A 57,699-nucleotide genomic window follows, 5' to 3' on the forward strand; every position below is an offset into this window, starting at 1 on the left:
GAAAAATTATACTTTTAACAGTAGAAATGATAGAAAATGTTTTATTCGTTGATGATTTAGCTTAATTTAATTATTCAAAAATTAGCTTTAGCAAAAAGAACGAAGAAACGCTGACAAAAACAGTAACAGAACGTTTTAAATACGATGCAGTGCTCTCCTGCAACTTCAAATCCAAGAGGATTTTTTTTTTTTTGGTCAGGGGAAAGAACCTCAGAAACTGTGAGCATTCAGTAGTCACACTAGTGTGCTCTCCCTTTATCTAGCTTTTTGAGATCTTAGGTCGCACAAATTTTTAAATAAAGACAACACAAACCATATCCTTTCAAAGAAGCTTTTAATTCGTTTTTAGAGCTGTTCCATTTTCAGAATCAACAACAAAAATAAAACTGAAATTCCTGACAGTATAGCTCATCATTGCCCAGATTCATTCACCATACATCAGTTTGATGATGTCAGCAGTCACAGCCTCAAGTCTCCCACACAATCAGTGAACACAACGTAGTCTGCCAGCAGCCGTGGGTGTGAACAATGAACTCGAGGCTGACCTGTGTCCGTAACTGGTATTCGGGATGGACCCGTTTCGAGAAACGCCGAAATTACCAGAGAGATGATGAGAGGGTGGAGGGCAAGATAGAGATTAATGTAAAATACAAGATTGTTGCTCATTGTAATGTAATACATAATGTTATGAAACCACACGATAACTGATAACTTTTCAAGACCAATCTCTTGGTTTCATAAACCTCAATAGCTAAAAAATGTCATTTCAATCACGTGAGACTGTTCCTTAGCTCCTTTATTCCAGTCATTCATTTTACTTTTCTTTTCATCTTTTCCTTCATTTATTCGTTTGTAACTATTTTTGATGTTGTTGTATTTATAATGTTTTTCTCTCTCTCTCTCTTTCTTTGGTTAACGTACACACACACACTCTCTCTTTCTTTCTCTCTCACGCGCGCATGTACACACAGAGACACTAACTACAATAACATGTTTTTAAATAAATAACAATCATTACAACAAACAGCGCCAACTTAACAGCAAAACGTATGCATGCAAGTGTGCCATGTGTGGGAGGCTCTCCAAAGTTATAGATGGTAGTTGTGAAGATGCATGAGAGTAAATAAAGAGTTTGTCAGCGAGTTCATCTGAGCAACTCTGCTAAACACTTGTGTTGATTATCGTAATTTCTGATCTGTCTCATTCAACACGACCCTCGAGAAATTAATTATCATCTTGTGTTAACAACCACTGTCCTTGGTGTCGTGGCAGTCGTAGTAGCTGCTGTTCTTGTACTTGAAGTTGCAGCTGCTGCTGTCATCTAAATGTTCACCATAACTTACTTCGTCAGCAGCAGTCGCCAGTATGTTCTCCATCACAATAGTATATCAACAGTATAAAAGCTTGGAAACAGACCCATTCACACAGTTAAGTCGACACGATAGTGAGCTGAAGTTTTGTATTGCTGGCCAATGAAGAATGTTGTAGTGGGTGAGGTAAGCAGTTGCTGGTTGGACAGGTTCGGGTGTTTTCTGTTCCCCCGTACACACCAGGGATAAGAATAGTTTCACCAGTACCCCAGGGTTTTGTAACTTTTCGGTCAGTTCACCAACAGACGCAGCAAGTCGTTTGTAGCCACAAGCTGTGCACCGTGCGAAAACCTTCAGATAATCAAATTTCGAGTAAATAGTAAATGCTAATGTATGGCTACCTCCAATTCATATCTACAAAATATACCTACTTGCGTGTGTGCGTGCGTGCATGTCTTCATGCAGGATCATGTCTGCGTACCACAGAGACCACATTATATCATAAAGTGAATCACGTCTTCAGGACCCGGGAAGATATGACAATATTAAGAGGAGGGAATCAAATATTTTCTCCCTTTACAGCTTTCTGCAGTTTTTAAAAATAATATTATTGAGGGGACCGAATGGATGATTACTTTTTCAATGCCAATACTTTTCTTCGCAAATAATGATTTGTCCTCACTGGTGGATGTGTAATTTAATATAAAATAATTTATCTGTGTTTTCTTTTCGAAAATATAGTTTACAGATGCTTTCGACATGAAAGTAAACTATTTCGGGGGCGTTTAAAACGACTTATTAAGGAATCCCAATTGCAAAGTCCTGTTACGATTTGTTTCTGACCAGTCTATTATCTGATTAATGTTTTGTATTAAATTGTATGCTTCTCATTTGTGATGTGTGACTTCTTTGTTGGTCAATCTAATATTTGTCGCTTTTTGGGGGGGTTTGTTTGATGGTCTTTTAAGAGTTGTTTTTCTAACTTTTGATATTTATTTTGTTAAATGTTTTGTTTGTTTGTTTGTTTGTTTGTTTGTTTGTTTGTTTGATGTGCGTGTTTGCTTGTTTATTAATGCAATTAGCTTTAGGTGTGAGTCTCTCACTTTTGCAAATGATAACAAATTGATATATGCCATTGTCTTAGAAGCAACTTGCTATCGGAAGGTAAAATTCTATCCTCAAATCCTACCTCCTACCCAGCGTCAGCTACATGTATGCTCTGAGGCTGTTTTCCATCTTACAAACACAAAACCTTGAGTTAAACTAAGGTTCATCGTTGACTATGTTCCTAGAGGTGGCAAACGCATAAAACAAATTACACTACCTATACCAGCTTTTAAGTGACTTTTCTTTCCTGTTTAAAGACGGGAGGGAAACATTAAGTCAGAGCAAGGCGCTTTTTTTCTTCTGTCTGTGCAAGTTTCTACCTGCACAGATAATCTGCAAAAAAGTGATAATTTCAAGGCAGTTTTAGTCTCCTATGGTCACCGGAGCACAACAACGGCGAGAGTACAAAGGCAACTCTAGCGACTGGCGCCGTTGAACTTGTTCCTGATGGTGGAGGCCATGAGGGTGAGGGCCTGCGAGCCATCACTGTGGAGGCGGAAGCGCTGCTGGTCCTTGCGAAAGCAGCAAGCGGAAGGCAGAGGCGAAGCTCTGTCTGAAGCGCTTGTTCATGAAGCAGTAGGTGATGGGATGGATGCAGGAGGAGAGGTAGGCCAGCAGCAGGATGGCCGACTTGTGGGAGGAGGTGACGTGGCGCCTCATGCTGTGGTAGTCCAGGACAGTCCAGGTGCTGAGGGCGTACAGAGGACCCCAGCACAGGAAGTACTCCAGCACCACCACGCACAGCATCTTGACCACACGTCGCTTGTTGTTCAGAACACGGTTGTAGTAGGCCGGCCGCAAGCCGCCCAACACGGATGCTGCAGCCTGGCTGGACATGGAGGAGGTGCCGTTGGAGGAGTTGCCCCGCCCGTTGCTCCCCGCTGACTTACCCAGTCGTAGGAGACCTTGACCGTGGTAATGACCCCGGGTCTTGTCCTTCACCTCGTGGTTGCGGGGGATCAAAGGCGAATGGGTCATGGGGGTGTCAAGGCTGGCGGAGTCGGTCGCATCGCAGAAACTGCGGGCGTTCTCACCGTTCTCTGTTGCAAAACACGAAAGAGAGATTAGTGTAATTTTTTAAGGAGTGCTCAAATGGTTCCTTGCGGGACGTGAGTGGACATACATGTATATTTGTCACCACGTCCACGCGCACTCCTTTGCAATTTTTAGCAAAAAAAACGGGCCGACCATCGTTTAGCACATTTAATGTGTAAAAAAGAAAATAGTAACAAGAATCAAGCTGAATACAAAAGATGGTGGGGAAGTTTCACAGCAGCGCCCCGTGGTGAGTGTCACTGTTACTTATCCGTCATGCCACGCTCCTGCCACAACGAGGCTGGAGTAGCAGGGGCTGATGAGGAGGAGGACAATAGTCACAAGTCAAACAACGTGTCCGTGACTACCAGCACAGTGCTGTTGAATAGGTGACTGGATAGAGGATCGAGTATATCCCTCGATGTAGTATTAGCCACAGATATAACTACTACAATTAAAACCATTGGAACAAATAACATAGCCGTGTATATTGGAGCCATGAAATGTTATAATTAATCTGAGTCGTGAGATAAAAATTAGATAAGGGACAATTGAGACTAGGAGACAATATGAGTGCGAGAGAAATATAGAGAAACCACACAGACGAGATAATACTGAGATAATATTATACTCATATATTCTTCAAGAAAGAGCACCCAACCAACCAGTTTTGAAACGATGAAAGAAAATAACAAACCAGCTTTAAACTCCTTCTTCAAGCCTCAAACTGGTACATTTATTAATTATAATGGCACATTTCTGTCTTCTACTAATCAATGTTTGTAAACATGGAACACCTTCTTTTATTAAGCAATTCTCAAAAACTAAATTGTTCAACATCGGTCAAACTTTTTTGTGATTGCCTTTAAGGTTTTCCGTCCATTACAATGTTAGGGTAAGTGATTTTTTTCCCAGAAACAGGTTGTTGCTAAATATTTATAAAGGTTTGAAAGATCTTTAAAATTAGATATAATTCAATTTACAGCTACAGGCTCCATCAATAAATAGGTAATAAAAGCTGGAAACAAACTCAGAAAACCCTGCGTTTTGAAGTACAAAGATGTTCAACACAAATGACTGCTAATATTTAACTGAGACCAGATGCGGGAAACACTTTGAGTGAGCGAGAGAGAGAGAGACAGAGAGACAGAGAAAGCAGCAAAGAGAGGAGGGAAGTGGGGTAACCCCACTAGCATGTCGCCCTTCATTATGTCGGCCTTCAGGAGACTTCAGGAGACTTCAGGAGAAAGGATAACCGCAGACGGCCAGGCCAAAGTGGTTCTTACCAGAGGTGGGGCTGCCCGTCACGACAAAGTTGGCGGCTGACCACAGTTGCCTGGCAACCAGAGTGTAGGAAACGGCCATGAGGAGCAGCGGCATGGCGAACAGCACGACATCGAGGAGGGCGGCGTACAGCATCTCCAGCAAGTGGCTGGGCCAGATCTCGCGGCACGCCTGGTGGCCATTGTCTAGTGTGATCACCTTGACAACCAAGACAGAGAGACGAGTGTCAGTGCTGCATGGCTAGTGGGGGGAGCAGACGAGGGTCAGAGGATCATAATGATAAGACAGTACATGGTCTGCTATGTTGTTGTAAATGTAACACTAACATCACACACCTGACAGTTTCGAGACCCCACATCGCATTATCTCCCCTAACCCTCCCTTCTGCAAAGTGTTCCGACCGTCAAACATCTTCACCGTTCCTTCCTTCTTGCAGCCGATGGTCTGCATGCTCCATATTCAGCTTATCTTCCTGACTCTCCATGCTTCGAACTGCTGCAACCTTCAGGTATTTCCTCTCTTGTCTCAGCTTCTTGAGACGACGAGAGTCACTTCCTTGTTACAACTTAACTGCATTAGTTACCTTTAGCGCCACCAGTAAGGAGGTTATCTCCCCCTGACGTCAATGCCATTTATTTTCTTTATTCATATCTCGACTGTGACATTACCAAACTCCACCACGGCCTGTCATCTGACACTTCTCTTTCTTGGTCAAATGCACGAGGACGAAAAATGATTCCGTTATTCAAACATGACCTATTCGGTGTTTTTCCAGGTACTATATCTTTGCGTCCTTCGAATAAATGAAATAAATAAATCGAATAAAAACTACTCTCATTTACACCTCAAAAATCTTACTTCCTCTCAAGTGTATTTAGGAAGTTAGCAACTTTTCCCGGATTTATTATCATAACCCTTTGACTATCTTTGGATTTTCAGTTCATTATTTTTGTCTGTTCAGACAACAAAACATCTCTTTGCTCGGCAGATGTCAATGTGGCGGGGGTAAGGGGGGATGAGAAATCAAATGTTGACAACTGCTTAAAGTATTTAAAGCCCTCTTAAGACGTGGGCAAAGCTGAATGGTTTAAAATAAGAATGGCAGACAGTTGGATAGTTTGAAAGAATAAGAAAAGTATCGTTCGTCAAACCTTTGTGCGCGAATAGTCGGCAATGATGATAATGTGGTAGTGAGGTCTGGCAAGAAATGAATGTGTCTCTATGGAGAGTAGACAATGAGTATGTTAAATGTGTAAGTAGGAAGGAGGCACAGATTAACACATCACATCACATCACATCACATCACATCACAGCCAGCTGGGAGTCATCTTGGTCTTGAACAGGCAGCCAGTGGAATGTACAAACAAGAGGTGAGACATGATCATGCATTCTTGACTTGAGAACAAGGAGTGCTGCAGAGTTGTGAAGTTTCTGTAGATTATAAATTATGCAGTGTAGAGAGCTGGATTAATCATGTCTGGAAAAAACCTTTATTGCCTGGACATCAGATACGGTCAGACGAATAGAGACAAAAGCCATAAACATGTAAAAATATGAGTCACATGGTAGTCCAGGGACATGTTAATTGAGATGATGGAGTCCAAGATAAGGACGGTGGACAATGGGAGATGGTATGGGTTCCAACTGTAATGAAAGATGTTGGTGGTTTCATGAAACAATGAGAAACAAGAAACAGATCTTCTGTCTTCAGCCTTGTCGTCATGAACTTCACCATGCACTCACTCTTCTCGCTAAAACCTTGAAGCTAACCACAGTCATAGACCTAACCCCAAAGCCATCTACATGATAAATGTCAAAGATTAGGGTCCTTTAATTCTTTAAAACACACATCCACACGCAAGTTCTCAAGAGCAAAATCAGCATAAATAAATAAATAAATAAATAAACCGCAACTTTCGCTTTTAAGAAAACCTCTTGCTTTACACACTAAGCTACAGAAGCTTTGATGAAAGCAATCAGCAGTCAAGCTACCTGTCAATGGACCAAATAACAGGATGAAAGGGTCTGTGCTTCCTCCGTCAGAAGTCAGTGCAAACAAACAGAAGCTTTTCTCCAAGTCCATTGGTGAATCACAGACTTCAAAAGCTGTGGTTCCAAGAGACCTTTATGCACCTGTTAATCCTGCTGAGGCCAGGTAAGGTTGACGAGTTTACTGCTGAATTATTCTCCTGGCTAGCCGCAAACTCCCACCCGTGGAAAATGAGTTTTTCTCCAGACCGTGGTATAAATAATGTATAAAAGAACTATTCTTTATGCGTGCAAATGTGCTTCCCCTGATACACTTTACAGATATATTTTCGGCCCAGCAAAAAAATAAATCTTTCATGGTGAATTAACACCGATTTTTCTGCATACTTTAGTGATTTTTTAAAAAAATCAGCTTTTCCTTATAGTCCTTAATGTACTACCATTCTTCTAACGACAAAAAAATGAGCTTGTTTTTATTTTAGAAAATAAAGAATAATCGCGTTACCTTGTTATTCTTTTTTTTGTGAATATGTTTGTTTTGTTTACCACATTAAATTTATAAAAAGGTAGGCAGCAAGTCATCGGGTGCATGGATGCCCTGGGTAATGGTGTATTCATAGGACCTAATGTACGATGCTGGCGAAATAATAAGTCCTCGTTAGGTCTACTATGAGACTTAGACGTGTTCGTGAGTGCGGACTTGTCTGCAAATATGTTTGTCCTGCGTACTTCAAACAATGTGTGTGTGTGTGTGTGTGTATGCATGTATGTGTGTGTTTGTATGTGTATGTATTGTGCACGTACTTATGTATGTGTAACGTACCCCCATCAATATTATCCTCATCGGTAACATCATCTTCAATCTTTTTCCTGGCAAAAAAAGAAATCCCTATTTTTTCGCCATCTTTACTGGTTTTTTTCTGCTTTTCAGTGGGATTCGTTGAACGACAGGCTAGCTCCCTCCCGCATCTTTCCTATCTAATTCTTGATCGCCTGAAGCTGACCAGCAGAAATTGAAATTCTGACCTCTGACCTCCGTCGAACAGACCAGAACGTGACTGCGACAAAGAGTAGCGCTCGCTTACCTTGGTGAAGACAGCGATGGGCACCATGAGGAGGAAGGAGGCCGCCCAGATCATCAGCAGCACGCGGTACGAATGTTTGAGGGTCTGCCAGCTCCGGGACCTCAGCGGCTGGCAGATGGCGAAGAAACGCTCGATGGATATAACGACGAGGGTGAAGCAGCTCACGGACACGGACACCGCTGAGAGGAAAAGAAAAGTCAGACAACGACAGTGGCAATGGCAATAGGAATTGCAATTACAAGGACAATGACAATGACAATGGAAACGACAGTGACGATGACAAGAAGGAAGATTCATAGCACAATAGTTCAGTGATCTCTACAGAAATTGTGCATCACTAGGAGAGGTGAGAGAAGAGTACAGGGGTCAATAAGAGAATGCTGTCGATCACTAAAAGTAATACGTTAAACGGGGTAAGGAAATAAATTCTAAATAACTCGTTTTCTCTTCTACAAATAAAAACCCGAGGAAGACAGCGATTTCCTATTCAAGGATAGTCTTTCTTTTGACCCAAGAAGTGCGACCCGTCAGTTTCAGAATCGTCTATCATTTTTTCAGCACTTCATGACTGATAATATCAGGTTTTCTTGTCTGAGTTCTATAACACTCAGCTGTCAGTCATCGCAAGGGTTTGGAGGACACAGAGGGAGGATGCACTGCATCTGCACTGACTCAGACGCCGTTGTCTCCGCGTTCCGATGGAGTTAGTCTGACATGTCAAATCGAGTCTGTCATGTATGGTTAGTACCCGCCCTCCACCTTTGCCCTTCTATTTATTCCTCTGATATAGTCTCAGGGGGAAGGGGTAGGGTTGCTTTAACGGGTTATACACCACTGGTTATTAAATGTTTATATTAGATATATGACATATTTTATTATTTAGCAGAAAAGACAAAAGATGCAGTAATTTCTGGGGATTGTCTCCTGGAATAGGATTAGTTATTATTTCATGGTTTCTTATTTATAATCTTAAATCTTGTAGGTTTTAAATGTTTGTTTGCAACAGGCAGAAGATTCATAATTTATATATTTAATTTCTTAAATAAAAATGCGACAGAAATTCAAAAGGCGAGGAATGGATTTGGGTTTCGTAGACCACAAAAAAAGTTCATGTTGATGATTGTACATAGTGCACTTGGTGGATTGATAAATGTGTTATCAGTAAACATCTTTCTTTCGAAGGTTTTGAACAAAGTTTTCTTGCATTAGGTTTCAGTTATTAGAAAAAAATAATGTGAAAATAATGCGATTGTACTACTAACAAGAAGTAGCATTTTCGGTGGTTGTGTCGTAATGGCGTACACTCCCATCCAAAAAGAATTTTGACTTGCTTATTCATTTTTTTTCTCCATGAGTCTTTACAGAATGAATTTTAAAGGAATACTGCCGAACAAGCCCACATTTTATTTCTTCTGTTAAGATCTTTCAAAAGGATCACTCTGCGCAAATTGGGTTCCTAAGGGAGGTAACCCTCGCCGGCCTGACAATGAGGGAGGTGGAGGACATGGACCATGAGCAAGCGCTCATCACGCTCAAACGATCTCTTCTATTGTAACTCGTTCACGATCAGTTATTTTCGAATGGTAACACGTGACAGGCTTGGAGAAAATACGCTTTGCGCGCTCACTGTATCACGTGGCGTCTAGACTTGATGACGTAGTCAGCACAGTTCCAGTTCGGGCGTTTTGGGTAAATACATCCCGCAAAGTACCGGACTTCAATTTGTCTGCCGTCTCCTAATTTGAGCTTCGAAAAGATGGCCTGTCACGGTCACATCTTGAGCGAATCTATCTGGACCAATGAGCCCTCGCTTCTGGAGATGGATGGTGAAGCCGCTGCTGTCTTCATGTCCTTTGACGGCGGGACAGCCGGTAGTTCCCGTTGAGTACATCCTGAGAATTTTATTTTTGCATCACTCGCCAGGTGCTGAAAAGATTGTTATTAAAATTTTAGCATTAAAGGTTACCCCTAGTGCAGGGGTGGGCGAAGTACACCCACGGACTACTTTGGTCTGTCCCGTTGGCCAAGATGTGAAGTGCGCTAGCTTTTTTTTAAAAACTTAGGTTTATTTGATTGACATTTAATTTATCAAATACGACATGTCTTTAGAAATCAGTACTATGTCGCAGTCAAATAGACTAAATAATAATGTTTCTGATGTGAGAGACAGTTGGCGGCTATCTTTAAAGAAAAGCCTGGCAACAACATGCCGAGCACCAAGACTTTTGGTCCGACCAACCCTTCCGTCCATCCCAGCAAGCAATCCAATTCTTTCAGTCGTTCAGTGTCTACTAATAAAAAAAGTGACAGTTTTTGTACAGTAAATACCGTAGCAGTTAAACGTGATGGATGACAGCAAATAGTAAAAGGTTGATAGTGAGTATTGGAAACTCAACAAGGAGTGAACAGCACAATATATTTTTCACAGATGTTGGAGATAAAGCTGTGTGCTTAATTTCCCGAAAAGGCATCGTAGTTTTCATAGAGCATGATCTGAAAGCTATTTTACCAAAAACATCCAGCATATTACACTGAACTTACCGAAGATGTAGGGACAGAAAATGTCAGACCAATTGGTTGAACAGTACAAGAGGCAGCAAACTATTTTTACGAAAAACAAAGCAATAAGAATGGAAGGCAAACACAATCATCTGCGGTGGAAGAATAAAATATGTTGGTTGGAAGCACCAGCCTCATCACTGGATGAGCGCTTAACACGACAGCTTGCCGGTACAAAAACCTAGTGAAACGGAAAATCAGAACCACAGGAACAGGTCGTTTTTACAGTATCATTGCATTTTAAAATGTCTCTCGCTTGCAATAATGAATATCTTTGTGCGGATGTCCAAAGACTTCACTCACCCTTCTGATGAGCAGCCTGCACGACCGCGGAAATATCAAAAGCAGAAATGGCGGAAAAAGAAAAGAATAGTCAAAAATGTTATGGAGGACTAGAAAAATGTTATGTTTGACTAATCTTATACATTTTGCACTCACGTAGGACATAAACCAGCAGATGAGGGAGTGTGGGTACAGTGGGTGGAGCTACATGTCGGTGGTGGTAACGGGTAAAGATTAGTTATGTTGTCGTGAGACACCAGTGTGCTTAATGGACAGGTCAGACCTTTCCTGCCCCCGCCTGGAGGTCGGACACTGGTCAATTATGTGCCAGGGAGAAAAGAATTACTTGCAGACCTCAATCACATTACAGAAATGGAAATCGCCTCGGTGTCCATTTTGTGAGAAGAAAATCAAATGAAAGCTCGAACTGTTTACTTTGTCTGGCACCGACGGATACCGGAGAAGACAAAGAAAGTGAGACTAAATGCAGGCTTAGGAACATCATCGTCGTTGTCTTCGTCGTTGACCATCATCATCCTTAGCAACAGCAGCAGCAGCAGCACTATCATCATCGTCGTCATTTTTTTCTTCTTTTTTGTAATGGTTGTCGCTAAGTTTCTCATCGTGAACTTTCCATCCAACAAATTATTGTTCTCAGGGCAAGGAACAGCTGTTTCGCATTCAAGAGGATCTTAGTGCAAAATGTTTTGCAAGGGTGAAGGCAAGTCAAGAATGCCCACAATGACAGTACAGATCGACCAGCGTCACCTGCTGCAGCACCGTACCTCAGGGGCTGATTGCATGAGACGACTTAAGTCAGGCTTAAGGTTGAGCTCAGGTTTTCGAGCTGAACTATCAGAAATCTTTTTCTGCTGATAAGCATACAAAATCTCGAAAACAATGAGTCTTCAGTCACAAATTCAAAATGACAAAGCAATTATTCATGCCAAACTTAGCGAAGTTTTAGTCGGAAGACCTTAGACTGACTTATTTTTAAGATCACACATGCAACCCAGCTCAGACGCCTGGACTAAGGTCTGTGCCGATGTTGGAAAGCCTCGTAGGCTGACGTGGATGTAATGAGATTACTGCTGGCAGCATCACGGCTGACTGTGCGGAAAAGCTGAGCCATCTGTGTACTGCAGCATAGGATGGGTGAGATCTGTCTTTACCATCTCTCGGAGGACAGAGGGCAAGTACGGTGGAGACATTTCATTTGCTTTTTTTTTTGAGCTCTGTAGGGGGTCCTGACAAGCGTGAAATCGCGGAGACTGATTGACTTCACTAGACTGTGTGTGTGTTTATTTATTTGTTTGTGTGTGCATCCTTTCTCTCTCTTCCGTTTTTCTCTCAAGACGCACGCGCACACACATATTAAAACATGTTTAAAAGCCTCATGTAAATTATATCTAGAACTACTCACAAGATGTGCTTGTAAGTACTGGGCAAAACCTAAGCTTCTTAAAACCGAATAAAAACCTATTTTCGTCACCAGCTCATTTGTCACACGAGACATAAACAAATCTTTTAATGCATTAATAGCGACTGACTTTCGTTTCCCAAGTTTCCACCATTTGTTTCTATCTCTGTTTTCCATCACTTCACATTTCTTGATTCGACTAAGATAGTGACTTTCTGATGCATATTACTGTCCATTGATGGATTGATTAATGTCCCCAGTGGCTCACCCAAGCCCTTCGTATCAGATGTTTCGTCTGCTTTTTGCAGTTTCAATCGTAAGGGTTATTTCCCGTATGGGACAGATTTCGCGACCTCGGGGGACAGGACAAGGAGTGGGGGACTTGTCGGTCTGAGAAACGTGTCGAAAATAATTCCAACAGACTTTTCGAGTTTTCATTTCGTCTCAAAAGTAAAGGTAATTACATCAAATTTAAGACTAAAGTAATTTTGTTCTCAGAGGAAAAATAGTTATTCTCACCTCCTCTCTCTCTCCTCCTTCCTGCTTCCATTCACACACACACACACTAGCATGCAATTAAGTTTGAAAATTATTTTTTCTTATATTTCTCTCTCTTATTTTATTTGTCAATCTACCCCTCCTTTTTTTTTTTTTTTTTTTTTTTTTTTTTTTTTTTTGATAAAGGTGGTACCTACCCCCATCACTAATTCCCTCGGCCAAAAACGTAGCAGCGTGAGATTACTTGTTAATATTGAAGACAAATACTCTAAGAAGACACTAAATAAAAAGAAAACTCGTTTCAATTTTGTGTATGAGTATAGATTATGCATCAAGCTATGAGGACCTCTCAACTACTCATCTGTATGCATGAAACATATAAAAATTCCGTTCAACAAAAATTTGTTATGAATATGTTTAAATGTTGCATGACATAATCTTTTTAGCAGTTTTCTGACAGTACAAATAAAGCCTGTTTAATCTGTCTGTTCGTTAAATTCTATTTTGTAATCTATGTGTGTATTTCTTGCCCAATTTTTCTAAATTGACATTTTTCCCTCAAAAATGTTTTTTCCGTATCACAGAAATCCTGTCATTCTATAATAATAAGAAACAGAAATTTCACCAATCTGCGAGTTTTTTCCTCTCGCTAAAGTTCTCACAAAGCTTCATTAGTGAGTTTGGCACATTTTGCCGAGCTCCAGCCTCGGTGTTCATTTTGCTCGTTTCAGTCCCTCTCAATATTTCTTTCCCCGTGGCAGGAAGAACGGAAGACAAGAAAACAACGGCGGCTGATTCCTCAATAAAAAAAAAAGCCAATAACGAACTTCTCCCTGTTATTCGTGACTTGCGGGGTTTCTGACAGCATCGTAATTTGAAGCAGAGTAGAAAGAGGGTGTCTTCCCTACAAGAAATATTTTTAATTTTTTTCAATTATTATTATTATCATTTTTGAGAATTTATGGCACGCCTTTGGAAAGACCCGACAGTCACGCACAAGGAAAGGAAGAAAAAGAAAAAGAAACTCCTAGGAGAGGATCTGGGGGCATGAAGAATGCGGACAATGTGAACAATAAAAACATTTGTCACAAAAGGTAGATATGTTTGAAAGATGAAGATGCCCGAATGCATTCGTGTGCTATGTTATTTATATTTGTCATTATATTTTTGTCCTCGTGACGGTTCCATGAAGACATACACGTTGTAATGAAATAATCTTCTTAAGGTATGTCAAAGGAATCCGAAGTAGGTCTACCAGACTAATATATCAATCATTCATAAGGCAAGGCTCAGACACACTGGACGAGTGAAATTTGTGTATTAGCAGATTGGCGCCAACTATAAAGCCGCCATGATAGATGAAGAGAAAGTGAAAATCTCTCCCTCCCTCTCTCTTTCTCTATCTCTCTCGCTCTCTTTCGCTGGACGGTCGAGTGTCCGGCCTGGTGGAGACTCACTCAGTCTCGGATGCACTCAAGGTGAAAGTAATTTCAGGGTACCAGGATATAATATCGGAATACGACAGCTCCATCTGTTAATAAAGGGATGGATAATCACAGGTCGTAGTTGTTCATATCTGTCTGTCAATCAGCCTTCCTATTCATTATTCAGTATCACAGGCTTATTTATAAGAAAACAACGTAGTTTTAGAATCTGTTTATCATCATCGTCGTCATCATCATCATCAACGTATCAACATTTTTCTTATTAAGTAAATGACATACAAGTCTGATCAGCTGTGACAGTGAGTGGATAATAATTATACATTCACTTTATATATTCAGAGCTCGGACTAATGCCTGTCATATTTCAACATCTGCTTCATATCTAGCAACTAAATTGCAATCTACGTACCTTACCTACTACACTTTCAATCTTTTCTGACAATTTCCGAGGTTTTGCCCACCGTCATTCACCCTAATTTCCATAATAAATGAAAGCCACATACTAGATTTCACCACAGACACTATGTATTCAAACTATCTGTGAAAAAACTATCTTGACAGTTGCCTGTGGCTTCTACACTTCCAAATGCTGTTTGTCTGCTCAGCACCAAAGTCGTACTCAGACCGGAATTCCATTGGGCTAACAACCAAGACCACTATGTATGCATCTGACTTTTCCTCTCCTGATAAGGCAGCCACCCTGACGCCGATACATCACAATGGACCCCGAAAACTTTTTGGGCTTTTTGGTTTGAAAAAAAGTGCATGTGAGAGAGAGAGAAAGAGAATGTGTGTCTAAAAGTACGGCCAAGCAAAAAAAAAAAAAACTGTCCTGAGTTTTTTCCCGTCTGACAGCATTGCTTTCTCTTTCTCTCTCCTGCCTCTGCTCTTCCTGTCTGTGATCTTTCTTTGACGCTTTGGATGCAGCTTCTTTCACCTGCATGAGTGGCACATTCCTGCTTCTCAACTATTCCCAACCATGTTCTTCAGAATTTCCTTTCCTGCTACTTCTCAACGATACCAAATAATCTTTTTGAGTTTTGCATAATGTTTGGTTTTTTTTATCATATTTTATTGTTAGATGAGCTCTCTTGATAAGTCACGAAGCTACGGTCTTACTCTCCACTCATTGATGGCACTGATGACATTATTCCATTTATTGCTTTATTTCATATATGAGTAATGGTGGACCATTTTATAGACTGGCATGCTGATGTTTGCTGCACCAAAAAAAGTAAATAACAACCTAGGTGTCTTTTACTCCCATCCAAGTGTCGAGCTTGAAGACATGTCACATCTTTCTTCACACAAAACTGCACGAAACACTAAATCATCAAAAAGGAAATCCAGTCTAGCATTTTCCTCTCAAACGATTGGCTAAAACTCGTGAGCATATATTAGCAACAAAAATGCTGTTATAACGAAATCCCACATTTCTGAATTAACATGTTGACTTTAAAGCCATAATTTTTATGTCTGCCTTGAAAATGAAAGAATTTGAGTGAATGAAGCCGGAAACTTCAAGTAAATGTACGAGTGGCACGTGTGTGGTAAACAAAAACACTAATGGAAACAATAACATTCAACTATTTGTATACAAATAAAAGACTGCTTCTCTACTGTCATCTACAGAGGTAAACTATGCCTAGATTTGCTAAAAAAAATTTTCTCAATCCTTCTTCATTTGTCACGTGTGTTACAGATGTCTGAAAAATCCCTTTCCCTTTTATTTTCTCCTCCCTTATTTCCCATATTTCGCTAGTTCTAGTTGACAGCAAGTCTATGGGATGCACTGTAACCTGCTTTGCTTGTGATATTTAGAGCTGGATGTGCGCTCTCTGGATTTCATTGTGCAGAGCAGAATAATCGGATGAAAACATCTGATCACTCACACGAACTTGACGGCCAACAACAAATTCCCGAAGCAGATCCCTTGACATAAACTTATCAATTGACTGGCTTTTTATCGTCAAGCAAGGCAGGAGTGGTATGTGAAAAGGCAGTGAGCTTTGCAAGTATATCAGTCCAATTTCTCAGAGGAACCTTAACGATGCTCTGTTCTAACTTTATTCGCGAATAAGAATAAACTGTAAAAATGTGTCGGTTAAAGGAAGCACCAGAAATATAAACCCAAGAGGAACGTTTCACTCGTATTTATTCTCAAACTTCGCGAATGATATTGACCAAAGTTCCTCTGTCTCACACGACTGCCATTAAATCATTGGTTTCTGAGACCTTTACAAACAACTTTTCCCAAACTTGACCAAATATTTGCCTGAGTTAAAAAGACTTTAAGGTCCTCTCCCACTCATACATTGATGTCCTCTTTTTTTCTTCAGTAGAACATTACTGCAAGCCCAGTTAAGCCTGGATTAGCTTATCCCAGGTCTTTCCAGCTAACACGATGCCCCTGTGTATTCTCTCTCTCCCATATACAAAATTGCGGTCAGTGATGGCTCGTCTTTGTATTTTGCTGTGAATATATTCCAAAGCTCAGAAACAACTCTACCTAATCTCCTGCTCAATTTTTTCCATCAGTTTTACTCGAGGCTCAAGTTATGTCCTTGATCCTGTTGCAGCCTGATCTCTCAAGATTTTCCCAATCTCAGTCATCAGAAGATTCAATCATTCGGTCAGGAGAACTATCATCCTGTCAATTAGAAGCATTAACCTGTCATCATGAGTTGACCTTTTAGCCTCTACGACATCAGATTTCTCACTCTGTTGGCCATCAAACCACTCAACCTATCAATTATCAAAATCGTCATCCTTTATCGGCACGGCCTTATCCAGTCTCATCGCCTCCTACCCACCTATCCTTCCCCCAGTTTACATCTGTCGACAACATTTAATGAAATCTGCCGCGAACTAAATTAAAAACACCATGATTTCTATAATGTCGGTTTTAGCTGTGCGTCCGGTTGAAGATGAAGGTATAAAAAGAAGCGCTGTTAATATGCAGAACCTGATGTTTACTTTTCTTTGATAGAAGGTCATCTTCGGAAATGAACGCAGTTTCGAAAGCACATTCGTAAATATTCTTCATTTTATTAATCTTATTTGTGTTAGTAACATTAACGCTTCCCCCCTTTTTAAGAGAACTTTCATAACCTCCTACTCCCTGATCATCAGGCGGCTTCCGTATTTCAATTACCCTTAGTCTACTTAATTCCCAAGGTAACCTGTGTCGGAAAAGGGTAGAGACCGGACAAAGTCAGGTCCACCAGTCCACCAAGTCACAGTAAGATTGGGCTATTGGACTAAAAATATTTGTTTTAAAAAAGTCTCTTCATGGAAACGTAGACTCGAGACAATCCAAAAATGGTAATAGTGGAGATGTTGACTAAGCAATTTGACTCATGACCGCTGAAGACCAAAGCAGCAAAAACATTCCCAACTTGACAGCTGACATGCTCTTTCCAAAACAAAAAGCAAAAAGTCAGGTTTCTAGAATGTTAAAAAAAAAACATTGAAAGGAAAATTAGCACACACCTTTTAAGAACTTCATCAGCAATCGCCTGCTTTATCCCCACACAAATGATTCATCAAACTGTCAGCTGTTGCTTGACAGGCAGGGCGAATACGAAAGAATACTTGTACAGCAGGCGACCGGCGGCAATGAAAAACATCTTTAGCAATGATGTAGTAATAGTACAAGGAGATTTTAATACTAGAGTAAGCAGCAGGAACAAAGTAAGAGAAAGTCTTACGAGAATGTGTCACGGTGATGTATCGCCAGGAATGATATATAGCTTACCCTCGAGAAAAATAACCCTGGCACATAAAACAGTGCGCGGGTATTTTTCTTTTGAATACCCTTTTGTCTCACACAGTGCAAGTAATGCACACCCTGGTCAGCTAAGGAAATACGGGAGCAGTAAGAATACTGTGCGGGACAATAAATAATATATGTGGACATAAACCTAGGCCATGTCATTATGAGAGAGGAAAAAGAAGCAATCCAAAATAAACAATGTTAAGACTCCAGGGAATGATGTGATCTACCTTCACAGGTTAAATCTCAGGGTAGAAGAAATCCCAAAGGTGATTTGCAATTTTCCGGAAAATATCAGAACCAGAAGAATGGAAGAAGGTTATAATCGTTATACTGCCAATGGGTGACTTAGGGGACTGTATTAGTGGCGAGGTATAACCCACAAACAGTCTTCAAAGGAATCACTTTCACAAAGGCTTCCCTTTTCAACAACAGTAAATAAAGGAAAGCCATGTAGGTATCATATGTTCACCTTGAGCAGATAATATAACAAATCACAAAGAGAAACAGAAAATAACAGATGTACTAAGCGTTCTGTACACAAATACTCTAGTGGTTTGTAACAATTTCAATAGTACAACTGTCAGACAGGGATGAATTGTGTATAGTGTTGCTTATAAAACAAACAACAAAAGAAAGGAACAGAGGAATCCCGGTGGGCATGAACACATCCAAGGTAGCCTTTCTTGTGCATGGCGCCCGTAAGTCCTCGAAGACGTGGACAATGCAGATGGCGTTGTAATGGTATCCAGAGGACACATGAGATCACGGAAAATAACAACAATCAAACCAAAACTACATAACAAATAGGACTTAAATTATTAACAATAAGTGCAGATACAGAAATTAATATCAAGAACAGACTCGTTATGGCTTTGCAATGCTAAAAGCCATCTGGACGTCCAAATCCAAAATACAAAAAATAAGTTTTCAGTCAAAAATGATTTGGAGAAGTATACCTGGAACAATATAACTATCATGCTAGCAGACAACATAAGCAGGCCTCTAGAAGATGTGGTATGTACCACCTAGATACAAAAAGGACCAAGTAAGCTAGCTCAAAGACAAAGGTAAAACTTAAATTCTAATAATCTAATGCATCAAAGATCTGAACTTTGGTCAACATTCTGAGCCAAGTCCAGAATTGTTTGCAGATAAATTATCAACAATTTTTGGCACTGCAACAAGAAATATTTCCAAATCTGCTTTTTACTAACCTGCACTGCAATACATATCTTTATTATATTAACTGCAAATTACCTCATTATGTGTTATGTAATATAAAAAACGCTTTTGATTATATTTGTAGTCGAATGTCTCTAGTGTTCTTACCCTTTTTGTACTCGTCGAGGACAATGCATTACATTAAAGCGTCCTCCTTGCTTTTTGACCAAGAGGTCCATTATTTCCCTTTCTTCGATTTCCCTTATTTCCTGTACCGCAGCAAAGAATCCGATGATGGCTCCCTTGTGTGCGTGTTCCTACGGTCTTCAGCACTGCTCCAACTTTAATCTGGTTTGAAAGCAACAGCTGCGGCTCGAAATCATAAAACATGAGGATGAATGCGTGTGATTATACTGTAATTAACTCTCCTTATGCACGTTTATTCTTAAAAGCGAGACCGGATCGCAGTTTTCTTGAAAATGCAAGAGTCCATGTGTGGTTATTTATTTGTTAAATTGCGCGCTGAGTGAGGCATAAAACATAGATGGTTGGATGCTGTAAACTTGTCCAGCCAGAAACTTCTAGCCGGCCTGCAGTATGCATTTTCATTGGTCCCCAGAGTTCAACGAGCGTTTTTGCTGGTTCCACATAAGTTTACCCACCAGAACTTTGTTCTCTTTCGATTTTCAAGCACTCGAGACATGTCTAATGACTGATCGTCGCAGCCCGAGTTTATTCTTTCTGTCAACTCTTCCTGGTACCCATGCATCCTGGGTGTCAAACAAGTGCTGTAGCCTGTCATGATGGAGAGCCCCGAACACTTCATCGTCAACCTTTGCCCTCAGACTAACAAACCCTGAAGATGCACACATCTGATTGTAGCCAGACAGCCAGGACAGCAGTTATTTTCTTTATCATGTCTGCAAAATAATTTGTCGTTGGACATTCTCTCTAAGCGTTAAGAATCTTAACTCACATTTTCTCACCTAAAAAAATTGTTTCAGGAAGACTTTAAACCATTATAAAGAGTATCTGTCATTAACAATAGCAAGTGATTTCGAATTAATAACTCGTCCGTTTGGTAATGGGGAGGAGAAGACGAAAGAATCCTTCAAGTGTCTGTAGACTGTGAACCTGTTTATCCAGTGAGCATCACGTGGGAAAACGGGAATGAACGGTTTGTGCTGTTGAAGATGGTCTTTTATTTTTAGCGACAAGGTCTTGATTAATACTAATTATTCACCCTCAGACATGGTAACCCTACATCTGACTTGCACACGTGCTATGCTTGTGTTGTCACAGTTTTTAAATCATGATGTGCAGATGAGACAAGTTTGTGCTTGTATAAAATTTCCGACTACACTGCACTGAAATCTCAGGCTGGGGTACACGAGTTTCTCGCTGGATGAAAAGAGATACCCGCTCACAGGCCTCAGTATCCAGGGCAGGGTGGGAACGTCAGAGCAAAAAAAAAAAGATAAAGCATTCATACCAAATTAATTCTTCCGCAGTTTGGCTTTGATCGCAACAGTTTGCTTGCACAGCATCATGTTACTAGCCATTTAGTGGTGTGGACTCCATATCATGTGTTGTGTGCTCGTGAGCTCTCATTGCCTACTCCCCTACGCAAATCCCTTTATACCTCTATGTTCCTACCCCCTTCTCTCTCTCTCGTGTCCCTTTGGTTAGAGAATATGCCCAATGACCACATTATATTTAGGTTAACATTCTATGAAAATGTCCTTTCGCATATAGATTGCTGTTGAACACTGTTTTGTATTGTAAAGATGCTTGTATCTCCCCCAAGTCGTATTAACCATGAGTCACTGACATGAGAGATGTCATGTCTTTCTTTCTCTAACTTTCTATAAGGTATTTTAATTCCTCCCTTTTCTCTACGTTTGTGCTCATAGAAACGACCGCTGATTTGTCAAAAAGTATTATCCTTTACAAATACTTGTGTCGTGGTGCTGCTGATGATGGGGAATGGAATCTGCCAGCTACTCCAATGGTTTCCGATTTCTTCAACTCCGAGTTGTCCGCGGGCTGCTAAGTTTCTTTTAGGATGGAAACTATAGCAGTAACAACAAACGCATGGGATGCTCTGAGTTCTTGCGGTCTGTGTGATATCCAGACTTTTTCATGTTTTCTTTCTATTTTACTTTGTTTCCTGACGGCGAAGATTCAATCACTTTGACAGCGACTGCAATTGCCGCTGGGGCTCCTACAGCACAGTTTCTGGGTGTACAGCAAAGAAACTGCTGCAGATATCGCTTTCTTCTCCCTAAAAAGGTCGTATTCTTCTTTCTACATTGATGATTCAGCAGGGGGATTTGTTGACAATATTGTAACTTTTTATCGCAATTATGTTGTCATATTATGAAATGCTTAAAACCCATTACAGTTGCAATTACAACATTTATTTTTATTGTAGGTTTTTTGTTGTCTGTCTGTCTCTGGATTTTCACCTTACGTTAAACTCGCTCTTGTCGTTTGTTTTCTTAAGACTGCCGCACAGACCTATGGGCGCTCGTTAACCTGTCATATATTTACTTGAGCCCGGTAATTAGCCATTTAGCGAGTGCAAGCTGACAGCCTTCTCACACACAAGGACCTTCACCAATGCCCCTCGATGGCGCTCGAGTGTAACCTACTTCAGTCGCCTGATGACATGTAACCATCTTTAGTCTCCTGATGAATGGAATGCCTGAATGACCGTGCACCAACGACTCCCGCCAAATCCGGCAACCATTCCGGAAGCTGACGATAAATGATCTCCCCTGTCCGACGATAAGCGTTGATTGGCTACCACGTGACCGCTGTCTGCGTGTGGTTTTCAAGTGCCATTCGATGTATCGAGTACTTGAATAATGTCCGCCTGAGTCTCTAAGGCCGAACTTTCTGTGGTCTGCACACACTTTTCGATTTGATGGAATGTTTCCTGAATGTTTCAACGATCTTGGTTCCTTGGACAGAGGACAATGAAGACCTGCACTGAGCCATTAAAATTATCAATTAAATCATATGTTTCTTGGACATGTCAAATTCTCGGTTAGTTTACTATCGGTGACATTGTCTATGTTGACGTCTACAGTTTGTTAATTACTGTTTATAATTCATTAAAATTCATCCCATTTTTGTTTTTAATATTATGATTTTTTTTTTTTACTTTTTCAGAGCTTTTGAAGACATTTTTTCCTCCTTTTTTCGACAGTTAGGGGATGTCCTGATCCCTCGCTCAATTCTGAAAACAATCATGTGAACAGATCAGCAGCGTCTTTAAAAAAATATTTTGCAAGGGTTTTTCTGTCGCCCGACAGGTGGCTTGCTTTTGAAATGCTTTCGATCATCGGCTGAAGACATGGAGCCACACAGATAATAACACATTCTACAGACTAGGAAGTTATACTTTCGTTTATGTGTGCGTATGTAAATGCGTGCATGAATGTGCACTCCAAGCCATGTCATTTCAACCTGGCACTAAAACTATCCACCAGAAAACTAAAGGCACCTACTTGAGAAAATGAGCTCTCGGAAATGGAATCGTTTTTCATAATTATGAAAATGTATTAGCTTTGCCAAACATTGATAGCATTGTCAAACAAACTATTTTAAGGTGAGAGATTTGATTTATGTGGGACGTGGCTGGTCTTTAGTTGCATTCTGCTACAGGTATGGTGCAGATACACCTGTAATATAGAGCCTCGAGTAACGTGCACACACCTGAAGCCAACAAAGGTAACACACCACAATCCAATATACATAGACTTATAAGCTGTATTTGCTACCTTTAAGTCAGCTTTGATTGATGCTAGTTTGTCTTATTTGGTCTGGAGAGTAGAAGCAATGTACCATTGTAGAATACTGAATATTCTTCTACCTGTGTAGATAAAAACGGAAGAAAAGGTGGAATGTTTAGCAATGGTGTCACCGAGTATGAATAAATAAAAACAGAGAAGTGGTACCAACAACAGTTGTGGTGATGATGGCGGTCGATGGCGACTCTGATAGAAGTCAGTACCGACAACCCAGTAAAGTCACAATATTCCTGTTGCTGCTGTTTGTGATGTACTCATTGTCCTGTTTCTGGTGCTTCTTTTAGCTGTTGGTGATGAGGTGTGGCAATGTTATTGTGATTGCTGTCAAAGTGTGAGTTGGATTTCATCGGTTTCTCTCGGCTCGCTATGTAAAATATTCATGGCTTCCTGTCCTCGTTTGCAACTTTAACAAGAGTAGAATCTAATCTTCTCTGAGAGCAAGATGGCGTGGAAAAAAATAACTCTTGATTTATTTGGAATTTTTCTCCGGCAATCATCGAATTTGATCGCTCCTAGAAAATTATTTTCCGAAACCACTTGCGAAAGGTCGAGCAGAGAGACGAGTTTGATTGGTACACATTTCGACGGTCGATGAATCTGACTTAAATCTTCCCTGATTTATATCCCAAAAAAATTGTTTACATGTTTTCTTGCTCAGACATTTCTTGCCTGCAAGCTCGAGGCTTTTTTATTACAATATTCTTTCCAGGGCTACAAGACATCTACCAGAGTCTCAGAGAATGTCAGTATGCATCTTGTGTGTCGTGCCATATCTCGGTTGCTGAAATGGTTCTCTTCTTTAATCATCTTCACCTGTCCGGGTCATTAAGAGCAACACTAGCCAAGCAAGCGTCCTTTCAAACAACTATGGCTCCATATAAATATTAAAAGACTAGGGACAGATTACTCAGAAAACAAATCACTAATGTGTGTAAAAAATAAATCCACATTTCCGAGTCCCAGAAACATTAGATGATCTATAGAATACTCTGATGCTCAGTAAATACTATTAACCAAACCAAACATGAAAGGAGCTTAAAGTGACATTAATCTTTTGTAAAACGCTGAATAAGGATATTTTCAGTTCAATCACATTCGATTTTACATATCGTAAGTGAAGCAGGAAATTAAATATATTAATTCACCGATATTTATATTCGTGATTGTTGCTGTGCATTTTTATAAACGACATGTGTTTGTGTCTATATACTGTTCAGTTGACAGAGACTTAGGCGAACAGGTTCACAGAAATAATGGACTACCCAGTGAGCAAACAAGCAGGTGAAAGAATGTCTGAGTTATGAAGAGATAGAAGAGATAACCAGAGAGGAGAGAGAGGAGGTGTAAGAGATAATGCAGTTGAAGAAAAATTTTCACGACAGTCTTAAAACTGAAAGTTTGGCAACAACAGATGTAGGAGTGCCTTACCCAGAGCTAATAGCTTTGTTGGGATGAAGACAGAAAAAAAATAACGAAAAAGATGAGTTCATTAAGTAAACAACTGTCTTTGGCAACGAAATTGCTAACAGCTCCTTCCATTTGTGAGGTGTTTCCGAACACTTCAAACACTTTCTACATAATTGTTGTCATCAAGATTGATTGAAAAATGCTCGGAAGAGAAGCTGCAATTTTTCCTTTTTTCTGTTTCAAGAAAAGACGTTCCTTAAGAAGGAAATGATCTCACGTGTTAAATAATCTTTGAACTTTTTTTAATTTCCTTGCTAATTTTTTTTCTTTGGTTTTATCTTTGTCTCCCTGGGTCTGCGTGTGCGTGGTGTGTGTGTGTGTGAGAGAGAGAGAGAGATAGAGAAAGTCTATTATCTGTTTTAGTTTTTGTGATTAACAAAAAGGTAAGAGAAACACGCAAACAAATATTGTAGACTGTTTCTTAGCAGAGAATTGTAACTTTTATGAGCATAGCTGGAAGTAGGTCTACAGTTATGTTCATCAACCTTAACAGTTAATTAACCTTACTAAGCATCTTTATCTTGCCACTAGCTTTATTACATATCGTTATCCTCCTAAAACTGAAGATTCTTTCAGAAATAAAATTTGTTTTCTTGCATGACTGACTGACTGTCCATCACTCCATACTTTCTATTTGTCTGGTAAAAGATGGAGGACGATACCTAACTGGCTAGCTGCCATAAAAATTGCTCGTTAACGTAATGTTTGCTCATACCTTTCCACTCATAATTTTTGTTTGTTTGTTTCTGAGGATGTGTCGATGACTTTATTTCTTTGCATTATTACAAAAAAATGTCATAATTATAAGCAGGGCATAATGCCCTGGGCTTTAATACAAAACCTGCCGAATGTTTACTTTAGCTGTCACTTTTGAACAGCGCAAAAATGGAGATCACTCGCTCAATGTGTTAATATAAGGCTATCGATCGTACAAAATCAAACAACAAACATTCAGCCGATGGGAATGATTTGCAAATGTTTGAATGCCGCTTTTTGGCAACACTACCCTTCACGACATCACGTCTTTGCAGTTGGGGAAGTGGAGAGTCCACGTCCAAATAACTGGAACCTGATAATCATTGCATGCCGACCATAAAGGCAGGTTCCTCTGGCTTCCACCCTTTTATTCTTATCGTCATTGCTCCGCACCCCGTAGATGCCGAGTTCTGACGAACAGCTGGAGGCGACTTTGGATGGTTTCAGGTCGTGAAGACGCAAAACCGGTTTTTGGCAGCAACATTCTGGTGTGGTGTGGTGTGGTGTGGTGTGGTGTGGTGTGGTGTGGTGTGGTGTGGTGTGGTGTGGTGTGGTGTGGTGTGGTGTGGTGTGGTGTGGTGTGGTGTGGTGTGTGTGTGTGTGGGTGTGGTGTGGTGTGATGCCTTTAAAGTTATTGTGCTTTATAATTCTTAGTAGAAGCTATGTTTACAGTTCCTTTCTTTACAAGTGCTATCATTTCAGTGTAGAATATGTTCTACAAACAAAGATAGAAGACATTTGGTTATTCCATTCAGGAGTTCACCAACGACGGAAGGTCTGAGTAAGATAATTGTATCTTTTCTCTCGCGGAAAATAAAAGGAAGGAGCTGTTCCTGCCTTGACCGTAGAATTCGTTTAGGGATTCCATGATCGATGTTCTTTGCAATAAGTAATTTCCTCAGCGACTTTCTAAAAACGGCCGTCTGTTTTGTTTTTTTTTTTTTCTCTTTTACTTAACCTCGCCTTGGGAACCAAGGCAACGAGTGCATTCTAACGGCCAAGAAATTTTCATTGGCACCAGACTTCTGTTATCTACTCTTGGAAAGTTTAAGCCACGTTGATATCTCAGTGAAGTTCCACGAGGTGCATACTGTGTTTTCCTTCTGAGAATACATATCAATGTGGTTTAATGTTTCGTATGGTGTTAAGTCTGAAATCCCCTCGGAGTTAGAAGTAGGGTTAGATACTGTCGCGTTCAATTACGAATAAATTAAGACTAAAATATCTAACATTTTATCATCTGGAGAAAGGAATAAGCTTTAGGTTGATGTCAAAAACATGGGAACTTTTGATTCCAAAAAATGCCCCTAAATTAACTGTGAAAAAAATAAACATCGATTTGTTATGGACGCAAAATGCACTTTGATTAATATTGATTTTACAAGATACTGAAGTCAATAAAGTATAACAGTAGTAAATATGTTGCTCAGAAAATATCTCTCACGTGTCGAGATCTGCTGTTGAAAAAAATTGGTGTAGCCGGGTTGTGCTCCAATCAATCGCCCCCATGATGACTATCGAGATCGATGTAGAGGTTTGGCAGGATGTTTCATTAGTCACACCGTTCTGTTTAAGAAGGATTTCGGGGAGTTCACACACTTATGTTTTGCAGTTCATTTAGTACGAAAAGTTCTGTTCGAAAATGAAACAGACTAGAAGAAAATGAGTTGCCGTATAGAAGTTCGTGTCGTCTTTACAAGATTTACTTGACAAATGTTGATAGGACATATTTCTCTTCATCACCAGTCTCATACTGAGGCACAACTATAAATCTACCAAATGTCACAGACTATATGACTTCCACCGACAACAGGAGAAGTCGGATGTATTGTTAACACCGTGTCAGCAGGACAAAATTTTGCAGATAAATTGGTGAGAAAAGCTTCTGGAAAACAATATAAATAGGTTTTGAAGAAAGTAAGACTTGGTTCCTGATCGGCAGCACATGACAGGCATCATTAAATAGCAAATGTCTCAACTGGTATTTTAGAAGCTGCATTCTGAAGGAATATCACGCATTGCTATTAGTTCTGATGGATCAGACAAGTTTTCTTAAACCTTGTCTTGAACCTGAGAGGGGCGAGCCTTCAGGTTATCTTGGGCTGTAGACAATCTTCCCACAACATTTTTTTTCTTGCAATATTTGATGATGTATCACTATTATGTCTCAGACTGTCTCAGCTGGCTGTCTGATAAAACCAACAGTCCATGTATTACACTGGCCATATATCGCATTATATCTCCAGATTCTGCAGCTTTCCAGTCTTTTGGGAGAACACCAGAGAGAACGGATTTTTCTGGTGGACATTTTTCAGAGGGCAGAGCTTTGACATTTGCCAGTTGCCAGTGATGGCAGAATATGTTAGGTTTTAGATGTTATAGCTGAAAATTATGAAGTAGTTTAAAAGTTGTGATTTGTGAGCACTGTCTGTCTGTCTGTCTGTCTGTCTGTCTGTCTTCCCCACCTGTCTATTTCTATTTCTCTGTCTTTCTCATTGTATTGATGTCTATCATTATTTCTATGTGATTAGGAATTGTCTTTACTAAAAGAAATTGCAGAAAATAAAAAATGAACACAGTTAACTCCATTCACCTTTCAAGAACACATTCTGTTTGGTCTTCGGATAACTTCTGATTAAGTAGTTCCGGATCGCTTCTCCGACGCCCGGTGACCGTTAACCGGAATGTCACGCCAGTCACACAGACGATAACTGTCCGGAGACCGTCCGCCCACACATGCACCTGACATCCACTTAACTCCACGGTGAAAATAATCAAACTTTGAGAAGTTTAAATGCGATCTTTCCTTTCCCTTCCCGGAAACCAAGCTTCTCCTAACTCCGGTGCTGTTCGGCACAAATCCTTTCTGACGATAACGGCGACGATTAAGTGTGGTGTACGTGAAGGCTTTCACAGTGAAGTGTGAATTCCACTTGCACCGAGATGGGAGACTAATGATGATCAAAGGTATCGGATGGCCGGCGGCACCGTACATATGTCCGTTAGTTTGCCGCTGACTGTCGTCGGTGTGGAGTGATGGCGGCTCACCCGGACACCAACAGCACCTGCTAAGACGATCCTGAAGGGACTAGAACAGGAAGGAAGGAGTAGAGGCAGACAAAATATGAAATGGGCGGACAGCACATAAGAGCAGACAGAATGTTTATTTGAAGCACCCTGAGGACAGTAAAGAACCAGCATGTGGTATATCTAAGTACCCCTGAGACCAAACCGGGTTTGAGGATGAATATACTGCTGCTAAAGAAGTTGAAGTCGCGGTTAAGTAGGACTATAGGAGAGTACCAAAGCGGACTTGGCTATTTTTGCATCGATCAGAGGATGGTGACTGCATGCAGGAAGATTCTTCATTTGTTGTTGTTTTCTGTTTTCTAGCATTCTAGATTTTGATAGGAGTCATTCTCAAGGAAAAGTGTGTTTTCAGTAGGATTCAATAGTAGGTAGGGGCGGATATGGAAAGGGAGAGAGTTCCATTATTTCGCTGTACAGTAACTAAAAATCTTGTGGCCATATGTTGTTGTTCTGGCTGAGAGGAATAGTTAGAACACGGTTGTCAGACGAAGAGCTGAGTTGTCTGGACAGGAGCCAGCAAAAACAAATAAAACAGCATAGACAGTTTGTACTGAATGCGATAATGTAAGCTTGATGAGTGCAAGTAGTCTTCTCTTTCTCTCGTTCGTCTCTCCATCCAACCCCAACCCCCCAACAAGAAAAAAAAAACAAACAATAAAACAACTGAGGAATCCGGTCAAGACATTTCTGTTCAAGAGACAGACCGCCAGCCCGCACACCTCCATTTGTGAATAACTGGCGCATCGCGTGAAGCTTGTAAGTTAATTAGCGCGAGAGGAGCTGACGCCATTGTGCTGGAGGAGCTCTGCCCGCCATTCAGTGATTAACCTCCCCGACAACAAGTGAGGGAGCCAAGCTGGTGGTGGGGGATGGTGAGTCAGGGGGGCACCTCCGCACGTCTGCATGTCGGAGAAGGTGCGAGGCTGTATAAATGCGAGTTGCAAGGGCGGGGGAAGGATGAGGCATCGGAGGATGGAGGCCAGGAGGGAAGGGGGAGTTATGGAAGCTGTCAAAAGAAGGTCGGAATTGGCAATTTCCTTTGGGACCATAATCTGGCCCTCGCTTGAACAGGGAAAAGGCTTCCAACAAAAATCGTTGCAGCTTCGCGGTTGTCTGTGTGTGACGAAGCTCACCAGCATCAAGATTAAAGGACCAGAGAAAGAATAATGTGCTCACTGGCGCTGACGCTCGCCACATGGACACCTGCTGAAGACGGTTGGATTCTCACAAGGAGTAGAGGTGGCGGTCCCTCCCATTGCATCAAATTTCTTATGACATACAATGAATGGACTGACTAAACAAATTCACACTAAAAATTAAGACATATCTAAAAACAAAAAATAATGAGTTAGTGCTAATGCGATCAAAACCATATTTTTACAAACGTGTGTGTGGAAGTGTCAGCTTTGGATACACTGCTCAGTCATAACCTTACAAGAATCAACAAAGTAATAATGGCAGGAAGGATAACTCCGCCATCAAAGTAACGATTTGTGACATTATCTCCCTTGGAAGGGTTAGAAAAAAAAATTGATTTCACAGTTTTGTCAGCGAAATGGTGAATCTGCGCCTTCCAAATGCCCGTGAAACATGCTAGGTGGTTCCGTACAAAACCAGCACAGATAAATACCAGATTAAATCAGCGGATGACAAAAAAAGAAAAAAAAAGTAGAGGGGGTGTCAGAAGACTTTTTTCTGCCGCTAATTACAGCAGCTTGATTTTGTAAAAGTTTCATACAGCACTGCGTTTATTTTTTTAGATTGTTGTCGCAACTTTTGTGAGGCTTCCTGTTCTCTTCTTCATAAGGTTCCTTCTTGTCTCGTTTTCATTATTTTTCTGAAAGACTTTCGACATCGGGTCTACGTAGCCTTCCTAAACGAAATGTCAGCCATAGAAATTGTTTTCCCCGCAGTTTTTCACCACAAAGCGGTTTCTCGGATTCTCCTGATCAATAACTCAATTTTGAAATCCATTTGACGAATAATTACTTAAAGTTCGTGACCTCTCGCACCCAGTATTAACAAAAGATGCTAGTAGACTGTGTGGGTACATTTAATTAGTCTGGAAAAAGGTATCAGCGTGTTAGTTAAAGTTCAAAGAGCAATACATTAGTCCAAGCTTCCCATCCCAGTCTCCTTTGGTTTCTTGTCATTTAATCTAGTCTTAAAGGTCATTCAGGAGCTGCGGTGTTCGTTTCTTGCATTTTTGTGTTTCTAATATTGACATTTATAACTAATATTGATGATTGAATATAATTCAGGCTAAGTTTCTCCAGGGCATCATTCTTTATTCTAGTAGAAATAGTGAACTTTGATAAATGAGAACAGTGACAAAAAAATGTCATTCTAGGCACTACATACATGTCGCTGCTTTTTTTTTAAAATAAAAGCTGTTATGGACTTTGAAGTTGGAAGGAAATAGGTTTAGAATGAAGCGGAATGCTGATTACCAAGTGCAGGACCTATAACGAATATTTAGTTGACAAGGCTAGAAATAATTTCCTATAAATAACATGTTAATTAATACGGAATGTCCTTTGTTATATACTGCGTTATTTCATGGAACAAAACTAAAAATTCTGACTCAGGTAAGAAAATATGTCTGTCCTTGCAGCACCCATTATGTGCTTCTGTCGGGTATATTGTAGGAATACGAGTATGACCATCTCAAGATTGACAAAATCACTTGGGTTTTTTTAAGACACTCGTCAACAATTCGAAAAGAAACTGTATACATCAGTGTCTCGACCACACGCCTACTTTATATCTCTGACGAAGAATGCCAGTTCCTGACGGGTCAGACGATCACTTTCGCAAAGCCATCTCATCTAGATTGAACCACTGCGCATGTCCTGGGTGTGGAAAATTAATTGCCGCGCCCCCTAGTGATTGCCGACCGTGTCAAGGAAAAATTACCCTTGTCCGTCTGGACCTACCACCCTACGGAACATTTCTTTGGTACTTGGAAGGTGATTGGTGCATTTGTTATTCCTCAAGCAATCAAAAACTGTTTGGACAGGAACAGTCTAGCCACACAATCAAACATAAGAAAATAGAAAGACTCGCAGACATACAAATATATACTGCAGAGTGATAATGAAACAAATGTCAACCATTTGGCACAAACACAGTTAGAGAGGTATAAAAGCACAAATAGAAGAAGGTAGAAGTGAGAGAAACAAAGAAATAGCTATTGAGACACAAAGAAATAACCCAGAAGCCAGTAAGAAAATCAAGAAATGATTGAACAGCCAGGGAGGAAATAGAAGAGGAATCATCAAGCCACCACAAGAGAGAAAATATTTTTTCTTTAGATTAAGGAGAAGGAATTTCATTTTGGCTAACTAGGTCCAAGTAGGATTTGCAGACCGCATTCGATTTACACACGCGAGACAAGCCCAACAATCCCCTGAACCCGGGAGGACAGTGCTTTTGTCCACCCGCTGACACATAGATAAAGAGGGAGGCACAGGCGTTGGAAAGAAACGATTTCAGTGTCGTCTGCTTTCGAATTATTCTTGTCAAGATATTTGCACACCACCCGCACGTCTCTTGACCATTCAGCATCGCTTCTTCAAAAAATGGACAGCGTTCCTAACGAAGAAAACTAAGTAAATTTCTTTTAATTTGTTTGTTTTGGTTTGGATTTTGTTTTTCTTTTTGGTTTTCGTTTTTATTTCCTTTTTTTTTTTTTTTTTTTTTTTTTGCTTTTTTTTTTTTTGTGGGTTTTCTTTTTTATGTTTTTTGATTTTGCTTTTTTATATGTTTTTCTCGGAGAATAAACGAACTACAGGCCTCAGAGATGATTGCTGCAAAATGATGAATATGCTCCCTCATTGGCGTCCTTTCTTATTATATTCCACTTTAACTTTTCCTAATATTATTAGTTTTACAACTTTAATCAGTTTGCGTACAAATCGGCGGTTAAATAAGCAAGGTTTGAAAGTTCAAAGGATGTGTTTTTTTTAGAAAAATAGCTTTATGTCAGAGCTCTGATTCGTGTTTAGCTTTCGTCAACGGGGGAGTGTGTTTACCAACGGATGCTCGCGCCAACGCCGCGTTGCAGACAAAAGTCGTAGTTGGGGAGATTCCGTGATGCAGTTGTCACTCATATGGACATCTTCAAATACTCAAAACAATTAGTGACTCCACATTAAGTCTTTTTACTGCAGCTGGGAAAGGAGTCGTCTGTAAAATATCAAGAATGTTGATTATCCAACAGTCCACCGAAGGCGTGATTTGACTCACACCCAGTTTCAGAGAAACAAATAGTTCTCCTGGCTAGTCATCGGTTCCCGGCAGGGGTTGTGACCAACAAACTCGCTATTTTCGAAAAATCGAAGAAGCTACCCCAAGCACCATTCCTACAGTTACTGCGCTATCTTGTCGAGAGTAAAGGTCCTTTCACACAGAGAAAATAACCCTTCGCTCTTATCGCAGTTTTAAAAGGGTAGTTTTCTCCTACCTCCGTCCCCAACAATCACAGACAACTACCACCGGACCTACCAACGAAGAAGCAACTTATGTGGTCTCAGACAAAATGATTGGCATCTTGAAAATCGGTCCATCTTTCTTTCTAGTCTGAGGTGGACTTGTTTCCAGACCTGTCTGATGAGCTGTGCAGATCGATTAGAACAATTAACCAGCTCTCACTCAATCACTGTTACTTGTATTCCGGCCACGATCTCAGAACAGTGCTTGTGTGTTTGTGTGTGTGAATGCACGCTCGTGTATGTGTAGTGCCCTGTTCGCATGCATGCCTTTGTATACGATAAAATACTTTTTTTCTATTTTGCATGATTTGTTTTCTTTGACTTTTAAACTTCATTTTTAAAAAGTTTACATTTTTATGGTTGTTAAAGAACGAACTCCGCCATTCCTCACTAGCATAACACTAGCGAGAGAGATAGGCTTCTGTTTTTGTTTTTTGTTTTTTTTGTTTTTGTGTTGTTGTTTTTTTTTGTTTTTTTGTTTACAATTTTGACAATTCGGACGTTCTGTCAATATTGTTTTAAAGTCTAATAATTTATAGTAATTGTTCAAGTCACAAGAATCTTTTATATCATTTTTCTTCAAAACGTTGAGCGTTCTTTTTTCATTAACGTCAGCAAATATAAATGTTAATAATTATTGAATTTTACTTTATTACCTTGTAACTGTAATAATCTTTGTTGACATATGGAAACAATAAACTAATTGTTCGCCATTATATAATAGTGAGCTGAAAGAAAAAAATTGTTTAAAGATATCTGTATGACGTCTGCAATAGAACAAATTACAGCGAATAAACAAATGTAATTTTCCCTTTCTCAACTTTTTCTTGTGGTCTGCTAGAGCTCAATCCAATTCTGTTTGCCACGAACATAAAATGTGATCAATGAAGAAAATAGGACTAATGTGACCAGACAAAAGAAAGTTGAACAAACACGCAAACAAACAGACAGTGAAGGACAATAAATTTTAAATACATAGACATAGTTTCATGTGTTTGCGCGCGTGTTTGATCGTGGGTGAGTGGGTTTGGGGAGTCCCTCTGTCTCGATGGTTTTAAAAAGAAAGACTTTGAAGGTTTGCTGTAGTCGTGAAGGCTTTACTTGTCGATTACGAGTGAAATACGAGAAGAAGATAATGCGGCTGGAGGAACAGAAAGACGAGACCATCTTGGGATATGAGCAACATAACACAGAATAGCAGAATCGATGAACTGATACAGACATTCACTTTATGAGCATCCCCTCGACACATCGAGTGACTATATGACAGTTAAATGCAGTAAACTGTTCAGTTATTTCGTCTGCGGCGGTTCCCAGACACCCAAAACACCAACTATGGTGGTGTCCACCTCGACCAGCAAAGTTTGAAAATACTTGTGGATGTTTTAAGCAGCAAACTTATGAAAGAGACCATTTTATGCTTTCTTTTTACTTGCATTTGTGTAATCCTCATGATGTTTACAAATACAGTCTTCTAACCTTCCTTCTGTATCTCTTATTAGCGTATTTATGGACAAAGATGGAGGGACCACCGGGAGAATTGGGACACTTCTGATCGATTCCAGGAGATGAGGCAGTAATTAAACATTTGTCATAATGTAAATCATATTGTGTGATATAATGAGATGTGGCTTAGTCAGCCGATCATGTGACTTATACAATATTGTAGAAGACTGTCAGTCTAAGAGCAATAAGAACCGGGGAAAAAAATTAAGAAGAAACAGAGAAGGATCGAGAAGAGAAAGAATGTCTGCCCTCCCTTCTGTATGTGTCTCCGTCTGTTTGTCAGACAAATGGTTGTCCTTCTAATTTCGTGCACCTTGCTGCCATGACAAAGACAAAGTGTGGAGGACACCTATACCAACATAAGCGGCTACTGATGCCAGAGAGATTTCTTGCCGGACTCAAGCTCCGGCTTTCCCATTCAGCGGAACAGATCCATCTTCCTCAGTCAGTCGTCTGGACGGGTGTTGTCTGGTGGCTCTACAATTTCCCCTGTCGCGGCATAGGACAGGCTGAATATAAAGAATGGCTCGGACCGAGGACACAGCCGGGTCCAGAGACTAGGTGTCTGTGCGGAGCGATACAGCTGTGACGTGCCGGCAACTGACGGCGCAAGGACATACAAAGGACAAGACTTGCAATGAAGTCTTCTTTGGCAGCTTTTTTGATTAATTCTCATTGTGCAGGAGCATGTGGCTCTGTCTTTGTGTGCTTAACTCGGTTTATCATCACTGTCATTGTCGATGTTGTCATTTAGTCATCACATCATCATAGTTGTCGTCGTTGTCGTCTTTTGGTATTGTCATTTTTCAAGTTTTGTTTGCTCAGTGTGAATTAATCATTTCACATACCCGCTTTAACTTTGTTTTTGTTTGCTTTTAAGTTTTTTTCTACCCCTACCTCTTCCACCAACCATATTCAGCGCCTCAGTCTCTCTCATCGGAAAAAATAAAGTCCATACCGGAAACACAATTGACAGAACGAATAAGCAGAGCAGACGCAAGGCCAATAGAGAAATAGGACGAACAAAGAGCAGCCAGTACAACCAGTCAAGCGAAATGGACGGTCGTAAATAGGAAGGTCATACAGAGAAATGACCCCTGACCCAACTCATTGAAGGAAGGTTGATCTGATGCCTCTCAGGGCGCCAAAGGGATACGAGGGCTCAAAGACTGTTGCCTTCTCTGTCTTCACGGAAGAGAGGTTGGTGTACCATAGCTCGTGTGCTTTTGAAGCTTTAGAATTCATCTTTTATTCTCCTACACCGCCGAAAAGAGCTTAATCACCTAATTTGATCAATCAGAAATTTGCAAAATATTTTCTTAGATTGTGTGATAACGCTGTCTGATTGCTTGAATGAAAAATAAAGGAAGAAAAAAAGACTACCCTGTTTTACATTTGACGTAGCCTTTCAAAATTTGACAAAGTAAAATTTAAAAAAAATATTAACTTAGGAGTCTAATGGACTATTTTATTTGTAATTAATATTTTTAAGACATTTGGTGAGTTCTGCTGCCACGGACTGTATCCCACACGTGTTCTTTCGGCACCCCATAATTGTGAATGGTTTCCCCATCTAGCTGTTATTTTCTCTTGGTGGTGTCAAACTAGCAGAGCTATGCCTTTCTGCCAGTGGCAGATTATAGCATCTTCAAAAATATTCTTCATTAACAAGTGAAAGCCTGGAGGCTCTAACCATTAATTGCATTGCAAAGACAACAAAAGGAGGCTGGACACATTGAGATAATATTTTCGAGTTAATTTTTTTGCTACAAAACATGCCCTCGAGCACAAACCCTGACAAAAAAAAATGTGTGAAAGCAAAAGCTGATGTCCTTTTGCTCTCTTTCTAAGATTGGTCCAACCTACGAGATTCCTGACAGTCTTCACCTCCAGTGACCAGTGAGTTTGTTGGTGAATGTATTCGTGCGTCCTTCGGTCATTCATTCAGTCACTCAGTCGGTCAGTCAATCGGTCAATGCAATCGTCTATTTTCCCTCTCTAACCACAGTCTTGCGAAGTTCATGATACGAGAGTCCAGGGACTGATTAACTGCAACATTATTTCCCTTCCTAGCTGTTGCGTATCGCCGACATGGGAGCAAGGCAAATAGTCTTCCCCTGAAATGATGAATGTTCTCCGGAAAGGAGAGTAATGAAGACATAACAGTGTCGACGTAGTGTTGTCAGCTGTGTACCAATCCTGTCATTCTTGGATGGTTAAAGCCAATGCAGTGGAAACATGGATGAGGCACACTGCAGGATACTGTTGTCCAGAATCTGGGTGAATGCTCTCATTCGTATTCCAAGACACGCGAGTACAAACATCCTCGAACAAAGAGTGTCACGTGACGTCAGGGTTGTCCACAGACACAAAACAAATTTTATCATAACTAAACATATTTGCTCTATCTCTCTAACTTGACAATGTGAAACGCATGCATTGGTTATTTGCTGACTACAGACAGTATAACAGTCGGGAACATAGTGAATGGATTCGTGGACGTCTTGCAATGCAATTACTTTTGAATATGCTGATGTTTGTAAGTTTATATCTCCCTCGTCTAACATTTTTTTCTACTCTCTATTTTCTACTCCTTATAACTTTCTCTCTCAATCTCTGGATTGCTATCTCTCTCACCTCTTACCATCCAGGCTCTTTCTCGAAAAACACATTTTATTTCGGTCTACCGTATTTTCTTCAGTGACCCTCCATCTTTTCTAGTCAGCGTGCAATTATCTCAGAAGATTGCAGTTTAAAAGAGGACAGCTGGTCTAAAAACTGCTTTTATTCCAGTGACTATTGTCCTAGGTCTGTTTTTCAATGAACAAAAGCGTACAACAAAAAACAGGAAAGCAGAGAATTTAAAGACGGGAAGTTTAAGATTTGTTTACAGCCAAAACTTTTAGGGCTGGCGGTTGTGTAATTTCATTTCGACGCTTCACCAGCATCTGCAAACACAATCACGGGTTGCTGCAAACCTGCGCGTTCATTCAAGCTCGTGCAAACACAAACACAAACACAAACACAAACACAAACATGCACGAGCAATCTCTCTCTCAAGCATATGCGTATAAATTTTTTTTCATAAATAAGCTTTTATACATATTACAAACTGAGCTAAACAAACAAAGCCCTGCAATGATTCTGACATCAGCGCCACCTGTTGCCCAACATGTCTGCTTGATAAAGACATTACTGCTCTACTCCTTCCTCCCATCTGCTGTAATGTTTGACCCCCGGCAGAACACGCCATGAACCTCCCGTTCACTTCTGTACTGAAAACGAGACAGAAAGGGACAGCACTCTCAGCACAAGCCCTTCTTTTTATTGATTGCGTTAATAACGTTTTCAGAGGAAAAGTGACTTCAAGACGAGGCTTCTGATCAACACCGCCATTAGGGGGAATGACGCGAAGAAGGAGCGATTACGAAAGTAGAAATGATCCACCGGATGCCTCAGAAAGATTTCCTTCGTTGCCAGAGCCGCTCACTTCCACAGAATGATCGAATAATCTATATTTTTCGTTTTCAGAAAGTCGATAATCGCATCAGTATTTATCGAGGTTGACACCGTTTTACGTTGACCAGGCTGGAATCTGAATTCATCCGACAACAGTGTACAGAGAGTTATCTCCCTTTGCCTGCATCTGGCTGACAGAAGGGCCTGTACTCAACAAAGTAAAGAAATCGAAATGGCGTGTGCATCAAATGACTAGAAACATTGGATGTAACTTGAAACAATTTTTGTGACGAAATGTCTTCGCAATCAAACCAGATTTTCGATCAGACATCAACTTTTTTCGAGGGGTTCGGGGGGAGATAACTGAGGTGTCTTGTTGAAAATCGAGTTGATGTCAATGCTTTTGAGTCAAGCAACAAAAGAAAAGCAAAATAACCGGAGAAATTTTAAAAGAAAATAATCCACCGCAGGGCTTATAAGAGCACTCTCAGAGTGATGTGTATGTCAGTCGATACGACCCTTCCAAGTCCAAAGAAGTGAAAATGATTGTAAAAGAGGTTCTCGCTGTAGAAACCTTTCTTAAAAATTGCGTTTTCTTTTCTTTCACATCTGGCAAAGAGCATCACGAGTAAACCTAAGTAGTAATGACAGTCTGACATGCTGGAATCCTGAACACCAGCCCTAGATGACAACACAAGGACTAACATCAATCATACATACTAGTGCAGGGTCTCTAGCATCAACCTTCAGCAAGCATTCTCAGCAAGCACTGCCAGGCAGGTCCTCAACATCAGTATTTCGGTATCTTAGTGACACATCGTCTAGTTAACCATCTTGACACAGAAACTCTTGAGCTACCAAGCTACCATGTACTGTAGCTCTCAGTCATGACTGAGTCATACTGTACTGTACACCAGCGCTTCTCTAGTTTCAGTGCAGTTTGTTCATGTTGCCGCCAATTAACCATTTCCCTTCCCCCTGGCATTTTCTCCATTCTCCCGAACCCTATCTCCCATGTGTGAAACAAATGCTGTCTTATGGAAGTACAGTCGGAAAGGTTTTTGTCCTTCCAATCCAACTGTCTTTAATGCTTAGAACTAGCGACTTGATTTATGTAAGGCGTGTGATGTTTTAGTTTTATTTTGCGTTGAGTTTTATTTTATTTTATTTTTTTTTGCTCGCCTTTTCACTACTTCTAGTTTGTTTGTTTGGTTTTTTTTGTTTGGTTTTTGTTTTTTGTTTGTTTGTTTTGTTATTGTTTAGATTTTACTGATTGCTAGAAGATATTTACCAATTAATACAAGATAATTTGCTGATTTTACGTGTCGGATGGTTGGATGCATCTTTGGAACACCTTCCAAGATTAGTTCGGACCAATACAGCGCTTCATGTAGTGTGCTTTTGAACTGCAGAAAAAGGAAAACAAAGCAAGCAAACAAGAACAAAGATAAAAACGAAAACAAAAAAAGGGTTCAACTTTGTCACACTGAACAGTTTGATATAAGCGGACTCTTGTCTATATTTGTGCTTGTAGTTTTATATGTATATATGACTTTCTTCTCTGTCTGTATCCTTCTATAGCTCGTAGATGGAACAGAAATCCTTCTCTGGTGGTCTGATGTTAACTAAAAGTGACATTGCAAACATTTTTCGTCGAGATTTTTTTTTTCATGCTTCGCTTGTTTAAAAACTGGCAAATTTTTCGTCAGTGTTTTTTCTATCTTTTCAGTTTTTTCAGCCTTTTGGAACTTCCTTCTCTAAACATCTTCCACTCCAAAAAGAAACTGTTGGTTATTCTTTGATGCCTCCTGTAGAAGAAATATTCGAAGTATAGAGGTTGTCATATTAGTGTAGGTCCTTTCACTAGTTATGACACATTGTCAGTTCATCTGTTTTAGTGAAATGAAGCGTGCTGATGTCTTCCGTGACCAGCAAAGAGCTTTCAGCGTTTCGAAACCTTCTCGCCCTTTGCTGCTGTCGTCGTCAGGTTCTTAAAGTACACCTGCCGCTGCTGACCATTTTCATCTTCTTCCGAAGGTCTATTCCCTTGTCTGCTTTGATAAGCTGATTCATCGTTGATGTAGTTATCTTTTTTTGTGGACATTCTCTTGCCACTCGTTGTCGGAACTGAGCGAAGTCTCGACGGACCTTCAAGAACCGCTTCAGACCAATGCGAACAGTCGGAATTTGGGATTTGTGGGTAGTTGGGTGGCTGGGTGGCTAGGTGGGGGAAGTTTACCGGCTGGCATGCTGGGACATGCCTGGCACTGTGACGTCACTGAGGCACCCCTCTCTCCACGAAGTACTACAGCAGAGCCGACACAGACCGAGAAAGTGCGAGAGCAAAAAAATAAAAATAAAAGGCTAAGGAAAGAGCGGCTGGAGAGCTGTCGTTCCCAGGACTGCTGCGAGGAGTTCTTTGGAGCCAGAGACGGGAAAACTCCTCGGGCCGCAAGGGGCCAGACCAGTCAAGGTTATTGTTAAGGAGACTTCTGATGCTCATTCATCCGTCTGTTACGGAGGCTTTAGAGTAATATGCAGACGAGCGAACAACTCTGAAAGGAGATGACAGACGTGGATGTCTGGGAGAAGCAATTTTATGTTTGGGGCAAAATGGAAGGGGGGAGCTGGGAAATTCTGATCTTACGAATGGGGGAAAAAAATTGCGTTTCTATCAGCCTCGTCAGCTGTCACAGCCAAGGCCAAAGGTCATCAGCGTGAGCATTTGCCTCGTAGGTCACGTTCGCCTGATCCAACGCGTGGTCTCTCACACATTAAAAAGAGATGGTAACCAGTGCAAAGGACTATAAGAAATACACTTCGGCCGTCCTGCTCTTACACACAAATAAGAGTGCAATCATCGAAAGAGTTTTGTTTTTTTGTTTTTTGTTTTTTGGTAGCTCATGCATATAAAACATTTCACAAAACTGTAAGCAGCTGGCTACTTTCTCTACCATTTACTTTTGTTCTCATTCACAGAAAGGTCACTTAATTCACGCATGAAAGCGAAACTGAAGACATTCACCGGATCTCATGCCAGGGATATCCAAGGGTTGCTAAAGACAAGCCAGACCTTTGATCAATTGTGTGGGCGATGGCTTTCATCACACATCCCAGGATTCGTTGTGTGGCTTGCGAAAGGACAAAAGATGGACGGATTAGTCTTCAAATTCTAAAGACGCCAACGACTTCTCTTTCCGGCTTTTGAGTGGCCTTGTAGTTCCTCCCCAACCCCTAACCGCAAGGTCGATATTGCTCCTATTTCTGGATTTGATTGCTGCTGTTTTTATGCTTTAATCGTCTGTTGACTTTTTCCCGACGGTATTTCCCACATTACCACGGTGATAGTTTGAAGAAAGATTAAAGATGCTTCGGGAACATTTTTTTCCAGTCTGCTGTATGTTGCCACATGTTCAGGGTTAGCATTCTCAAGTTTCCTCAAACACATACAACGATGTAATCTTTTATTAAGTGCTTCTTTCTTCACCTACACAAAGGTCATCGCCATTAGAATCACAAAGCACAACAGCAAACAGGATAAACTATTGTTTGATTTCTCACAGGTCCCTTGTTTACTGGACCAAAAAATTCGGTTTCTTCTCGTTTAATTGGGCAGCTAGATCGTTGTATTCTCTGTGGTCTTTGACGGATAGAGCTTCACCAATCATTCTTGGCAAGCTGGTCCCAGAGTACTTGGAGAACCAGTGTCTTGGAGGCAATTTGCGGTACCCAATTGTTAGTTCTCAACTGGCCTAGTCCACAGTAGGTAGCCGTAATCCTGTTCATACAAAAAACACTTGTTCTTCTTCGTTATCCTTTCTTTGACAGTACCAGAAGCTGAAGCAAAGGGACGTCAACCAAACAAAAAAAAAAAATGAAAAAGTTTTTTTTAAAAACTCGCGTTATATCATGCTTAAATGATTTTTCTTCTGCAAAGTATTAACCGTTTTCTACTACACTTCGAAAACGCAATTATTCGAGCTTTTCTCGCAGAATCCCTGGAAAAATTTGAGAGTAGAACAGCCTGTTCCACTCAATCCATCATTTATGACTTCTCTACTGACATCTCTGTATTAATAAAAAATGAGAAAAGTAAACTCTCTATAGTCAATTCCCGAAAAGCTTCATTCTTTCTTTATGTCTAACTTCCTGTTACTTTCATTTTTTTCTTTCATTTCTATCGGTTTAGGCTTTTTTCTAGAAATATTATTAATGGCTAATAATTAGAGGCTGCGACAATCCACCAATCTCAGTCACATCATGTATCACTTCCACATCTTAGTTCTACAATTCACTCAGTATGTTTATTCAGCATATTCGCCGGCCCTCCACATCTCGTCTGCAAAACATTACGGACTTAAATATTTCACATATAGATTTGACAGCGATAGCTAGATAGGTACATAGATATATATACCTTCAATCCTGTGATTTGTGGAGCTTTAGCTAATGCTGTAAACACTCAGACCTATCTAATCTGTGTTTGCCTGTCCATAAATCAATGCGAGATCATCTATCTGAAAGTGATATTATCATCTTCCATAAAATCCTCAGCAATATTTTATTTTTATGGTAAATAAAATTACCTTAGAAATATAAATGTTGTATTTAATATATATTAAGTTTGTGACATTTAAAAATTGACTTTACATGAAATTCTTCCTGAAACTCAAATTGCCTTTTTCACTAAGTGTAAAACCCTTTCAAATGTTCTTTAAGCCTCCTCGGTAAAACTTTCCGAGAAGTTGTTTGATAATTAAGAAATATCTCGTTGGCTAAAATGCTTATTTGGAATAGACAAAGCAGTAAAACATTTTTGAATAACAAGCTTACAAACCGTTAATATATGCAGCAGGTACTTTCATTCGGATGTCGTGGGATTTCCAACCCAAAGCAACCCAACAGACAAAACTGGGCAACCGACTGTCCACATGTCTAACGGTATTTTGTGGTCTGATGCATTTACTGATGACAGCCTTCCCAAGAGAACTATCTAATTATCATGAATCTTTCTGTATTAGCGTGTACACACATGACTTCCGTCTAGACAGTCCATTTCACGTGTACCGTTCATTTGTTCATTGCTCGTTTCCTACATGCACGTGCATGGGAATGCTTCTTTGCCTCCAGGCATGACTAGTAATAAAATAGCACATATTATAGTTTGAGGACATCTGTATTTTAATTACATCTAAAAGGACGCTTATTGAAACTTAGTTCCTCACAAGTCCAGATGAATCTTGATAAAGATGTCACTAGAATGAAAAGTCTTTTGCAAAACCTTGTGTGGAGATTATCTATTCAGTTTGTATCACTGTTCAAGCAAGACACGATCCAGTCCCACATTCCCATGTTTTGTGTTCAATGTCCGATGGGATGCTTTTCCACCCAACACCATCCTTTACCACAGTCCCTCATCTGATCGTGCTCCCTCTAGAGTTATTTTATGACTTGTAATAATGTCAAACTGAGATGGTTCACTCCTCCGCCATATGTTACACAGCTTGTAATTATAAGCTCGAGATGAATAGGATAAAGACAACCTGATACTCTAGAACCCAGAGACTGTAAACAGGCGAATTTTTGATGGCCGAACCGATTTACTAGTATAGTCTTTCACAAAGCATCCGAATCATCATTGTTCCCGTATACAATGCCTAGGAAATGATGATTGCTATCTAGTCCTCAAAATTAACGGCATGCTCCAAGAGTTGTTTATTCTTAAGGATAAGAATGACGATAAGAAAAACAAAGCGAGACTGCTGTATATACAAATTGTTTTCCGGTTGTACTTAGCTGGAAAGTAGGTTTTTAAAAGTAATATTGCTTCAGCTGATTGTCACAGAGGTTCAGAAAAGAAACAGTCTGTCCAGTTCTAAGGCTGCAGTTTGGGAAGAGTTAGGAGCTTGGCTTCTTTCAGTTTCTGTGGTAGTGCTTGCAAAGTAATCAACGGGTTTGTTTGTTTTTTTTAAGTATAGCTGCGCTCTTACCACTGATGGTTACTATATAAGACTATTTTAAGGTTGTGTTCTTGCATTGACATTTCTATCGTTTGGTGGTTTTCAAAAGGTTTGACATATCATTGCCCACATCACGTCTGTCTGCGTTTCCGTTTAAATAACCTTCTTTCTGTTCTTCAGGTTAGTCGAGCTCAGAATTACAAGGTTTCAACGTGCTGTCTCGTCAAAAGTTTTTCTTTTTTCTTTCCCTATTGCCCGGTGCGCAGTTTTGGGATCCCCTTGCACGAGGAGTTTATTTTACTTTCTAAAGCTGCGTTGTCTCCTTTTCAAACCATTTTCTATTTTTATTATTATTATATTGAGTCTTGTCAATTCCAGAAATTTTATTCATCTGAGCTCGTATTCATGATAATCGTCAACTCAACCTTCAGGTGAAATGTTCTAGCGATTCTGTGGGTAAAGTTAACCAAGCAGAAAAATTAGCTTCCGATTCGCGAGCATCTAAATAGGTGAATGTTAACTAACCGCCCTGATGGTCATCAATACAAGCTCTCAAGGATGTCTTACATCTTCTTTATAAGAGTCGTGGAGCCTAGCTGGGAGCAGTTATGTGTAATAATCGAATACTTGTCAGTCCAGTATATTAGATCTTCCGTTCTCAAAAAAATAAACAAGGCGGCGAAAAATATCATCATGCACTGAAATACACTGAAATATAGTCATGACGACCACGACATGATGGACTGCCAAGTCTTGCCAATTTGCCTGTTCATTGAAGACTGGACAGATAAATGCATCCATGCATTTTACTGATGTTGCTGTTGTTGACCTTTTCGTATGCAAGGTGTTGATTGTAGGAATGTATCTCGAGAACCGGAGGCAAGGAAATGCATTCAAGCAGACCTGTGGAAATATCCTCTCGCGCTGGGTTTTAAGAAATCATTGCAAAAAGCATTTGCACATCATTAGTGACTTAAAACTTTCTAGCCGTTAAACGGACACAGAGCCGGGCGTTCGGTCGTTTAGTGCCACTTGATTTCTTGGCACCCAGGGAATGTCCAACTGTTATCCATGGGAAGGGTTTCCTGATTTTGGCCTACACTGCATGTCCTCGACTCACCCGTCCCTGACTTCTGGGCGAGGTAACGTGTTTTGAGAGTAAATGTCCAGTTTGTCCATGACAAACACGTCACCGCACACAAGGTCAGCTCTTGATCGACGCACGTGATGAGCAAGCGAATGAGCTTGCATCCTGGCCTTCCCGTCGTGCCCTGCATCGCTCGACATCTCTTGACAAAGCGATTTGAGTTTGAAATGCTTTATACTGGGCAGAATAAATTCGTCCATTTCGACATTAAGTCCTCCATTCCTGGACTCGCATCCCTGCAATAATATTTTTTTGCTAGAATTAGCAGCCGCCAGTAACTCGGCCATTGCATTTCACAGTTTAATTTTCTGCCGGAGAAAACGTCAGTTATTTTGAGGAGATCAGACTCACGGACAGCCGCAAGGCAGTTTAGTTCGTTTTTTTTAACCATTCCTTATTTTACAATCTTTTCCATTGAAAGGGGGATTTTCTTTATTTGATAGCTCCAGCTTTCAATTGTATTAATCTCTTAAAGAGGCCAAAGTTTTATCTTCGCGCCTGTGAGCTGTTAGTGGTTTTAGGACTGAAAAAAAAGGTTGGTGGAAAAAAGCTGTGATGTGGACTCCTCTCGCCTCATCAGCACTGTTATAGAAATAATTCCATCACTTGTATAGACAGGAGCGAGTGCCACAAAAGTATATCGAAGCGCTTGCTATTAAGGATGGCCATGTCTTGTTGTTGTTGTTGTTGTTGTTGTTTGTTGTTGTTGTTGTTGTTGTTGTTGTTGTTGTTGTTGTTGTTGTTGTTGTTGTTGGCAGTCCATGCAAAGCCAGTCCCTGATGCCTTTTGCTAGGCTGCGTGCTGAAGAAAAGCTACTGTCGATGATTCGCCTCTCAAAGGTGTCATTAGACGAAGGCTTTTTACGGCGTCTGTCGCACATCGCCCTTCGAGGAACTACCGCCTCTAGTGCCAGACCCTAATGACTTCGGTGCATTAGGTCCTACTCCTGCCATACAAATGCTGTAGAGATGGCTATCATGAACCATGTGCATACCTTGCGAGTGCTCTTATGGTCTTCGAGCGCGATGAAGGGCTAAATGACCGGTCTCTCGCAAGTTGGCCTCGTAATGAGTGTTTATAGACTTCATGATTCGACTGGTAATGTCTGCCCTCTCTCCATTCATGTGTGTATGTTTGTGTGTGTGTGTGTGTGTGTGTTTCCGTGCCTCTGCGCTATCGCTTGTATGTCTTTCTAGAAAGTTGCAGAAAACTACTTTATCCAGTACTGAAAGGATTTGTCTGGGTCATAGTGCATTTCAAACTAAACGCGCTTCATTAAAGCAACTACGAGGTCTACACTGCATAAACAACATTTGTCTTTCTTTTGAGATTGAACATATATCGATCATTAATGTTATTTAAATATGATTAAATGCAGTATTCGATTTGGATACATAGTAATCCTATTTCTAATTCAGTGATTTTTCAGGAGTGCATTTAACACATAAAATAAAAACCAGCAGTAGAGATTTCAATGCCGTGTTCCATTTTGTTTAGATACTAAACTTTTTTCCGGTGCACACTCACAACTCAATATCAGTCTCTTTTTATGTAGCTAATATTTATTAAAAAATAAAAGTCCGAACTAGAAGAGACTATACGTATTCTCGGTGGATGACAGTTCAGTGGAGGCAGATGCATCTCTAAAGAACACCCTGGGCGAGTTGCTGCAATAACAAAGTTTAAGCATCTGCCTTCAGTTCTCACTTCTTTTCCGTATCGCTAGCGACTCCCTCTTCTCTTCTAATTAAGCTCAAGAACTTTCAGGCGACTGGTGGTGCTCTGTTTCCTCACTTTACTCCTGTCCCCTCTTCTCCAGCAGAAAACAATAGAAGCAGAAATAGCCACTCGTTAACGCTCAAGCTATTTCTAATTTTGTTGGAAGAAATAGTTTGCTTTCTATGATGGAATCAGTGGGAAGAGACGATACAGACGCTGCTTCCTTGTTTTTTTTTTCAAATAAAAAGTGCAAAAACTACGTTAACATTTCCTGCGAATGTTTCAAGGACCACCAACAGAACACGACCAAAAATAAAATCCCTACATGTCCCGTCTCTATATATAGAATTACTACATCTTTCTGTTTTCTTATATATTCTTTAGTTTCCTATTTCCATGTTGCTTTCCTCATTCGCACATAGAGGGCCTCTCCATCTTTAAACCCAGGGACGGCATTGTGGGCGTATTTGTCCTCGCACTTCCGGCTTCTCTGCGGTCCTTCTTTATCAGGAATAATGACCCATCATTCTTTGCACAGGACTGAGATAAACAAGAGGCTTCGCGATGACTCGGGTGCTTCTTTTGGTGAAGGGTACCTCCAGCACGCAAAGCCCAGGTCAAGCGGATAGTCTGATGGTCGTAGTCCATCCTCTCTACTGTCTGTGTTAACATCAGTCTTTCCAATCTTATCTGGCGTTCTCCAGAGGAAAACAGTATCCGCCTTCAAGTCCAATTGCTCCCTTGTCGACAATTATTCGTACCTTCATTACATTTCAGTTGTCCCATCTTCCTCTTTCTCCGACACCTACTTTCACATTTTTCTAACTCTGTTTTGTCTCTCATAACTTTAAGACGTCAACAATGCAGTCACTAGGTCCGTATCGACTGTGAAATAAACAAAGAAAGAAAGAAAATATTATTTTAGAGAAATGTAGGGTCTTTAAATGTAGGATCATCAACAGGCTGATGACATATGACCTATTTTCTCCTCAAGCTCTCTCCGGAACGTTTGTTTACAAAACTTGATGTCGACTTGATTTCATGCCTACTTGACATTTTCTTTATCTTAATCGACAGTGCATTTAGACTGTTTTTGTTAATCTTTCAACACAAACGTTTAAACTATTATTGCTGTAGAGGAAAATTGACAGAAAAACTAAAAACAAAACAAAATGAGAAATTTTCGTCTCTCTTTGCCATCTTGTTTGGCCTAACGGAAACGTTACCGAAACAAGCTAGGAAAACAGTCGAAGTCTCTTATTTTAGTTTTTTTTTCATTTTTTGTATCATATTACCATTGTCTATTTCCATAATATTCCCAAAATAGTATTTAAGAATGCTTGGACATTTCGGTCCAGACATTGAATGCCGTAATGGAGTTGTAATGTCAGTAACTGCCTGAAAATTTGCAAGCAGTATGATTTCATTTTAAAAATAATAAAAATCACCTGATACATTTAATCGGCTTGATATTGCATCAATCCACAGTGAACTTGCAAGCCAGACAGCTTACAAAATGCAGAGCAATCTTTGGATGGAGAGCACAGAGAGAGAGAGAGAAATGTGTAACTACGCAAATATGTCTAACGCCAGGTTAAAGCCATTAGTCTCTCACACCAAACAACAAAAGGCAGACAACAGAAAAAAACCAATGGCAACTGCCGGTCAGGTCTTTCTTGAAGAAGAAGCGTGCTGGCACTGCCCATGATGGGAATCACCAAAGTTCTAAAGCACGCGCATTCAGGTAACGTCATGCACGAGCGAGTCCAGTACGCATGCGCCCTGCAGCTAAAGCCAACAATGTCAAGTTTATTCACGCAAAAAGCAACGTTGGCATCGTCCCCTGCAGCTGCAACTTTAACAGATTTCGGTTTGTTTACGTTGATATTTTTTCAGGAAACATTGAGAAACGATCGTTATGTGTGTTATGTGGTTTGATACATTGAGCCAGTCCTCTTCCACCCACCTACCCCACTCTCCCTCCCACTTGATATCTCCCCGGAGAGGTCGAAAGAGTACAGTGGGATTTTGTTGAACCAAACGCTATGACAAGCGTGAACAAGCATTAACAAGCCCTATTTATCTCCTGTCTGCCTTGCTTCTGTGTTTCTTGTGGACTGCCGGTTGACCTTACCACCCAAGCAAGCTTCCCCGTCGCTCTATCCTGACAGCCACAAGGCCCGCCAGCAGTGTTTAGCGTCACGCCCAGACCACTTTTCTTCCTCTTCTCATTTACACTTGCCCATGTGTGAACCAGTCCTTGAGACAGAACAAATTAATTATCGTTGGAGTCGATTTTAGAATTCTTGAGACATTTTTTTTCTTTGGAGTGGATGAGGTGGATCACGGGGCGTGTGAGGAGAGCAGTGTATAAAATTGCCCTTAGTGACCCCTTATCTTGCAGTCAATCAGTGCCTTCCACATATCACACTCCTACTTTAAAAAATTAAGAGAACTATTTCTGGTCCGGGCATGTTCTGTGTGCCAAGCCTCAATGTGGCAAAGCACGAGTCATTACTTTGGACGCTGGTGGTCATTCGTCTTCAGGTGTGCAGATGTCAAAACACTTTTTATAAACCCATTTCGAAGCAATGGGTTTAAAAAAATTTAGAGTGATTTTGTGCTTCTATTCTTTGAAAGACCTTTGGAAAAGATGGTTCTTTTGCTGCTTAAGGACCAGTTAAAGACCATCGATCTTCTGAATGGCTAGCAGTCCATTGTCGCAGCCCCTGGACTGTTGCACTTGCTGATCGATGTTTCACCTGAACATTCTCAGTCAGAACTGAGCAGCTAGGTTCTGCGCTTTGACAAATGAGTTTCACACCACAAGACCTCGCAATATTCAAGTAATTACATTATTAATGTCTTATCAATGGAGAAAGATATTTAATTGAGTTCCTCTAGGTGTAGGTAATTTAGTACAGAACATGATAAACGCGATATTTTTGCTTTAAACTAAAAAAACATACCTTTTTATATTTTCTGATATTCTAAAGACTTAATATCCGATGCGATTGTGCTAGTGAATAATAACCCGCTAGATCTCAAGCATAAAAATAAACACCCTTGTAGTGTTGACATCGATAATATATTAGATGGTAACAGAATGGAAAGATAAATTGTTTAAATGGAAAGTGCTAATGCTAATTTCATGCATCATTAAGAGAAAAGAAAAAAAAAAGATAATTAAAACTTCTTTTCATACAAATCCAAACAAGTGAACTGGCAAACCACTTGTTTTCGACAAACTGATTTCAATTACAAAATATCAACTAGGAACAAGAGACGAACTGTGTTGCTATTATGTCCACGTCAATTCCAAAGTAAGAGTTTTCTTTCCATCACTAATAAAAAGTTCACAATTTATCTGAGATCGATTCTAACACAGGAAGCATATTTCTGGCGGCTCTTTATCGTAAGGCTGCATCGGTAATGAAAAGTGTTTCTCAAACTTTGCACCCAAGTCACCACATTATTGCTGAAGGTCTCTGCGTCCAACCTCAAATAGCATTTGATTTTTGATTGCACAACCTTAATCAGAGAAAATGGTGTGTGTGTTTGTACAAATTCATCAATATTAACAGCCAGACCCCTCATCACCTGTGAATAGGAGAAACAGTCGCGTAATTGATCTTTACTTTGAAACAACATCTAAAGAACCTTTATATAACTACCTGTATGCATTTGTTTGCTGAATTGTGATCCTGCATACACGCGCACACGTGTGTGTGTGTGTGCGTGTGATGAATAGTTCTCTGAATGGTATTGAAAACCATTTTGACACAATACTTTTCTCCATTTAGACCGTAACAAGCTATAAATGTGTTAAAAGAAACAAATATGTTCTTCATAATAGTTGAATCATTTCACGAGAGCTCCTAATAAAATCCCAAAAGGAACTGCCACAGCAAGCAGCTTCGAGTTACTATGAAAAGAGATAAAACGAAAAATCCCAGTCCTTGATGTAAAGACACCTGCTTTCATTCCCCCGACATTTCCTCAATAACCAGCATGCTTTGCACTCCGCCATATTCGTGTGGCGACGAGACCGGAACCTCAAGACGCTGGCAGCTGATTGGTCGAGGTATGCTGGTGTAGGTGACCTTACTGACCCACACGTCTGGTGTACATGGGGTCACGGATGACGAAAGCACGAGCACTCGATGTTTGCACTTGACCGTTAACTGGTCAATGGCGCTGAGACGACTGGCGCCGACAGGGCGCGCTTCACCATTTTGTTTGCTTCCACAGATCACCTTCTCGCCTGACAGATTCACGTGTCTGACCGTAGGACGGTCACAGTAATATTTCAATATTTGTACTGCATGGTCGGACGGAAGGATGGAAAAAAGCAGGACGAGTGTATAAGTGTATGCATTTGGAAATTTGTAGATACATATCAAGATATAAACGAACGAATTAAGAAGTAGAGTTAATTCAAAAAGAAATAAATAAATGAAAAAAGAGTGACGAAAAAGAGACGCAGAAGACAGTAAGACAAAAATGTTAATGAACATAGAATAGCTGACACTTCCTTTCACAACTGAGGTATTAGGAAATCATTATTTTGTACTTTAAAAGGTTTGTGACTAACGGCTCAAACTATGAATAAAAACAATTTCTTTTCTTACCGCTGAGAGGTCGGAGACGGGAGAGGGGGACAAACAGATTGTCTTATCCTTACGATAAACAGACAAGATGTATAGAATAAATCAACTTCCACCAAAAATTAATCAGGAGTTGGACGAACTATCGAGATTGGCTGTTGGTGCACATTACAGATGCGATCAACAAACAAACAAACAAACAAACAAACAAACAAACAAATAATGGCAAATAACAACAATAACAAATCAAGTCAATCGTCGTTGATGCTTTGTTGCAATTGTTTTTCTTTGGATCAAGCTTTCATTAGCCTCTGAGCTAGGCACTGCTATTCCCCGAGTAGATAAATAAGGTATTACACAGTGCTATCTAGACACTCAAACGCAATCCATTCGGGAAGGTCAATCAGTTGGAGTGCCGAACACATAAAAATAATGTGAATGTTTTTAATTAGTTCCTACACCCACTTTGTATTGATACCTTGTATTATTTATAATACTTTGTAGTATGGGTTTGCTTCTTGTTGTCTGTTTTTCATGTATTAACCAATAACGTATCCATGGAAAAAAAACTATTAATTTATTTAAAACCTTTCTTTTTTACCAAATTTACTCCCATCGTTACATATGGTTTAAAGGCGTCCTTATGTTTCACCATTGTCAATTTTGTCGACAACCATGTAATAGTGAGGCCACTCCAAGGTACCGGTACATTAGACTGTTCTACATTGTATTGTGATGTATCATAAACATATCGTGGACTTACCTTGTAAGTATCTGATCAAGACGCAGATCACCGGCCCAAAGATGAAAGCCTTCATGAGCATCGGGATGAGAGTGAAGGGCATGCAGAAGACGGCGAGCAGAAGGTCCGAGACGGCCAGGTTCAGCAGCAGCATGTTGGTGATGGTGCGCATCTTCTTGTGACGCACCAGGGTCAGGATGACCAGCGAGTTGCCTCCCACTGACAGCAGGAAGATGAAGGCGTAAGGGATGCACACGAAGAAGGATAACCCCGCAGACCGCAGGTTCCCGATGCAGGCGGCAACGAATTGCTCCATGGAGGCGTTGGCGAACGCCAGCTGCTCTATAGCGAGCGCTGTGGACTTGTTATACATCTTCTCGCACTGGTCCCTCTCCCAGTTCCTCCCCACCTCACCCTCTGGAGGCGGCGTCGAGGCGTACACCATGGCAACATTTACAGTGGGCATTGTCACTCTGTGTTTCTGTTGGTTTGGGTTGGTTTTTCTTTTTGTTTTTGTGTTGTTGTTGTTGTTGTTGGGCTTCTTTTTTTGTTTTGTGCTGTTGTTGTTGTTTTTTTTTGTTTTTTTTTTGTTTTGTTTTTTTTTGTTTTTTTTTTGGTTTTTTTTTTTTTGGTGATTTTGGCCTCTCGTGAAATTATGGCTTACAGAAACCAGATCTTTCTTTTTTTATTTTATTTTCGAGTTTGTAGTAAAAAGGATCTTGAAGAATTTATTTCCTAGAGTTTGAATGTCTGCGAATAAATGAAATCAAATTGAGTAGCTTTTTCTCCTTTCCTTATTTCTTTGAGGCAAGTCGTTCGTCGAGCACAGCACTCTATAACTGAACGGAAGAAATTAGCAAAACTCCAGGCCGGTCCAGCTCATGAAAGGCAATTGATGTAGTGTAAAACATTCGCACGACGACGGAAGCTGCTCATATCCTTGTTTCTTCCAAAGCCACTTGTGTTATTTTGTTGTTGTTTTCCAGCTTTGAATAAAGCTTGCAAAATAAGGCTTCATACCTGTTCCAGAACAAACATTTTGTTACTGTCAAAGAAAATTATCAATCAAGCTATTTTTATAAATATACATTTTTCTTAGTTTTGCAATGAAATGTTTTAATGAACTAATCACATATCCTCTCAAAGACCTTAACTTTCCCTACCTTCAACCCCAGGCTGGTACAAAAAGTTTTGAAAGCAAGGAAACGATGAAAAGACGAGAGTAAGAACGAGATAAGACGAGAGATGTTCATTCTCATCTTACACAAAGGCTTCCCTAAATGTAAATCTCTACCCCTTAGAGGCCGCCCAATATACCTGCACCAGCTACTCGATTTGGAGAGGAAATTTATTTTCACGCTTATTAGTGTGATCCAATGGACATTAACTAGCCGAGACAGCCTTCGACAGATCTGAACGAAGGGACATGAACCGAACTTAAAAGCTGCCTGCCACGACCACCTACTCATTTCAGTTAGCTCTACACGGGAGAAATAACATTGCTCCTTACGACTGGATATTAGGAAAAACCTCTGCTGTCCAGAAGCCTGTGATAATTTTCATTTCCTGTGGGATGCAGGGATGCGTGAATCAAAATGGTTGGAAGGGTCTAATATAACAAACATAGTATAGAAATACGCCTTAGACGGCAGAGGTTCTTCAAGGATATACTTCTTTGAATAGCACATTAGTCTTAGCATTTCACCGATCCTCCCAGTAATTATTGGTTAGCTTTGCTTGCATGAACAGGTGGTTATGACTTTATTTCAGTCGTTTTCTTCTACCTTCTTGTTTTAATTCTTTTTTATTCTTTTTTTTATTTTTCTTTATACCTTTCTGCATACTGTGAAGAAGTATACTTTCGCTTCATTTTTGTTATGTCCATATCGGTATGCACACTAGTCATAGCGTTTATCACCTTTTACCTTTGTTAATTGACCTTTTTTGAAACTTACTTCTATGAGTCCATCAGCCAATATGCCATAAGTAGGATATTTGTTTTATTTCCCGATGTTTGTTTGTTACGAAATGTTCAGTTGATCGCGTTAAACTCTGTCCTTTCGAAGACTAAACAGCAAAAGTTAATGTGGCTTTGAGTCATTGGACAGGTGAATTTTCAGCAGTAGATTGTCTACGAACAAGGGGCGTGGTGCACAGACTGGCTAACTAGATACTGACGTCTGGTAATCAGGCTAACCTACGAATATTTCCCCAAAATATATTTTAGCTGACTGAAGATAATATTAACTTTGTGAACCCGGCCCTAGCAGGTATAAGGAACTGATAACGATCTAATAATTGTATAGAAAGCGAATGGTAGCATTATAAAACGTGTGACATGTTCTCCCGTGTACAAACAAACAAACAAACACGCTGACACATAACATTAACCAGCACCAAATGAAAAAATATTAAACAGGCAAAGTCACACACTTCCTTCCTCCTCCACACACACAGGTCACGTGTCGCAGTCCACTTCAGATCATCAGAAGGGCATCAGACAATGTGATATCTAGGGATCTGACAGCTAACCTACGATTAAGTTATCACACTCTTCTGCACGCACACAGGCACGTGCACCCTCTACTTCTACCCACCCACCCCTCAGACTCCAACACCATGTCCTTTGATGTACTCCAGCGCAAAATTCTATTGCTTTGGTCCTCACATGCTCGATGGCATCCCCTTTCCGCCTTCACAAAAGCTGAATAATAGATATTTATTTCAGAAACAATAAAGGCGACAGTAATTCTGGATGAATTATTGGTTATACACGTGAAATTTATGCATCAGCTGCCGAGTAGCTTGGTAATAAAATTGTTAGGACAGTCGAAAAGGTTATTAAGACATAGTCATTAGGGTACAGAAAAATTAGAGTTGTGAAAGCAGACTGCTACAATAAAAGACTAATGGAAGCAGCAAGAAAGAAACATTATGAAACACGTTTTTTTAAACTTGTATTCCAATTTTCCCACATCAAAAAAAACAAAAAAACAAAAAAACAAAATCGAGCACTCGCTACACTAGATAATGAAAGTACTGTATGGAGTGTCACGAAGTATCCAGTGATGACCAAAATCCTTGATACCCTTTCAACCTTGGCATTTTCAAAGGAGTTTTGGAAATGCTATTTCCACCATGCAACGATAAGGTGTGAATCAAACAGGTAATACAGGCTGTCGAGGAGGATTCACCAAAGTTAATTTTTAATCACATTTTAATGCTAACACAGCTTGATGAAAGAACTAGAATGTTCTCTTTCATTGCTGCTTTTGAGAAGAGAAGACAAAATGTGACCTTTCGTGTGTGATTGTAAAAGTATTCCCTTTAACTCGAAGATCTAGTCATTCAACTTGTTTTTCTGTTAGAGAGGTAAAAAAAGAAAAGCTTACGATAGAAAAAAAAACTTTTTTCTCCAAGTGTATTGCAGATAACTGGACGATGCATCTGAATCTCGCAGTTATTGGTGCGACGTGAATGCACGTTGTCACACATGTACGCAGACACGTATAAAAATTACATGACATTCTTTCGTGATACCAAGTTTTTCCTGAAGCCATCATATATAAACAAATAAATTAAATTAAAAAATGAGGTGATCAAACAAACTAAAGAGAAACGAACAAAAGTAACCCAAAGGAAAACGAAGTCAAAACAAAACAAAGCAACCCTTAAAACCTAAAGGTGAAGCAAAACCTAAAGCTTTAATAAAACAAAACAAAACAAAACAAAACAAAACAAAACAAAACAAAACAAAACAAAACAAAACAAAACAAAACAAAACAAAACAAAACAAAACAAAACAAAACAAAACAAAACAAAACAAAACAAAACAATTGGTTCTGACTTCGTTAATGCACAGAGTCAGTGTTGTCTACACGCACACGCCTAGGTCGACTCTTTCTTCAATGCAAGATCCTTGAGGTCAGTTGTTGGAGGCTTAAACCCTTTCTGAGGAACTAACGAGAGAGCCTTTCTTTCTCAATTTTGTTTTCATCTGTAATCGGCGCCCACACGGGCACTCGCGTGATTAAGCTCCAGTAAGTGAAGCTTCTTGTCCCGGGATCCGGGCAGACGAGTCGAGGTTGCAGACGACACTGATGACCATGCAGTGTCTCACGCCACCTTTACCTCTTTGCTCTTGTTAGATATTTTGTTGTTATTTTTAGCTTGTCTGTTAGAATAAATTTCCGTTTGTTGTTGTTTTTTGTTTTTTTTTTTTTTTATGATTTTTGCTATTGACTCATCTCTCTACTCCTTCTAGGTCGCAAAAGTTCAAGTTTGAGCAGTGATAACACTCGGATAGTGAACAATAACTTGTTTGCTGGATCTTGGGCAGTAGTGGGTCATACCCTTCACTTCTGCCACATTTATTTTATCTGATTAAAGATACCCATCCCTGCTGTCTAGACAAATTTTCAGGCAAGTCCCAGTACCCACAAATTTCTATTCCATAGACGAGTGGACTGACCACAATATGGCGTTAATGTTATTTCAGGTTATATACGAGTCCATACACCCATTTTTAAAGCACTCGGTCAATTGTTCATATTTTTATCAAATACAAAGATTGTCATTATGCAGACATGCGTTGAAAGATCTTTGTTTTATTTATTACAAAGACTAACTGAAGCAATCTTATTCGGAGACATGTATCAAAAACACGTGGCTTTGCAGCATATGTCGTGTAATTTGTTCCGATATACTAACTCAGACATAAAACTGGCTCAAATGACTTTTTTTAGAAGACAACTGGGGAACAGATCTTTGATATTTCAGTATGGTACACCAATGTGTCTCTCATCAGCAGTTGTTTAGAAGATAGAAGCACTTTTCGCGATTTATATGACTACAGACACTATGGTATAGAGCAAGTTTATGAATGTATCCATGTTATATTGTATCCTAATCACAGTCCTCTTCTTGCATTCAGACTGTTTATATTTCTATCCAACATTTATAAAAACAAAAATTATCATTAAACTTGACTATTGGTGAGAATGAATGTATTTCCTTGACATTCACGACCTTCTGGTTCTTTGTCAGAGCCCGCCTTACAAATGTAGACGTGGAAGCTCTCCGCACTTCTTCTCGAAGACTTGGTGAGGAAATCACATCCAAACTAAACGAGACACAAATACAGCAGTTCCGCTATATTTCATTGTGTCTACGTGTGTATATGTATCATAATAAAGCTGTCAAATTTTGTGGGGAGGGGGAGAGTGGGAGGAGATGACGGGACACAGTTCCAGTGCCAGACACAGTCTCTTGGCAGTTCATTGCTGGTGGAAAAAGTTAGCGCTTACGGAGATCTCTTAATATCACTTACCTATAGCAGCGATGAGATGTAGGAATGGTAACATCCAGCGCAGGTAACACAAAAGTCTTTCTGATACACAGTTCGCCAGATGTCGCTGCTGAGGTCAAACTACCCTGTTAACTCTGCAACGTGTTTGCTAAAATCCTTTCATCATTAAAAAAATTCCCACAGTTAAGTCGGTGCAACTTTTTCTGTTTTCCCTGTCTTGTTTTGCCTCCGTCAATGAAGCGTTGTGAGATGGACAAAAGATGACGAGGACGACTAAGCCGCCGCCTAGCGGAGCATAACAGTGGCTGCAGTCAAGCCGGGACAACTCTTTGTGCGGCCGATGCCACAGGCTCTGCTTCATCCCGCACGTGCGCCACCCAGCAGCCCGCGCGTGAGTGATGCGAGGTGGGCGCACGCGGCCCATACCCTAGCAACACAATGTTGTGTGCGGAGCTACAAAAACACTCAAAGGTAAATATCTAAACATAGAATCTGTGGGAAATGATTTTTAGGGGGTACAGTATTTCTTTTTAAAAGGTCAGAGGTTGGAGTGGGTGGGTTGCACGTATATATAGATAAGTGTGTCTGCATGTGTGTTCTCGCGTTTGAGATTGCGTTTGTTTGTAAAAACACAACATAAGATTGATAGCTCTTGCCCTCCCCACTCTCTAAAT

General features: G+C 40.2%; 1 protein-coding gene and 1 long non-coding RNA gene across 2 annotated transcripts; both read right to left on the minus strand.

Annotated features, from left to right (window-relative positions):
• Positions 1–317: 317 nt before the first annotated feature.
• Positions 318–52,311, minus strand: LOC112560505 (cholecystokinin receptor type A-like). The gene is made up of 4 exons (XM_025232409.1): positions 51,739–52,311; positions 7,811–7,989; positions 4,739–4,934; positions 318–3,457 (listed from the first exon to the last, which is right to left on the minus strand). The coding sequence occupies exons 1-4, from the start codon at positions 52,181–52,183 to the stop codon at positions 2,901–2,903; spliced, it is 1,377 nt and encodes a 458-aa protein (XP_025088194.1). The 5' UTR covers positions 52,184–52,311; the 3' UTR covers positions 318–2,900.
• Positions 52,312–52,506: 195 nt separating this feature from the next.
• On the minus strand, positions 52,507–57,433 carry LOC112560067. Its single transcript, XR_003098467.1, has 2 exons — positions 57,047–57,433; positions 52,507–52,737 (listed from the first exon to the last, which is right to left on the minus strand). It is a non-coding gene; the product is annotated as an uncharacterized LOC112560067 (long non-coding RNA).
• Between the last annotated feature and the right edge of the window lie 266 nt (positions 57,434–57,699).

The sequence above is a fragment of the Pomacea canaliculata genome, linkage group LG3, assembly GCF_003073045.1.
Source record: "Pomacea canaliculata isolate SZHN2017 linkage group LG3, ASM307304v1, whole genome shotgun sequence".
Lineage (NCBI taxonomy): Eukaryota > Metazoa > Mollusca > Gastropoda > Architaenioglossa > Ampullariidae > Pomacea > Pomacea canaliculata.

Bases quoted from the DNA above. Each gene is read 5' to 3' on its own strand.
- LOC112560505 (XM_025232409.1), bottom strand. From the start codon at position 52,183: ATGCCCACTGTAAATGTTGCCATGGTGTACGCCTCGACGCCGCCTCCA. The intron at 4,935-7,810 runs GTAAGCGAGCGC...TTGGTTGTCAAG, and splicing joins CCATCGCTGTCTTCACCAAG to GTGATCACACTAGACAATGG. The intron at 3,458-4,738 runs GTAAGAACCACT...GTTTTGCAACAG, and splicing joins GACGGGCAGCCCCACCTCTG to AGAACGGTGAGAACGCCCGC.